We start from the raw sequence: 60,126 nt of genomic DNA, 5'->3' as shown, positions 1-60,126 counted from the left end.
CAGAAACTCTAGAAGATGCGAGGAGTATACACGCCAAAGATGAGACCGAGGCGATCCCGAAAAGGGGTAGGCCGGCCGGCCTAGGCCCATGGGGCTGGCCGGCCCAGCCCTTTTCTGAGGCGGTTTGCCTTCCCCTTCGACCGGTGGCTTCCTCGGCTTATAAATAGCTCGCACCTTGTTCAACTCGAAGCATCCATCCAACCAGAACTCGACGAAAACCTAGGGTCAAGACCGGAGGGAGACGACGGCCGCCGCAAGTCTTCGAAGTTGTCTAGGAGATGGCTTAGGCCATCCCTAGCCGCCATGGCCTCCCTGCGTGGTTGTGTCATGGTGGAGTTCATGAGCTAGTTGGAGTCGTCAATGGTGTATACGCGGTGGTGGCGATCCAAACGAATCTATTATGTGAGTAATGTCTTCATGTCATCCGATCTATTTAGCGATCATGTCTCTCCTCTTTCGATTTCGTTCTTGCTTTGGGTGCGCTTATTCCTAGATCTATTCTCGAGATAGATTGCATGGGGGTGTTCTTGTAGCTATGGTGGCTAGGAGTTCATACCGGATCTACCCAAAGGGGGTTCGACTTGCTTCAGGGTATCCCGTTGAAAAGGGGGGCGTCGTGACAGGCCGTCTCCACAGAGTAGGTTGGGTATCGAGGGATCGGATTGGAGGTTTTGATTTAAAGAGGCTTTGGATGAGATGCATGTTGAGCTTACTCGTTTAGCTAGAACTACAACTAGAATGCGTGTGATAGGTTTAGTCATGCCTTCGGTCATGCTTTATCCTTACCGATGTTCATGGATGAGATCAACCTTCGTACATCACTCATATCTATCAAAGGTTCACCTTTTATATGCAATTAATACTTCATGTTAGGATAGATCCGTTAGATTAGATAGAAAACCCTAGTAAGTTCATTGTCGATCCACGGATTGATAAACCTTGGGGGTAATACTCTAAGGGAAAAGCTACACGAACCGTGCGCTTGCGGTATACAAATCGGGGGCGTTAGTGAACGTCAACAGTTTCATACAACTCCTAGCAACTTAAATGCACAATACTTAAATAATAACATTGAATACTAAAATTTAAGGATTATGCTCCGGGGCTTGCCTGAGAGTAACACTAAGCTAGTGTTAGTATTAACAAGGCCTTGGGCCCTTCCGACTTTGAGTCGGGTCTTCGGTTGCTCCAGCGGGTTCTTCACTCTTCAGGACGCGTCCACCCAATACCGTCTTGTGGTTCGGTTCCGTCAGCACGTGCTCCACGTCCACACGTGGTACATCTAGCGTACCTAAATGAGATGGGTTCTTCACTCTTCAGGACGCGTCCACCCAATACCGTCTTGTGGTTCGGTTCCGTCAGCACGTGCTCCACGTCCACACGTGGTACATCTAGCGTACCTAAATGAGATGCACCAAGACAGAGGTTTGAATGCATGGAAGTGCAGTAGACGATACCGCAAAAAGGACAAGTAGGGCAGGTACAAAGCCACGCTTGGATGGGCACGAACATGATGCAATGCAATGCGATACGATTAAGAATAAAGATATGACTGGGCAATCATTTATCTAGCAAGCACCGTATACACACTCAAAAGGCAAACTGGGTTGGTGCTACAACACGAGAGTTCATTCAAGTATTTTAGCCTGAAGTGTTTCCTACAAGAAGTATCACTAACTTATTTAGAGAGACTAAGCATAGGCAAGGTAAATAACAACTGGTCCTAACAGGGTTAACATTATTCACACATGAACAAGAAGTTAGCTGCTGCATTTAAACATGCAGAGAAGCATTAACTAGCAACCATTGGAAGGAAAAGCTCTAGCTAGGAACTAAACAAAGGAGAAAACATAACTTGCAGCCATAACATGGTAGCAAAATTTTACCAGAAGGTTAAGGTATCAATAAAGCATGCAACAAAAAATTACCAATAATTATTGATAACCGGAAGCATTTATTTTAGCCTCAACAAGACAAAATGAACAAAAATAGATTTACACACATGTGCATAGCTTTTGGACATGAAATTTTTACAGTGAACTAGACATGTAAAGAGTAAGCTATTGCATAAATTTCATAATTTTTGAACATCCAAAAACTGTAGATATTAAATACACAAGCTAAAACAAGCATTAACCATGATTAATCAATACGTCATAGAAACATTAAACAAACAGCAGGTTATATATTTTTTCTAAGTTCTACATGCTAAAAAAAACTAACCCAACTGGTTTTACATTTTTACCATTTTTCTACTATTTACTATGCATTTTCAAAGCTTGCAACCACTTAATTTAACATTTAAACTAGAGCAAAAACTATTTAGAAACTGAAGATGAAGCTTTAAGGAAAGTTGTAGATCTTAGAACAAGGAATCTAACAAATTTTAGTTTGCATTTTTTTGATTTATCTATGATTTACTATGATTTTCCAAACTTTCAGCCAAGTTATTGCAAAAGAACCCTTCGCAGCACTATTCATTTGAGTCTATAGCTATGCAGATAGCCCCCTGGACTTGTTCCAATTCCTGCACAAGGTCCCTGGGCGGAAACAAAACAGAGGAGGCGCACAGGGAGGGCGGCGCCGGCCATTTTCGGCGAGAGGGCTCGCCGGCGGCGTGGGGGAAGTTGGGGGAAAGCTAGAGGACGCCGAGGCGAACCTATTGGCGCACTTGGCTCGCGGGGAGACAGTCCGAGGCGGCGGCTCCACGAGCTCCAGCGGCCGGTGGTGGTGGCGCACAATGACGGCGACGCTCTGGCGAGCAAGGGGTGGCGGGCTTGGGCCGGTGAGCATGGCGGGGATGCGTGGATCCCGTTCCCGGGCTCCGTTGGGGCAGAAGGAGGCCGGAGGGTGGGGCTCCGCGGGAGCAGGCAACCAGCGGCGGCTCTGTGCCGCGGCGGCGTCACTCCGGCAGTGAAGGGGTGGTCCGGCCAGGTATGGGAGGTTCGTTGGGAGGCGGTGGTCGTGCTGGGATACTTGATTTGGGGGAAGAGAGGGCGGTGGCGCGAGGCACCGTGGTGGCCGTGGGCGGCAGCGCCATGGGCGCGACGGCGAGCTCGCTCGCGAGCTGCAGAGGGCAGGAGTGCTCAAGCTCTGGCTCTAGCGCGAGGAGGAGAGGAGAAAACAGAGTTAGCTTGCGAATGGATAGGCATGGCTTAAACGGCGACGAGAACGATGGCGCGGCGACGTGTGGCTCGGCACCGACGTCGAGACGATGATGGCGCGAGCGGAGGACGGCGGGGGTGCGTGTCAAGGCCAAGGAGCGACAGAGGGGGCGGTTTCGGCCAAAACCATGGGCGCCAGGGCGGTTTGGCTCGGGAGTGCGGCGCGTGGCCGGTCGTGAGGCGGCGCCGGCGCACGGACGCCGAATGGCGATGAACGGCGAAATAGGGACGGTGAGGGAGAGGGAAAGAGAGAGAGTAGAGAGAAATTTTGACCTTGTTTGACTCCGATTTTTCTCCAAAAATTTGAACCGTGCTCCAAAAATTTTGAATACCAAAGTTGTTCAAGATTTTGAGATCTCCAACTTTTGTTTCAGACAAGATTTAATTTGAAGATTAAATCATGGTTTAAAATTTGAAATTTTGAAACCAAAGCATTAATGTCCTATTCAAAACAAAACTAAAAGTTTTCTTCAAATTTTTGTACTGAAACTTGAAAAACCATAAACACGAAAGTTTTTCACCATTCCAAACTCTACAACTTTGTTTTTAGGCAAAAGTTTATTTGAGCAAGAATTTAAAAATTATTTTAAAGCATTTTTCATTGGATTTGAAAATTAGTCATCATTTCAAGTGTTAACATGCTAGCAAAAATTTAATCCAATTTTTTTACAAGCACGATTAATGCTAATGATGATGTCAAACACATGATTAATCCTAATTACAGGTAATTAACACCTGGGGTGTTACAGCCTCCCACCCAGAGTCAACTCCGACTTCCCTACACCACCACCAAACGGCGTAGGGTGGCACCCCCTGGCCCCCCCGCGCGGGTTGGGGCGAGCGTTGGCCCCCCGGGGGAAGACGCCGCCCCCTCGCCGGCAACACCGATAGTGACGCTGACAGGAGGCGCGTAAAGGCCACCACCCCTCCCTCACGGGATGCGGTCCTCTGCCATAACCTACACGTCATCTGTCAGCACCGACATGAGTGCGTACGAGGATTTGCCTGGGCATCATCTGCTCTCGATCCGCAACCTCATCGCGTCTACTCCCGATAGCTCATACCCTGGCTCCTCGGACGAGGAGTCTATCACCGCACGAGGTCACGTGAACCCGGAGTGGGATTACTCCGGGGTCCGTGATCTCGAAGCTTTCTTGTGATTTCAGGCCGCGGCGGACTATTGTCTCGCTTGTTCTAACGACTCCAGCGAGGGGGACTACGATCCAACTCGGGAGTGCTTCGTCGCTGTGATAGGAGAGCCCGGCGACGACAACAACGTCGCGGCTGACGCAGCCCACGCCGCGATGGCAGCGGTGGGTCCAGCTGCGGCACCTGGGCCATCCACTCCGGCAAATGTGGTGGAGCAGCAGGCACAACTGGCACAACTCTGAGAGCTTGAAGCCAAGCTCGACTAGGAGCGCCGGCAAACGCAGAAGCTGCGCCACACGCTCGAGCAGGCACGCACCAGTCACGGAACGGGAGCTCGGGAGTCGGGACATGTTGCCCGGGAGCGGATCCTGGCGGAAGGTCGCGAAGGAAGCCCCCTGGCGTTACCCAGGGCCAGCCAGAAGATCACCACGGTGGCACTCTTGATCCACGCAATGCCTGAGCCGTCTACGCCCAAGGGCCGCAACCTGCGCAAAGAGGCGCATGTACTCCTCGAAGAAGCTACAGTATAGCAGGCTGAGAGTTCCGCGTCTCGGCTACGCTCAGTGGCCTCGGCGAGAGCTGATGAGGCGACACGACAGGACTGTGAAGCCTCGGTGCATACCCCGCCGACGATCAAGGCGAAAGCACCCTCGGTACACGATCAAGTCAAGCCGACTCCTGTAAAGGACCGACTTCGGGACACGCACGGCAACGCCCACGATGGCGACGCCCGCAACGTCCTGAACTAGAAAAAGGAGGACGGTGCCACTCACGGCTACCACCCTCGACGCGGTGGACGCTATGATAGCAGGGAGGATAGGAGCCCATCGCCGGAGCCTCCGGGCACCCGTGTGTTCAGCCGGGAAATCCGCGCCGCTCCTTTCCCCCTGCGCTTTCGGCAACCCACCACGCTCACCAAGTACTCGGGGGAGACGGATCCCGGGCTCTGGCTCAACGACTACCGCCTGGCGTGCCAGCTGGGCGGCGCGACTTTCGACGCGGTCATCATCCGCAACGTTCCTTTGCACCTCGCAGACTCTGCACGAACATGGCTCGAGCATCTTCCGGCCAACCAGATCTACGACTAGTCCGACCTGGTCAAAACTTTCGTAGGGAACTTCCAGGGCATATACGTGCACCCTGGGAATTCCTGGGATCTTCGAGGGTGTCGTCAGCAACCTAACGAGCCCCTGTGGGACTACATCCGGCGCTTGTCCAGGTCGGACACCATGGTGTTGAGCTCGCCCAGCCTCTCGATCAGAGTGGCGTTCTGCTGTTCGAGCCACTGCACCTCCAAGTGCTGCTGGGCTAGCTCCGCGCTCTTGTTGCGCGAGATTTGCCTCAGTCGCTGCGAGCGGAGGGTGTAAGCGGAAGATACACAAATAAGATCAGAAATAGACGAGTCCCGGGGAAGGGCACTTACACTACTGATTTTGAAATCCGTCGTCTTGTGGAGCTGAAAGGCGCGTTCCAGGGCGGCTTGGATTTCGGAGCCGACTTCGTACTGCGCCTTCCAGACCTCCTCCTCCTGCTGCTCGCTGCGATCAAAACCCGGGGTGCCCCCGTGCTGGATCATCGCCCGCTCGGCTCCCGTGGGGGGCCTTTGCCCAGCATCAAGGCCACCCTCGAAAGCAGCAGCAACACCGGTAGCGTCGGGGGCGATGTTTGGGGCAACCCATTCCGGGTCCTCGGACTGCCCCAACACCCTCACCTCCAGCTCGTCTTCCGGCGGCATCTCCACCACCGGCACCACCTCTGAAGCCGGCCGCAGCACCGGCTGCACCACCGACTCAGCCACCGTGGCTCCTTCATCCATGGCCTCCGTGGGCTCCGGGACGGGGCCTATTCTCTCCACCTTACCGACGGGCTGCTCCAGCGCAGCCCCGTCAGCCCTCTCCTCTCCCCCGGTGCCCAGCCGGGCGATGCCTTCCTTGCCGCCACGGCCGGTTTCTCCCTCGGTACCTCGGCCGGGCTCCTCCTCGGCGCTCGGCCGGATGACGTCCTTCGCGCCATGCCGACCGGCGACATTAGCGCCCAATTGTGTGCGAGCCGACGCAGCCCCCCGGGCCATCGCTGCCCGGAGCTCCTCGGCGATCTCCTCCGCCGTCTGAGGCCCCTCGCTCGGGGGCTGCGGTGCCGTGCTTGGCGTCGAGGACCTCCGTGTCTTGAGGGCCGTGGCGGGCGCTAGCAGAGCGGTCCGGGTGGAAGGGACTCTCATGCTGAGCCGAGGGAAAAAAGCGTCAGAACCAGAAAGGAGCAGTGTGCAAGAAAGCAGAAAACAAGCGGAGGGAATCATACCCTGATGTGACACCGAGCTTGCGCTTCTTTGAACCGCTCTTCGGGGCCCGCGACGACCCGCTGGATCCTGTCGAGCGACCACCGGATGTCTCTCCCGGGTCGGTTTGATCCCTCGGCAGCGACGTTCGTTCGAGGTTCCCCCGGCTGCGCGGATGACCCCTCAGCCGGCAACTGCGCACGCGTATCCTCGTCCTTAGCCTGCACCGGGGGATCGGTGCCGGCCCGACGTTGGCCTGGTGACCGGCCCCCGGCCCCCTCTATTTCGGACTCGGGCCACATCGAGTAGTCGACTTGGCCCGCCGCCGCAGAAGACGGAGACTCTGGCTCCGGCATAGAGTCGGGCGTCAGGATGGACGGCTTGCCCTGCTTCTCTAGTGCCCGATTCGCCTTGTCCCTCGCCTCCTTCTCCTTCCTCTTCCGGTCGCGCCGCTGTTTCTCGGCGTCCTTCCGCTCCTTCTTCCTTTCCGCAAACTCACGGTTCACGGTTCGGATCTCGCGGAGCGGAGGAACCGAGGGGTACCCTTTGCGGCTCACCCCCTGCGAGCGAGACCGGGGTCAGGAAAAGGGGGGCAATGTCAACAACGAAGCCTAGAAATGAAACTTACCACTTGAATATACCCCGCCTCGGGGCACATCGAGACCCTCCAATAGTCCACGAGGTCGCTCGGGGGCTGGGACACCGCCCGCCCCGCTCGCTGCGCGGACACGCCGTCGGGCAGGAACTCCTCCACCATTCGGGTGCCTTCGTACGGGGCATCCCCCGTCATCTGGAAAAGAGGAAGCTTCCTCTCCATGAGGGGAAGCACCCTCCGCCGGTGGAAGTTGGCGATGACGATGGCCGCGGTCATCCCCTTGCCCGCCAGGCGCTGGAGCGCGTAGGTATACACCTCGAGCCTTGCCTAGCGCTCGGGGGGCGACACCCCGTACGACCAAGCATCCGGCTTCTCCAGCAGCACCTTGCCGGTTGTTGACGCTCCTTAGCGCCCCCGATTTGTATACCGCAAGCGCACGGTTCGTGTAGCTTTTCCCTTAGAGTATCCCCCAAGGTTTATCAATCCACGAAACCAAAGATACAAGAAACAATCTACTAGCATAGAGATTCCTTTGTGTTGAGATGGTCAAAAACAAATCTAATCTACTAAAAACGACAAACATAGAAGGTAGCAAGAGAAAGTTAGAGATAACCAATCTAGATCACCTAGATCATGCATATGTTGTAGTTCCAGCTAGATGTAGTGAAGTAAGATAGATGTGAATCTCAATGAAAAGCATCTTTAAACTCAAAATATCCAATCCGATCCCTCGATACCCCACCTACTCAGTGGCAACGCCCTGTCACGACGCCCCCCTTTGGACGAAAGTACCCTGAAGCAAGTCGAACCCCCTTTGGTAGTTCCGCCATGAACCTCTAGCCACCATGACTACAAGATCATGCTAAGCAATCTATCTCGATAATAGATCTAGGATGAAGCAAACCCAATGAAAAGAACAAAATCAAAAGAGAGAACATGGTCGCTAAACATTCAGAATCACAAATAACTTCACCATGAATTATTGTACATCACAAGATCACAACCAGGACCCTACCTTGATCTTGATGATCCTAGCTCCAGAACTCCGACGTGGTCTTCCTTGCAAGGTTCCCACGTCGGCTAGGTCAAACCCTAGACAACTAGCACTACCCTCGGCTCTCCGAGAGGTGTCCCTCTATCTTCTCTGCTCCTTGGCGTCGTCTCCCGAATTGATCTCTTCGTGAACCTTTGGGAGGGGTCTTTAAATAGCCTCAGGAAACTCTAGGTCAAAGGGGAGGCCGAACCGCCACAAAAAGGGGCTGGGCCGGCCGGCCCAATGGACCCAGGCCGGCCGGCATGGCCCATTTCTTCGCTGCCTCGTGTCCTCCTTTCTCCCCAAGTCTCCTGGAGTCTTCTAGAATTTATGCCTTTCACGATTGCACCCCATTAGACGTCGTTATCTTCGAGATTTCTTCGAGGAAAAGGATAGGATGGAAAATCCTTCCTTAAATCTCTCTTTGCTTTGCTTAGCCCCGAAGTATCTTGATATTATCTTGTGGGCTTTGTCCTTTGGGCTTCACTGGAGGGTGGATGTGCACGAACGGGCCTCTAATCATCATGGCCTTCGGTCCTTTGTTCAGGCTTTGGCCTTCGTCTTTCTTCGTGTCATCGCGTGATCGTGGGCCTCGTCATTTCATGCTCCAAAATTGGTCAAAAACCTGCAAAAACGAAGTACCTCCAAAATATATGTGCAAACGCGAAAACGACCAATAATTGGGCCGAGGTTATGATGGTTAGTGATTTTGATATTAAATTCATGCCATTATCAAAATTAAATAGGGGATAAAATGGATACTTAAGGAGCGCCAACACCGGTGTACGCCGGCAGCCGCCCGTCGTCGTTGTGAAGGTAGAACCACCCTCGGTCCCACCCGCTATTGTTGGTTGTCATCTTGCAGGGGATGTAGAGGTCGTTCCTCGATCCCTGCAGCTGGAGCGTCAGGCCCCCGGCGCGGACGGGCCTCCTCACCCCCGCCGAAACGGACTCGGTGTAGAGCTCGCCCCGGAAGTGATGCCTCCATAGGTCCCAGTGGACCGGGATCCCCAAGTAGCCCTCGCATACGGCAATGAAGACCGCCGCCTACGAGATGGCGTTTGGGGCGAAGTTGTGCAGCTCCACCCCGTAGTGGTGGCAGAGCGTGCGGATGAACCTGCCGGCGGGGACGCCGAAGCCCCGCTCGTGCAGCCGTGCCAAACTGACGACGTAGCCGCTCGGAGGGTTCGGCGTCGTCTCTGTCTTCGGCGCGATCCACACCGGGCGTGCCGGATCAGTATTTGGCGCGAGCAGCCTGGTGGCGACCAACGACTCCAGATACTGCTTATCGGCGGTGGACCGGCCCCATGGCACCGGGTCGACGAGCTGCACCTTCGGCATCGCGACGATGGAGGACAGGGGCAAGAAAAGGGGTTCGAAGAAGGGGAAGGTGCTCCCGCTCTCTCTCTGCCTCTCTTTCTCTTTCGCCTGTTTGCTCGAGCGAAGGACGGCGAGAGGAGGAAGAAGGCAACAACAAGGTAAGCTGAACCACCCCGCCCGTGCCAACCTATTTAACTACAACAGCGAGGTGGATTCCCCGCGGCGGTTCCCAATCTACCGCATTGAATGCAGTAAATACCGCTGACACCGACAGCTGGGCCCCACGATCACGAAAGCGCGCATGCGTACGCAGTAATTACAGCGGGACGGCTCCCGAAGCGGCGCAGGCGCACTGTAGATGGCGTCCCATCACTATGCGGTCGCCCGTGCCGTTTTGTCTACCCGAGAGCGCTGCCTCAAAAGGCGCGCCCGCCCCGCACGCATCGGGCCATGACGCGCATTACACCACGATTCCACGGGCTATGCCGAAAACTATGACGGAATATTCCCCTCCGGGGGGTTCCTTACCAACGAAGGAACAGCTATTTCCGAGCCCTACTGAATCAGGGGTTCGAAGGCTGGCCCGTTTAGGGTTCGACAGCCGCCCCAGATCAAAAGAGTCAGGGGCAATCCGAGCATGCTCATACAAAGCCTAAGCCTCGAACGCGGAGTTTGAGATGCCCGACGTTGTGTTCGAGGTCAGACAAAGGTGACTAGTTCGAGGGATCCCATTGAGGGAGATCATCGAGCCATCGGACCCAATCGAACGGGTCCAAGCTCTGCCTAGCGAACCTCTACGAGCGCTTTATGGAATGTGTCTCTGGACCACGAGCCGACCCTCATCGAACGGGGCACGGATGTTCACTCGAACTACCCGCTAACAGCTCGCTGAAGCAACCATGTCTCGCGGCCCGGGCAAGGGTAGCATGGCTTGTTTCACCCCTCCTCCTCGCGGAGAGGATGACCGAGGATTGTACTAATAAGACGAGGGTCCCCTTTTGATCGCCCTCACATGGGCTAGGGCTTGGGGGATCCTCGCACATCCAGGCAAGAGCCAAACCCTCGAACGAGCCGGCTGCCGCTCGGCGGTGAAATCCTACGTGTCGGACGTACCCCCTTGCACGCTCAGTGAGCTATTTGAATCAGTCCAAAGGGAGCACTGGTTGCATTTCCAGCTGAACGCCGAGGTCGGCTGAAATAATGCCGAGGTCGGCTGAAACGAACGATGAATGGCCTTGCTACCCGGTTAATCGTACAAACACGATGCTCATAGCCCTTGGACGAGTGTTCCCACTCCTCCAAGGCCCCGGGGGCTACACCCGCGGGTGCGCTGACGCGCCCCCACACAAAGAGCTTCACAAACTCGAGGGGCAAAACCCCGAATAAACAAGCAAAAGACACGCCACGCCAAAGAAATGAAGACTTCATTGCCTTTTTGCAAACCAAGATTACAAAGGGTCACCGGCTCGAAGCCGTCGAAAGGTACAAACGCATTGCCACCTGCGTGGCAATTTTCCCTGTCTTGGGGAGGAGCGACCGCCGATGAAGAGCACCGAGTTCTTGGCCGACATCACGACCAGGCTGCTCGGGATTGCAAGGAGCAGCCACTAGACCGCACGGGTCCGAAGGGATGCCCTTCTCGCAAGCTTTCTTCTAGCTTCTCCTCCATCGAAGACCTTGCGGGGGGTCAAGCTGGCGGACAGCACCCCCTACGCCACCTTCCCGAGAGCAACATTGTCGCCAAGAGGGACGGTGCGAAGAACGGCCACCAAACCTGGCGCCGACGCCCTGGTCAGGCGTCTCAACGCCCCTTCAGGCTGAGGGACATTGCAGAAGCAGGACCCCACGGGCCCGATGTTCTTCTGCTGATCCCACTGAAGTAGAGGGATGGTAAGCGCGCCCTCTCCAGCATTTGCCCGCCGCTCGCAAGCATTCTTCTAGCCTCAAACCCAAGTACTTTGGACCACCCAGTCTGGGGGTCATCCATGGGAAATGAGAGGGAACATTGCAAGTTAAAGGGAGGTTAGGAGCAAGAGCAGGGAAGTTGGAGCGGCAAGAGAGACCCTGGGCCTCTATTTATAGCCCCATCGGACGCTAAGCCTTAGCCTAGCAGTGTGGGCAAGGTCTGTAGCGCCCGTGAAGACACAATGCCTCGCAAGCAAAAGATGACCTCGGAGACCATGCCGAGGCATGACCAAACAAGGAAAAGCCGAAGCCCCTGGACACTGGGCAGCGCAGCACCGGCGCTGGCCGACTGCCCACAAACGGCGCATCGCGAGGCAGCCAGGGAAGGCAGAGCTGAGACCCTGCATGCGGGATAGCACGGCGTTAGTACTAGCAGCGGAGCAGCAGGCGTCATCATGACCCTGGCCCGCTCAACGCGCTGATGCATCTCGTCACCGAAACAAACAAGAAGGTGCGCGTGCCTCGGAGTGTTTTTTCTACAGGCGCACTACCCTGGCGCCTGAGCTGTCTGTCGCATCCAGCAGGCGAGCGCTCAGAATGCGCCCAGCGGGAGCGCTGCGCCGATCGATCACATCAAGAAGAAAAATCGCCAAAATACCCTCTGGCCGAGTCCTCTGACTCAACCAAAAGCTCGGGGGCTACTGTCGGGTACCATAACTATGGGGCACCCTAACCCTGGGCTAAAACGCGCGCAAAATATAATTCGGCACCCGGGCCGGATCTCTCCCGAACTCGGACGCCCGAAGCCTCTTTTGGTATGGAAAGCCCAAGACACGCTTGGCCCACGGCCCAGCACCACGATTCGGCCCTTCTAAGGCCTCGCTGACCGAAGACGAAATCTCCGCCTCACTCGAGGGTCGCCCATCGAGGCCCCTCGCTGCGAGGACGACATCTCCGCCTCGCTCGAGGGTCGCCCGTCGAGGCCCCTCGCTGCGAGGATGAAACTCTGCCTCGCTCGAGGCTCCCTCAGCCGAGCCCTCTACAAGGCCTCGGCGCAGGAGCAATCTCCGCCTCGTTTGAGACCACCCTCGGCGGGTGGAAGCTGCGGCTCAACCACCCGACTGGACGAGGCAAATTTACTCGCCAACCACTCCGCGGCGTGGGGCGGGTGGCAGACGGTGTCAGGCGGCATCAGCTGGCGTTGGCCATCATGCCACACAGCGGACGTGACCGGCTTCTCATCAGCCCGCACCCACCACTGTACCGCTATTCCCGGCGTAGGGCGGGACTGTGGAGCTCTGTGCGGACTTGCCTGACACCCCCTGCTACTGTGCCGCCTACCCCTTGTACTTTTCCTCTCCGCAGGACTTTCAGAGGGCATGGGCGGCGACCCTCGAACGCAGCACGGCTCTTGACCTGGGCAAGACTTGGGATTCTACGCACTTCTACAGCCATCACCATGCCATTGACTGGCGCCACAGGACGAGGACGCGCTCCGGGCATGGGTGGAAGGATTCGCGAGGATGATGACCACGACTTGCGCCATGCCCCACAGCGCTCGGCGACAGGGAAGACCAACTGTTCTCCCCCGGACCACGGGGGGAGAAGTTGACGACCTCACTAGTCCCCATGCATGTAACCCTACCTCCTTGGGTCTATACAAGGGGAAGGGAACGGATCGGACGATGGGGCACACGCTCATCCCTACACACTCACACCCCACCCGATATTGGCACTAGCCTCAATCACACCCCCACGCACCAAGGGACTTGGGAGCTTTCCTCCCTCTCTCACCACAGCTTGTACCCCCTACTACGAGCACTTAGGTGCAAGTAATACAGTGCATACCCCTCCGCTGGACGTACGACCTCGTTGGCCGGAACTAGGATAAACCCGGTGTCATTGTTTTTCTTCTTGCACCAACCATCTGGAGGCAGGAGCACGCAGCATACTCACTAGTTGGTGCTAAACCGCGAGGTCCGGACACCGACACAGCTGCAACAGCACTTGGTACTTTTGGCCTGGATCTTTGGCCTGTTTTCTAATAGTGTGGAGATGTTTTTGAGAGGATAATCTGAAAAAGAATATTCATAGTTTTTGTTGGAGGTAATCAGATCACTTATTGTTGAATCAATTTGAATTGATGTCATAGTGCTCTACACAGATCTATTTCTGCTAAATATTATATATAGTACATATGCATATTTTCAACGGGTATATACTCACGTGTTTGTAGTAGTTTAACATGTCAAGCTAAGTTCCATATTATTTCACAAAAAAAAGATAAGCTCCATATTTTTCCAGCCCCGAAGGCTAGAGCTATTTCGATTAGTAGCACTAGCAGCGGAGGCCAGAGGACAAACAGACTAGGACGGACAAAACCTCGAACCGGCGGTTGCTCACCCATATATAAGGCGACCTGTCCCTTCCGCGAGCGCACGGACCTAGCTAGTTCATTCCTTCGTAGGCGGTGGCCTGATGCGCCTCCATGTTCAGCATGACCTCACGCTCATTCGGCTAACCGACTGCGTCCGACCTCACCAGCAAGTGAGCGCCCGACTCCCTTCCTCTCTGCTAGCTCGCCTCAGTGACCCTGAGCAAGGGCATCTCTCTTTCTATCGCGAGCACATATGTCCTCCCTCTGGTGGCCTGCGCATGATTCGTCGCCAGCCTCAAGCTCCTTCACACGTGTGCTCTTCTGGGTAGTCTGTGGGTATCCTTCCCTGCCGGCACCCAAGCTCTTCTTATCTCTAGGCGGCTCTTCACTCTTAGTTAGTAGAGGTGTATGAGCTCCACGAAGATGAGTCACCCGCCCCTGCCTCCTAGGCCCACCTAAACTCTAATTCCACCTCCCTCTACAAGTTATTCTTGCTCGCATTCTTCATTGGATTTTGTTTTGTGTTGGATGTTGCCTCCGGTCTGGTGGTTCCTTTTTTCTTTTTATTTGTTTTCCTGCTTGTAGTAATATCGTGTGAATTTGAATTACTAAAAATAACATGGAATTTGTTAGAAATTAGGGTGACCCTAATACCAACTAAGACGAGGACCTAAACCTATGACACACCAACTCATTCTAGAATCGATCATCCTCCTAAATTTTTTATTACTTAATGTATTAGATTTTTTCTGATGGCAGAGCCATCTTTTCACTTCCGGGTGGCAGAGCCTACCAACTGATAAGTTGGCTTCCAGGTGGCAGAGCCAACCTACAGTAAAGCTCAGTCCATTTTTTATGCTGGGTGATAGAGCCAACCTTCGGTGTATCACAGCTACTAATAAGTAATTATATGGCTTACCCGGGAGACTAATATTTACAAGAACAAGACTTTACTGCAACACAATAGTATTACACGAGAGCATACAATGCTTGCTTCTTTAGTGGCTAGCCTAGTCAGCACTCACCCTTCTCTCTTGCTCTCTCCTATCCAGCACTACCCCTCTCTTATACCATGCTCATGGATAAATACCATGGCAAGGGAAGAGGGAAGGGTCTCTATTTATAGGCCAAGGGGCCATGGTATTAGGACAAGTGTCCCCTTTCTAGAGAATTTCAAAATATTCTAATACTTTCTAATTTTTCTTATTACTAATTCTAGAGTGCTTCAGGGAAAATATCTCCTTCTTGCATGGTGGGAATATTCTAGAAGTTTGTCTTGCTCTTTTCGACAAAATTGATCTTTGACTTGACCAATTAAGAACTTATGGTTCGAAAAAGTCGATTTGTAGGATGTGGTGTATTTTTTTTGGGCGGGTGAGTTGGGAGGGGGGCAGGTTTATAGGGTTCAGTTATGCTAGTTTCTTGGACTAAACTAGAATGTTTGTTCATTACATTGTTGGATTGAGTATTATGCTGCCTATCGGGTCTGATATACTTTTTGTCTGAAAAAATGATATGTTATTGTTGTATACAATGATTGACAGACAAGAGCATTTCTTTAGCTGGATCATCACACAAAATAGGTCGAAGCCACTGATGAAGTAGTTGTCTGGAGTTATAGGGATTGCAACATCAAGCTACAACCGAAACCATCAACCCATCGGTCCAATCAAATTTCAATCAACAAGATGAAGGGGGTATGGATTATATTGTTGGTAAATGATGGTGTGCAATTTATTAGCTTCTCTCAATTTTTTATTGTGTCAGAGAGAAATTGTTTCTCTAAACTTTTTTTGAGACTATGTTACATTTTATTTATAGATATTTAAGAGATTGTGAAAACTCTAAGTTATCATATTCTTGTGTCATTTGATTTGATATGAGCTATTACTTTGTCCACTTGAAATCTTTGTGGAGCAAGCCTGTTTTTATAGAGGGTAAATGTCTCACACCCGCAAATAATTTTGACAATTATGTCAGTTGGCTTGACTAATAATAGGAAATTGTACTTTATAACTCTAATTTTTTGAGTTTGCAATTGTTTTATGATTATATGTTTTGTTTACTTGTGCATATTTTTAATATTTTTAGTGCTCCAATGATTTTGGTTGTTTTGGTTGATTGGACTATTGTTCACTAAACTGATTTGCTTCTTTCTTATTTCTTTAGGACGAGATTCTTCTTATGCTTAAAAGGGTAGCTGATACTGTGGAAGTATAGCTAGAAATTTAAATAACTACTACACTAAAGGTTGACATACTAACATTCTGACACATTTTGTAAACATCGTTCAGCTTCTGTTGTTGTAGTATTCATCGCGGGATCACTAATGCAAGTCTTTGTTCAGTACCAACCAAACAAACTAAGTAACTCTATTTGTATAATTTATTAGATTTGCATAAAATACAATTCTAATTTTTCACTGCACATTCGCTTTGTTGGATGTTGGTCATGAATTTCAAGAATGTGGTTCTTGTTTCATTTATTAGTAGAATATATATAATATGTGATACTTTAAAGAGGATATTACTTCATTGATATTGGCCATATGGAAGGATTCAATTGCCAGTTATAATAATATGAGATTTTTTTGCTATGGATATTTTTTCATTTGTACTGTCCATATGGATGATTAGTTTGCTAGCTTTGGAAATACTAGCAAAACGACAAATTGCTACTGATGTGATATTTATACTGGGAGGAGGAAAGGATAAAATCAACCATCTTTTGGTTAGACTGCTTGAAAGATTTTCTCTAGGCTTGGTAAGCCATATAGACTCATACACTCCCTTACAATTCTCAAGCTTTCAGTTTTCTCTACTGCCCAGTTGTTGAGATTTCACCTGTGAATTGTGATTGGTATGGTGTGTGTGATCGGACACCCGGTTGACCGGTTCTATCAGGAATCAGGATCGATCACGTTTCACGATAGCTCCCGGCTGTGACTCGTGAGTCGTGACTCGTGAGATATATATATAATCCGCTGCTGCTACGAGCCTACGACTTAATTTATAGGATTCCTCGTCCTAGCTCATAGCTATCCCTGAACGAATCCCGTCGTGCGCCGATCGTGTTGACGACTGGGCGTCTGGGCACGGATCAAGCAGCATGGGTCTCGGCGTCGACCTGGAGGAGGCGGCGCGGCCGGTCGACTACTACGACATCTTCGCCGACCCGCGAGACGACGAGGCGCCGCCGGTCTGGGGCTACAGGGCACCCAGCTGCTGGTCGCGCATGAGCGACGAGGACCGCATCCTCGGGCCCCCGGTGCTCATTGCGACGTGTCTCCTGATGGCGCTGCTGGTCGTCGCCTCCATCTACGTGCAGGTCTTCAACGTCCCCCCGTCCTTCGCCGTCGGCGTCGCAGGCTACGGCGGCATCGATCCGGGCCGCCCCGGCCGCGTGGTCTCGCCGGCGTTCGACGTCGCGCTCCGGGCGAACAAGACGTGCGTCGACCGCGCGGGCGTGGCTCTCGGGTGGGCGCGCGCGGAGCCGTGGGACTGCGAGGAGAAGCGATGGGAGAAGGACGTGGTGGTGGCGGCCAGGGGCGACAGGGTGGGGCTGCCAGAGCACCTCCGGGACCGCATGGAGTCGGAGTGGCGGTCGGGCACGCTGGAGCTCGACGTCGATGTTGAGATCTTTGACAACAGCGGCAGCAGCCGCGCCGCCGCCGGCGACTTCCCCCAGAAGCTGATGACCTGCAAGGTGAGGCTGGACGGACAGAAGTCGGAGCCATTGCCTTGCGCGTGGTATGATCTAGACCCTCATGACTCCGAGAATAGGGGCTAGCGGTCATGTTTCGACCAGTGCTCTGTATGGGTAATTTTTTCGAACAGCAGTTGTACTGATTTTCACCAGATATATTGACTATCTAACCTTGTATATACCTGCTTGCTGTATACGTCCTCCACTTTAACCTCGTTAGGCGAGGGAACAAAACGAGACTACAAATGATAATTTGATGAAATAATAGACTGATTAATGGTCAGCAACCGCATTTTGCAGAGGTATCATCAACCAAGGCAACATTAGACATGGTTAATAATCATACAAAGACTACATACGGGCAGCTGGGTGTTGAAATACGCCTATACCCAAATCATTGATCAGTATCAATGACAGTAGAGAACACAGCGCAACATAAATCACTCTTTGCTTCGTATCTCCCAGATTGTTAACACCAGAAAACCTGAAAACAGCAAACAAGATGAAACACCGAGTGATGAGAAGCAGAAGAGACAACCCGTCTGGTGCTATTCTATTCAAATTGTTTTCAAAACAAAAGCAATAGTTAGATGAATTTAGGATGCTTACCCTGGCAATGATGAATTTATTGTCAAACCAAAGCCGAAAGGATAGAGTGGATCATAGTGCGGATCTCCCACATTCATGGGCAGCTGGTCAACAGACTTGAACCAGGTACGGGGGAGCTTTCCAGTGAAACCATAGTCCCCGAAAAGTACATCAGCGACACCCTGACCTTCCGTGCCAGGTAGCCAAGCAGCAACAAGCGCTTCCATAAGTGGAACATATGGTTCAATCACAACAGGACGACCAGAGACGATAACCACCACACATTTAACTGCAGAGCACACAGTTCTGATCGTGTCTGGACCAGGGTCTAGCATAGTGAGGTCAGTGCTGTCACCTACTGTTTCAGAATAAGGTGGCTCCCCAACAACAATGATAGCGAATGAGAAATCATTATGCTTCATGAAACTGTCGTCAGGATTCTCAGAGTAGAGGACATGCGTTGAGTCGGCAACAGTGGACTTTATGGCATCAAGAATTGTTGTCCCTGCAGAGGAAATTTGATCACTGCAATGAAAAAATATAGCAGATGCTGCTGCTTTAGGTAATTCAATTATTACGAGCAACTGAACCAAACACAAGTGTGCCAGGAAGTTAATAATTCCAATTTCCCCCCTCAGGAATCATGTCAGTTCAGTAGGGCAATAGTGTCACTGTCATCACTACGCTGTGGATCATGTACATACTATACTAGATACCTAGCTGTATGGAAAATAACTACAATGCATGCTGACAATTTAACTTGGGAATTAAGTGTATCCCATAAGCAGATAGAATCTGAATAATACACATAAATGCAGCTCTTGATGTAATTAAATACCTTCAAGGTCTCCACTTGAAGACAAAAGAATCAAATGTATACCAAAGGCACATACCCGTCGTGATATCCCCGGTGCCCCCCATCCATTGAATTGACCATCCTCCACACTGGTAGCCCAAGTTACTAGCATGACTTCCAGCTACAAGGATCCTTCTAGCTTTCTTTGGAAGAGGTAAGAATTGCTGATTGGAAGAATTTCCATTTTTCAAGAGAACAAGTGATTTCCTGACAGCTTCTCTGGCCAATTCCCTATGCTCCTGTATGAAGTAACCAATACAGTTATTAAGTTGTTCTAGCATGATGACCAACCTAGTCATCCATGAAAACTGGGGTTTGTTCACTATGTAACTTGAGAAGTTAGTGTGAAAAATGTGGAAGTGATATACAATACTATCTTTTACCAACCTTCTTTCCAAGCTGATTTGCAAAGCTAAGTTCAGCTAATGGGTTCTCAAAGAGGCCCATTGTAAATTTGACTCGAAGGATACGCCTCACGGCATCATCAACTCTGCTCATATTGACAATACCCTTGTGGACAAGAGATGTCAGATCATCAATGTATTCAGTGTAATTGTCTGGAACCATGACCTGGAATTGAGGTGAACCAAAGTTTTTATCTATACTATAAAGATCAAAAACAATTGAAAACTTTTCTCACCCAAATCGGGCCCACCGTACCCCTCACGCCGGACCCGTATGCCAGAGCCAAGGGAGGTGGAGACCCATAAAAATCACATATTAGAGAGCGTTTCTGCCAAAAATCAATTCTTTTTTTCACCCGATGTTCCCCTACCCGCCCACGCATACCCACCCAATCCTCATCCTGTCCTCTGTGGCCCCGAGACGCCGGTGCGGGCATTCCTCGATGGCGGCCGCGTGCGGGTGCTGGCCATCGACGGCTCTGGTGCGGGCGCCGAGGACGCTCTCCTGGCCGCCGCAGCGCTCGCGAGGCTCGATCCGGGGCTGCGGGAGAAAGCCATGGACCCCGTCGCGCGTGTCGCCGTCTTCTTCGACTTGGCTGCGGCCGCCGGCGCGGGGGCTTGCTGACCGTGATGCTGTTCCTCAGAGGCCCCACAATCGGCCGCAGTATTCGGCCCATGAGGCGCTCGCGTTCGTGGTCGCGAGCATCGGGAGAAAGGGCTAGGGCGGCCGGCGCGAGCGGCGAGCAGAGGGTGCTGATGACCTTGGCAGTGAGGTCAGTTTGTTCTTGCCTATTTGCGGACCCTTGTTTTTCCCAGCGGTGGGACCTCGTTCCGGGTTGCTGATGACCTTGGCAATGGCGGATTTCCTTTCCGTCTGCTGGCTTTACGGGCTGGTGGTGGCGGATTATTTCTTCCTCTTCCTTCTCGGGTGATGCGATGGCCGATGATCCTAAATGAAATTGATGTGCCGCAATTGGTTTGGCTGCTGGCCGATGATCCTTCTCGATGGGCGCCGAGAATAGGCTAGCAGCAGCACCCTGGTTGCGAACGTCCAAAGCACGAATGCTTCGAACTTGATGCAACAATTGACATCTCAATTCTCACGAGTCAAAGATTTGGTCTGTCCTGCTGTGTCTTCATTGGTGTTACTTGGGAAGGTACCAACTTAACCAAGGAGACCAACTTGAGGTATGTGACACTCTGAACAATGGTTAAGAACAATATTCAGAGTTTGTTCAGAATGCTCGATGTGGATTCAGAGTTTTAGAATAATTAATAATTGTTGTGCAGGTACAGGAAGCCTGCAACATTGAGGATTCTGGTGATAGTAGTCAAGGGAACACTCTGAGATCAGAAGCAGGTTCCATTTAAATGTTGTTCACCATCTGTGTGCAACTCACAATTGAGGATTATCATAGAATCGCTGTCAATGGTCTGACCTGTTCCTCTTGCTCCCTTTTCAATGCTCTTGGCGGTTTTAGGGCTCAAGCTGCCAATGGTCGATGAACACCACCAATGTAGGTCGACTTGTTGATCAAATTTATTAAGATGAATCTATGATTTTAATCTAAGTTGCAATCCTCTTGTTTTAATCTGAGTAATCTCAGATGCTTTTATTGAGATGCATCTATGATTTTGGAGATAAATGTATGGCTTTTATTTTGCATATTGCAGGTGGTACCAAATTGCTTAATGCTAATATTGTTGGTTAGTTGTCTTGCTAAACTGATGCAAACATGTTGCCTCTGCTCAGGTCTATTTTTTTTAATGTGTCATTTAATACATAAAGCATTTCAAAATAATATCATAGTAAAATAGTAAATTGTCATTAGCAGTTTTGAATATCCACATCAGCACCATGTGGTCAGGGAGGACAGGTTTTTTTTCTTTGTCACCAAACAGATATGCTCGTTTTTATTTCCAAACAGATTAATCCTATCTTGGTGATATTCAATGCATATATTATATGGAAGAAATAATCTATTCATCAGCAATATGTTGTTTATTCTTGTTTAATAGCACCTTAAATTCAGAAACATTACTGACATAATGCAATGTTTCAGATTGTTCAACTAACAGTTCTGTTCAATCGAGATGTTTCCAGTTTGCAAAATTAATTAGAGAAATCATGCTGCAATACAAATGTTGATAATTTTTTTATATAAATTTGGTCAAATTTAAAATTGTTTAACTCCTCGGAAGCGAGATTTGCATTATTTTGAAACAGAGTATATGTTTCGGTTTGTACTTATGAGTCATGACATGTTTTCGAGCGGTTTGTACTCGTAACTTTATTTGTGGTCTTATGTGGTTCAATTGCACTTAGGCTGAAATTTTCATCTACTAGAATATTTGAAAATGCATTCTTGACCCACATACATCTTTAGTATAAATCAATGTTTTAAATAGCGGGCTATAAATTGGAGAATGTGCCCAACTGGATCGGCCAGTGCCGCGAGCCCGTTCGCCCCTTTGGCGTGTTTACCGAAATGTGCACTCGTGTCTTTACTGTATGTGCATTGTGTATGGACGTGATTTTTCTTTGTTTGTTCTTCCATAAAACAATGCACGATACATTTGAGGTACAGCTTAGATTTTGTTGCCTGGCAGTATTATGCAGAAAAGAGGCGCTTATCATCCAGTTCAGCAGGGGACGATGCTGGTGATCCGAGCATAGTGGAGATGCTGGTGCGCCATGGCCTCACCAAGAGGACTCCTATGATGACAAGCACATGAATCTTGTGTTTTAGGAATTTTTGTTTGGTTTACTTATCACCTTTTTTGCTTAAAAATATTTCTATGCAAGAGTATAGTAGCATGATAACCAGAAGCGCTATGAGGATGAAAGACTGGTAGGAGTATATATAGCCTCCGAGCTTGCAAGTGCGGACTGGGAACCATGATGACAATAGTAGTGACCTGGTAAGATAGCTGTATACTTGATTGTTCCTTATTTTCTATGTCTGTGATTGCTAATTTTTCTCTCAGGAACATACATCTACTTGTTAGTTTGTTCAAAGTGGAAGAACATGTTCATGAAACCATTCTGGTAATGTTATTTTATTATTTTGAACCAGAATGAATGACCTGAAAGAATAAGCAATGCATTATGCTAATAATCTCTAACTTCAGTCATCTTGGCTTGCAAATAATCTTGTTTTCTGAACAGATGGTAGAAGCTTGTTATAAAAGTCATATACTATTTCTTAACAAATTTATGCCACTGAATATGGTATGCAAGTCTAGAATAACTGCAATATAGGAAATTTAGCCACAATTACACAGGTTGGATGTATTTGGCATGGCATTATGGGAAAAACAGAGAACATCCCATTGTGGTTTTCGAAGTTTGGTTACCTGGATGAGGATGGTATAGTATTTGAGCTTCGCTTAGTTTATAAATACTTACTAATAGAGCCTTGTTGATAATATATTTATAGGTTGACCCTTTTTTTTAGAGTAGACTTGGGTTCTCTAGAATACAGTTTTAGAGTCTTATTCAGAACATTGCTTTGTTTCCTTGCAGGTTAGGGAAGATCCAGTTGGCTCATTTTTTCTATGTCCATACTCAGGTTCATCCTCAGTAAAAAAAAATTGTCAATAGTGCATAGAGCACCAAAGTGTTGAAGTAGCGAATTTGAGGAAAGAAAGAAGTAACAGAGTAGCTTTCTTGTTGCTGGTTGATGAAAATGCAGCTTCCAATCCAGGTTGCCTACACTGACGCTGAGGAAAATGATTTGGCCACTTAGAAAGTTGTACAGTATAATTTCATATAAGAATAAGAACCCGTGAAAATGATCTCATAAAAGTGAAAATGCTACATTTCATATATTAATTGAATCTCAGTATTTATACTGAATAATATTTCTATATATTTTTAAGGATGTATGACTGTTTGAGCTAACTGAAATTGGTCATTAAATTTCTTTGGTTATTGTGGCGTGAGTTATCTTTTATTTGGTTATTAAATAATTTTTAAGGCGTGTGATCTAAATTGTAGTTGTTTATTTGATTTTTTTTCGAACCATGTCCTTGTCATATGTACATATTTGCTACAAATATAAAATTACTCTAATATATATATATATATATATTAGAATACCTATTGTCTATTTGACTCCTAGGGTGTTGAATACTAATCAGCACGCCGGCGGCGCTGCCACCTCTCCGGCGAGCCAACCACCACCACATTTAATTCACAGCAGTTAATTCCCGAAACCTGCATGCACGGAGAGTGCAATAAAACCGCCAAATCAAATGCGTAATTAAAGGGCCGTCATTCTTGTAGGTAAAACCAGACGCTCAAGGATCGTAATTATCAAACAGCGCAGTCGTAAAAACAACATAGTGTTACGGTTCAAAAACCCCTCACCGAGCATTGATTGTAGATAATGAAGGACGTTGTTTTCAAACCATCGGAAATCACACCTCTGATTATGCTCCCAGCGCAAGGAACTAGGAGCCCACCTTCCCTTCTCCCTCAACATCGATCCACACCCAATCCACCGCCGCACGACGGAAAAATCTCACCCCCGCCCGCCGCCGTGCTCGCTCACCCCACCCATACGGCTTTCTCCATGGATTCCCCACCCCCTGCAACACACCCGGATTGGAGGCCTGCGTGCCCTATGCCGCCCATCCCCCGGTCATCGGGCTTGCTGGCGGCGCCCCCTGCTGGCGGTGCCCCCTGGTGGCCACCACATGGCCGCCCCTGCTGGTTGCGCGTGCCTGCACCCCCCTCCCCCGGTGGAACTGCTTGGGGGCCATCGCCGGGTTAAGCGCCCACTACCCGCAGTTGCTGTCTACATCGCCGGCTGTCTCCACCAACGCACTGGGAAGCCGCGGGATTCTCTCCACTATTCGCCGCCCAATCGATTTTGCTAGCACGAATCCGGCAGCGACAGTCAGCGGCCGCGGAAGCCACATTTTGTGGATAGTGGATACAACAGGTAAGACAGGCTACCACATTTGATCATCTTAATTTAGTTGAACTGATGCCTCCTAGATGCAAGCCACATACATGAGTCTGCCAAATAAAGGATTAGGAATCACAAATACACAACGAACCCAATTCCATGGCAGTTGCACTTGTTAGTATTTTTTACGCCAGCCACTCATACTTTTTTACTTCAACATCATATGTGCTTCAACCTCACTTATTAGTATTTTTTACGACAGCCACTCATACTTTTTTACGGCAGCCACCCAATCTCACTTGTTAGTATTTTGTATTTAGAGTAGTATTTTTATTCATATCCAGGCAGTAATTTCACAATTTAGAGTAGTATGAGCTTCTATTAGATAAGCCCCAAGCTACAAGGATTCGGGGGCAGTTGCATGCATGGGTGATTACTTCTTTGAATATTACGCCTCTTAATTTTAAAGAATTTTATGTAGTATTTTTTGTATTTAGAGTAGTATTTTTATTTATATTCAGGCATTAATTTCACAATTTAGAGTAGTATGTGTTTCTATTAGATAAGCCCCAAGCTAGAAAGATTCAGGGGAAGATGCATGCACGGGATGATTAATTCTTTGAATATTACTCATCCTAATATGGTAATTACTTCTTTAATATTAATTACTCCTCTCAGTTTTAAACAATTTATGTAGTATCTTTTCATAATTCAAATTAGTATTTTTGTTCGTATTCAGGCAGTAATTTCACAATTTAGAGTAGTATTTGCTTCATGAGTTAGAGTAGTATTTTTACAATTTTCATATTCAACAATTTAGACACTACAATAAATATTTCTTGGTAATGCAGGTGGTGAGGAGAGGCATAGGGCTGTCACAGAGACACTCTTGGGAGCAATGCTACATCCGAATTTGTCGAACAATGAGCTTGTGGGATAGCATGACCACATGGTGGCAACTGGCGAATGTTGTGGCATTGCTTCTATGACTTTTGTGTGATACGTGATCAGCTCATGTAACATGGTATTTAAATATTTTTAAACATGAACACGTCACTTTTTTAAATATACCACAAGTCTGATTCTTGATTTTTTAATCTATTTGCTGCGGTTGTATTTATGCAAGAGTTGTAGGTTCGATCCTCTTAGAGCTACAGCATTAACTGGCAAAATCATGCCTGTATCGTTGCTGTAAAAATTTTACTTCCCAACCAAATCAAACAATGTTGCTCACTATTTTTACTTCCCAAATGTTCGCATTTTACACCTCTAAACCAAACTCATTGCTTCATCCATAATTAATAAAAACTTCAACCTAACTCATGCTTGGAGGTAAAAAAATGACTCGTGTACAGATGTACGTTAGATGCGTGTAGTAGTAAATCTTTTACTCCCCATTAAAACCAAACAAGGCTGCCAGGAAGCTGCCACGGAAGGCTTTTTACTCCCACCCACACCAAAAACCGTAATATTTAGAACGCCGGAGGCACCGCAACTGCGCTGCAGCGCACAACGATTGGCCAACCGGCCAACTGAAATCACGCCAAAATCACCGCGGGGTTGCAGGCTATATACAGCAAGCATTAACTCAGTAGACACGGACAACTGTTTGGTCAAAGGAGCATTAATTTAAAATGGATAGACAGTAAAGTACTCACAGCTTTTACTACTCAGAGCTGTCTGAGAGCTCCGGCGAAAGCGCCGCCGTGGGTGTTGAATAATATTCAACACCCGGGATGCTAAATAGACCGGTCCTATTAGAATATATATATATATATATCCTAATTTACCTGGTTTTTGAAATTACATTAAAGTTTTAAATATTATCATACCAACTTGCAGCACGCGCATGCCGCGCGGGCATTGTTACTAGTAGAGAAAAATGGTGGAAAAGAAAACTTCATTTATCACAAAATCCATGTTTCCCTTAGAAGTTAATCAACCATGTATGCGTAGCTAGTATGAAAGCAAACAATAAGTTTCTCAACAGAAATCCACATACCATGTCAATCCCCGCATTTATTCCAGCTTGCACAGAATAAGTATAGTTTGCACCAGGAGGTGAGGTGATACGATCTATTCCTAGCCAGTCTGATATCACAAAACCCTGCCATCCACCAATATGCAAAATTTAGTTCTAGATCACAGCAAAGTAATGTAAACAAAGTTACAGTTTGTTACTGACTCTAAAATGTAGTTTGGATTTCAGGTAGCCAGTGACTAGCTCATGGTTGGCATGCATTTTTACACCATTCAAGCTTGAGTATGACACCATAATAGTTGCAACACCCTTTATGATAGAGTCATAATATGGTGGCATGTGAATGCTTAGCAGTCCATGTTCATCAATGATAGTGTTATTCTCATTTATTCCATTATGAGTCCCACCATCACCAACAAAGTGTTTAGCACAAGCAGCAACTTTATCCCTGCAAAAACCATAAGCTGAGGTATAAGACAAAAATTCTTTTCACGCTGCAACATATTAGTGTTACCTTTAGGGAATGGAATGAACAAGAGGGAGAGCAGACAGCAGCAGCTCTAGCATATGAGGTAGTCAATATAGGCTGGGCCAGTCTCTATATGGGCCATACTTAACACCCCCCTTCAAACTCAAGGTGGAGGTGGAGGATTAGAAGCATTGAGTTTGAGTAAATGAAGTCGATGCTGCTCGAGTTTGTGCTTTGGTGAAGAAATCAGCGACTTCCAACTCTGATGGCACATACTGAAGAGCAATTGTCTGTTGATGACAATGAGACCGAGTAAAAAAGGCATCAACACCAATATGTTTCGTGAGTTCATGCTTGACAGGATCATTAGCAATTTGTATGGCTCCGGTATTATCACAAAGGAGAGGTGTGGGGGTATCGCAGGAAATACCAAAATCAGCTAGCAACCATCGAAGCCATACAATCTCGGAAGTGGTAGTGGCAAGTGCTCGAAGTTCTGCCTCTGTACTTGATCGAGATACAGCGGATTACTTCTTGGACTTCCAAACAAGAGGAGAAGAACCAAGAAGGATACAATAACCAGTGACTGAACGACGGTCTGTGGGATCACTCGCCCAAGTAGAGTCCGAGTAAGCATGAAGACGGAGTGGACTATCATGAGCATAGAGCAAACACTGAGATGATGTGCCCCTTAAGTACCGTAGAACACGAAGCAAGTGTCCAAAGTGAACCGATGTAGGAGCACTCACAAATTGGCTCAAGATATGCACAGCATGAGCAATGTCAGATCGAGTAACAGTGAGATAAACAAGGCTCCCAACAATATGCCTATACCGAGAGGGATCCTCCAAGGGAGCACCATCAGTAGGACGAAGCTGTAAGTGAAGATCCATAGGTGGTGCAGCTGTCCGACTATCAGTAATGCCAGAGCGAGCAAAAAGATCATGTATATATTTGGACTGACAAAGATAATAGCCCTTGGGAGAATGCAAGACCTCAATGCCTAAGAAATAACTGAGAGGACCTAGATCAGACATCTGAAATTGCTCCCCAAGTTGCTTCTTCACATGACAAATGTGTTCTATATCATCTCCCGTGATTAACATATCATCAACATATAGAAGAAGCAAAGTACGCCCATAGGGAGAACGATGAATAAAGAGGGCTGGATCATGCTCACTTGGTGAAAAACCTGCAGCCCGGATCACAAAAACAAAGCGCTCAAACCAAGCACGAGGAGCCTGTTTGAGACCATATAAGGCACGACGAAGACGACAAACATAGCCTAAAGGTGCATGAACACCTGGTGGGGGCTGCATATAGACTTCCTCATGTAAATCACCATGGAGAAAAGCATTCTTAACATCCATCTGAGAGATAGGCCAAGAGCAAGAAGCAGCCACAGCAATTAAAGTGCGAACAGTGGTCATGTGAGCAACAGGAGCAAATGTCTCGTCATAATCAAGACCTTGAGTTTGCTGAAAACCTCTGGCAACCAAACGAGCTTTATATCTTTCAATAGAACCATCTGACTTGGTTTTAATTTTGAAGACCCATTTGCATGTTATAGGTATAGCATGTGGCGGCAGTGGAACAAGATCCCACATTCCTGTACGATCAAGGGCAGCAAGCTCCTCAGACATAGCAAGCTGCCACTCTGGAATACTAGCAGCTTCCTGATATGTGACTGGCTCAGAAACAACAGCATTCATGCTGGGAAAACCATACTTGTCTTCCGGGTGAATAGTACTACGATCTCGTAGATTATATCGTGGACCGGCCTGTAACTCATCAATATCATCAGAAACAATATGTGTCTCATCAATATTAGCATTAGAGGTATCAACAGCGGGCTCATCAGGACTGGCCGAGGTGGTAGAGCTATAAGAAAGTTCAGTGGGGATTTTGGGACGGCGCTTGAAGAAACGGGTTATTGGTGGTTTCGAAAAAGGTTGAGGTGGAGGTGGAGGAGGTGGTGTAGGTGTCTCATAGAGAGGAGGCATGGTGGAAATAGCAGGAGCAGGAATAGATGCGGAAGGTGAAGTGACATCGCCCGTGGATGAAATAGGAGGAAGACACATAAAAGATGTGGAGTCTGTGGAAGAATATGAGGGCTGTGTAGAGGGGTTATAAAAGAAAGGACGGTCCTCAACAAATGTCACATCACGAGAGATACGCATGCGACGAGAAGAAGGATCATAGCAGCGATAACCTTTATGTTCAGGACTACCCTAGAAAAACACACTCAATCGATTGAGCAGTCAATTTAGTGCGCTCACGAGGTGCAAGCAGAACATAGCAGACACATCCAAAAACTCGAAGGTGGTCATAGTTGGGAGGCTTACCAAAGAGGACTTCCCCAGGGCATTTGCCGGACAATTTGGATGATGGTTGTCTATTGATGAGATATACAGATGTGGAGACAGCTTCCCCCCAAAAATGAGAAGGAACAAAGGAAGCAATCAGAAGGGTGCGAGCGGTCTCTATAATATGGCGATGTTTACACTCAGCAATACCATTCTAAGCATGAGCACCAGGACATGAGAGCTGGGCAAGAGTACCTTCAGAGATCAAAAATTTGCGAAAAGTGTCAGATAAGTACTCTCCACCAGAATCAGAACGAAAAATGCGAATAAAGGTAGAAAACTGAGTATGAACCATGCGAGTGAAAGACTGGTAGATGAAGCACAATTCAGATCGATGTTTCATGAAGTAAATCCAAGTGTATCGAGAATGATCATCAACAAAGATAACATAGTATTTATGACCACCCTTAGTAGCAAAAGGTGCAGGACCCCATACATCAGAATGAACAAGATCAAAAGGCCTAGCAGAATGTGACACACTAGAGGAATATGATAGTTGGATCTGTTTTCCAAGTTTACATCCCTTACAATGAAAACTAGGCTGTATTGATGTATGGCCTAAGCAACCACTATTGATTAATGTAGACAAGCGAGAACCACATAGATGACCAAGTCGATGATGCCACTTCGCAAAGGATGATGTCGAAGACAAGGCAACGGATGACACACGAGCGGTAGAGGAAGTGGATGAAGGAAGGCGCAGGGTGTCCAAAATGTAGAGACTAGGAGAACCTCTACGGCGATGGCCAGTCCCAATCACAGTCCCGCTTCGACGATCCTGAATAAAACATGATGTGTCATCAAATCCAACAAAACAATTATGGTCGGTGACTTGACCAACTGAAAGGAGGTTCATAGATAACTGAGGTACAAAGGAGACATTGGGTACAGAAAATTTTGAACTAGAAAGAGAACCCTGATGAGTGATAGGACAAGATGTACCATCAGCTGTTTGAATAGAGGCATCATCGTTGACTGGCTTGCAAGCAACCAATTGAGACCGATCAGATGTCACATGAAAGGAGGCCCCTGAATCAAGAACCCATGACGAGTGAGCAGCACCAATAGAAGAGGCAGCAGCAACAGATACGGAGCCTTTGATAGTGGAAGTAGTACCCCGACCACGAGTAGCACGAGAAGTACCACGACCACGAGCAGCACGATACTCAGCCAGCTTCTCTGGATAGTGAGAAAAACAATTCTCTGAAATATGTGTTTTCTTGCCACAATGCTTACAAGGCTCAAGAGAGGTAGCCTTTGGCACATGAAACCACTGAGAAGCTGCCAACACGCTATGAGGCAATGACACTGAAGAAGACATTGACTGGAGACGAGTTTCTTCAGCAAGTAAAGCAGACAATGCTTGTGCCATAGTCAAATCAGAGTCACCATGAAGCAGCTGCCTACGAAGGGAATCAAATTCTTCCCGTACTCCCATGACAAAGCGATATGTAAGAAATCTGTCAAGAAACTTGTGTGCTGGACAATCACTAGCAGTGCATTCGGCCACCATAGAGGTCAAAGACCCAACCAGACAATCAAAGGCAGCATAATAATCATGAATGGACATGTCATTCTGCTCAATTACATGAACTTGCTGCATGAGATTGTGCAAACGAGCACCACTGTCCTGAACATAGCGCTGCTTAAGAGAAGACCATATAGCCTTGGCTGTTTTGAATTTGGACAGACTCATAATCATGGACTGCTTAACACTACTGACCATAGCAGCCATCACTTTCCCATCATTAATCTGCCATGTATTGATCTCAGTAGCATTCTTGCCATCAGATGCAAGCACAGGTGGATCATTAGTTAAATGAAAATAGAGACCATGACCCCTCAATGCAGTCTCTACACAAAAGGCCCATTCAGGGTAATTCTGACCATCAAGAGTGATATTGATTACTATTGTATTGATCTGTGCCATGATGAAAGCTGCTAGAACTCGTGACCCAAACAACAGAGGGCAGGAATGAATCATTTACCAAAGCGGAACACCCCTTTTCCTTTCTGCAGAACACAAGCAGAGCAGAGCAGAGGCACCAGCAGAGCAGCAGCACAGAACCAGGCGGTGGTTGCTCCCTCTGGCACGACTGAACAGAGGACGGGCGGAAGCCTGCAGCCAGCCAAGGCGCAACGGGCACACGAGCGGCTGCAGACGAGGCAGGGGCGGCGGCGACCGCAGACGGGCGGAGGCGCGCGCGGAGGGAAGCGCACAGATGGCGGCCGGCGGAGGCGCTGATGGGGGGCGGCGCGGACAGGCACCTGACGAGAGCAGGGGCCGGCGCGGACCGGCGCCGGACAGGGGCGGGGGACGGCGCGGACGAGCACCGGACGGGGGCGCCGCGACAGGCGGCAGAGCTCTTGGACGGGGATGAAAAACAGGGCGACGACGGCCGCTCCCGCACGCGAGCCGCGACGGGCGGCTGCAAAACGGGCTGGTGGCGGCCCGTAACGCGCGGATCTGCCGCCGGATTGCCAGCGGCGGCCGGCGGCGGCGGCAGTGGATCTCGGGTAGGATGAGTATCCCTAACCCTACCTGCTCTGTACCATGTTACCTTTAGGGAATGGAATGAACAAGAGGGAGAGCAGACGGCAGCAGCTCTAGCATATGAGGTAGTCAATATGGGCTGGGCCAGTCTCTATATGGGCCATACTTAACAATTAGCACTGCTTGCTTCCAAAAACTAATTTCAAACAAATAGTACATAATGTACTGATAGAGTGCTGCCATCAACGCATACTAGATGATTAATTTCAAACTATTACTTTAGATAAAGATGCAGGTGCCTTAAGTATGGGCTTACATCTATGATTCTACCATACCATTTTTATCACCAGTGAGAATAATATCTTACTTTCCGGCTACATATGGAACACCCTTGGTATGATTGACTGGGATCTCTCCCTGCAAGCCAAGGATAATATCTGTCATCTGCTGGACAATCGTGTGATCTTCACTGTAGCTCTCATAACATCGCCCCCATCTTGGATCTCTGCAAACCTAAACCAAGCTATAAGAATAATTTCTGATCAATATAACTTCTAGTTCAACAAGAATATACTAATATTCTGCATATCATAATCAACAAAAAGTGCAAATGTTCTTACCGCAATACATGGAGCAAAAGTATATTGAATGCCTGTTGCCCGCACTTCAAGAGCAGTTGCTACACCAATCCTTCTTACAGGTCAGGATCCCTAACAACACAAAAAAATACAAAGAGGATTATATATCTATACATATTTGTTGAAATTGTTTGCATGATATGCTTGCCAACAAGAAACAAGTTTATGTTACCAAATGGATACAAATTGCTTTTAGAACATTGTATCCAGCAAAGCAAACAGTACTATTTTATTTAAACTAATCAACAAAAATCTTGATAAAAACTATGGCCTTGTAGGAGACATGTAGGATGCTTGTCATATTGCAAACATGTAGTATGTAGATTATCAGACATGCCTTGTAGCTCCAAGCCCGATGTTGTGAGGGAACAAGGTGGCGTTGTAGACATTGTTATTACCGTGAACAGCATCAATCCCATAAATCATAGGAATTCCTAGACGTGTTGATAAGGCACCTCTCTGGAATTCATTTACCATGTTAACCCAAATTGATGGACTGGCCTGGGGAGCAGGAACACTTCCACCACCACTTAAGATGCTACCTAGTGAGCAGCACAGAAGTTTGGCATTATATTATAAGTTGCATAACCACAGACTTAGGTATCGTAATAATGTTACAAAGCAAACAAAGCTGTGGGGAGTGCTATAGGCTTCATTTGTCTATATCTCCCAAACAAAATCCATATGCAAGACAGAAAACATTTTCAATCACCCTTACAATGCTCATGTACATTTAGACGTGCTCATATAGAATTTACCTATGAAGTACTTTTTCATGACATCTGCAGATGCAACCTGCCGTTCTATCTGTGTCATTTGGCCAATTTTTTCAGCAAGGGTCATCCTACCAAGAAGATCCTTGATTCTTGTGTTGATAGGCTGCTTTGGATCCTTGTACTTCATGTATTCTGCATCTCCAATCGAAGCAAAACATAGCAATAGAAGGCATGCCCAAGAGATATTTGTGCTTGTCATTCTAAAAATTTATATAAAAGAAATTCCTTCAGATAGTTGATCTGATGATCTTTATCTCTGATCCTCTGGGGAATTTGAAAGAGACCCTAAATCAAAATTTGGAGATGGGAGCAGTTAAAATGAGCTGGCAGATCACAAAGAAGAAAGTGAAAGTGTATGAAGAGAGCAAACGAATTTCTTTTGTGGGGCACAACAAATAGGCTTTGAGACATGGCCTAATTAATAAGCAAGGTACCTCCCCACAGGTTTTCTACAAGAAAAAGAAAAGCGCATTCCGTCTGCTATGGTACTTTTCCTTATACAATTCAAAAGGAGGAATGAACCTATCTTCTTGAGGAAAAACTATTGATATGATACCTCCTTACAACTTTTCCTCCTTGCATGCTTACTCATCCACAAAAGCAGATTTCGCAACAAGGATTTACTCACATATCAAGTTAAGTATCTCTATCGATGTCCATACAACACAAGTGTCAGTTTCAGATCCAACTACAGTATACAGCCCATTGGGCATGACTGAAAGAGAACTGTTTCCAGTGGGTAAAAATAGAAGAATTGGAATTCGTACGGCAAGTACTTAGTCGTATGGTCAAACTAAAAAAAATGAAAATGAACACATCAGGTCAATTATTTTTCAGGACCCAGAAGGGACTGTGGAACCAACCACTTGGTAAGTCAACTCAAGCAAATCCCCGTCGCCGTCGGTCTCATAAAATAGTGGCCGCCCAGCATGAACTGAATCGATACAAATCAGCCGACTGCCGACAGCGCGACTCTGCAGGGGGGCGTCACCCCCATTTCCACGCCTGTTCTCGCAAAATGAAGGCGTGCCCAAAATGAACGGTGCCGCCTCCCGTGGAAATCCCATTCGCGGAGCACTGCGGTTGATCTACAAGGAGACCAGCGGCAGGAGGAGGCAACAGCCGGTGGTGGGCTGGTGGCGGGTAGCGAGGTGGGAGAGTAAAGTTGGGGGGGGGGGGGGGGGGGGGGGGGGATGGATTCTCCTTACCTCGGAGCAGCGATGGACAGAGGGCGGCGGTGCGGTCAGCGTCCGCTCAGGATAGCGAACCGGAGCTGAGCTCAGTCGCCGCTCCTCGCACACGAATGCGCGCACCGGCGAGGCGCCGAGGCCCGACGAGAAAGGGCGGCGGGGCGGAGCGGGAGAAGGGCACCAGCGCGCGGCATGCTCACTGCTCCGCGCAACGCAACGCGCCGCGCTTTGTAGGTGAGGTGTCGGCTTCGAGTCGCCAGTGGGCCATCCTGTGTCGGCGGCAAGAGGGCAGGCAGACGCAGACGGCCACGAAAGAAGTGTGAAGACTGACCTCCCAACCGGGCAGGTGGGAGTCCAGTCGTCCAGTCATAGGAATCGTGTTCTCTTCCCCTCTCTCGAATCCTCTCGTCTAGACTTCAAAAAAAAAATCCTCTCGTCTAGTTACTGTTGGGGGAGGAGAGAAAGGGCGCGCGGTCTCCGCAGGCGGGGCCTTTGGTCCCTTCCGCCTCCGATGGCCTGCGGGTCGTCTGGAGGTGGTGGGGACCGCGGTGGCTTTGCTGGTCGGCGTAGGTGGCAGTGGTCCTAGTAGATCTAGGGGTTTGTGTCCTTGTGTTGCCGGTGAGGTGACGGCAGCACTGCTATGGAATAAGTCCTCTCGATTTCTCCCTCGCCCCGTTGGTGTTCCACTCCGGCGCCACTGGCGAGCCCGTGGAGGAGGTGCTCCCCGTGTGGAGCGCCTGTACAGGAGTTCGGCCTCGTTTCTTTTTCGTCTCCGGCGGAGGTACGAGACTTTTGTTCTTGGGCTACAGAGCAGGCTGGGGTTCTGGTGAGCGTTTGGAGGCTGGATTTGCCTCGGTCTTTCCTCGGCGGCGGCGGTCGTCGACGGCGACGGCAGATCCAGGGGCTGCAGGGGTTGGGGCGATGCTCCGGTCGACGGACGACAGCTGACGACTTTTTCTACTGCGACTCCAACCAAAGCCATGGCGCGAAGGGGCCGCTGCAGCTCGCTGGTGGCAGCCGGCGTGGGAATCGACTCCTGGTGGATCGCGAAGGATCTAGGGACCTGGGTGTATTTTTTTTCTTAGGGTCCTTCGCGTAATTTGGTTGACACAGCTGCCTCTGTATCCTTTGGGTATGCGTCTGTATTCGTACGTCGTCATGTACAATATAGATATGCACTTTCAAAAAAAAAGGGCAGGTGGGCACACACGCTACGGTACAAACAATTTCATATTTAGCATTCTGGTGAGGCATAGATTCTACTACTCCCTCCGTTCTAAATTATAAAACATTCTAGCAATAGAGTCAAAGTTTTTTATATTTGACCAAATTTATATAATAGAATAATAATATTTATTATATAAACTAAGTACTATTAGATTCTTTATTAATTATATTTTCATAGTACATCAATTTGATATCATAAATTTTTATATTTCTCTATAATCTTGATCAAACTTGAGATTGTTTTGACTCTTTAAGATTCTTAGGATGTTTTATAATTTGGAACGGAGGGAGTATATTTTTTTATGGGAAATTGTAATTAAAATTTGGCAACAAAGTACATGAAGGAGATCATACTGATCCAATATTCCAATGATACAAAGCTGCAGCGCCTTAAAGGGCAGCTATTGAGTTGTACAGGATAAATGCTACACAGTGATTCCAGTTTCTAGCCTGAACCGCTAGAGTAACCTTGCAAATGTCTCAATGTTCTGAAGATTATGGTACATCTCAGCAAGGTGGGGTTGCGGTCTCCACGGAATCTTGGTTGATCACCCATACAGTCTGCGTGCACGGGTGATCCATGAGAGAGCATGACTGAAAAACCAGCTGCAATCGAATCAATAACTGAAAACCAAGCATTCAGTCAAGCAACAAGGATTGTGCAGGTATTCAGAAAAAAAAAGGAGCGAATTGGTAGTGTTACCTTACTTCTGCGATGCATTGGATCCACTGCAGTTTGGCGCATTCAGGCCTTGTTTGGCTGGTGCTTGAATTGTAGCGTGCTAGGAATAGTAACAACTTTGACCGCTAATTACAGTGTCAAACAAAGTCAGTTTACAAAACTAACTTCAGAACTCATGCGCTAGTGACCATAAAGAATCTAACGAGGCCTTTGACCGCGCGATTAGAGTATGGTTACTGTAGCATCACTGTAACAATCATCGATTAATTACCGTCATTAGATTCGTCACGAAAAATTATACATATCCCTAAAAAAGTTTTGCACATAGACTTCATTTAGTGCTTCATGCATGCGAGATTCTTTTTCCGGAAAGCGTGCGCGCTGGGAATCTTGCGGAACCAAACAAGGCCTCGTTACGGTGACTGGACGCTGAGAAGCCCACCACGGCACTTGCCGGCCGCCGCGAGTCTTTGCGCGCAACGGCCGGTCATGGCGTGCTCCATCGGAGGTGGTTCCACTGTGCACGCATGCCGCTTGCCGCAGAAGCTGCCCGCTGAAACGCTGCAGCCAGAGCATTGGCAAGGGCGCAAGGCTGAGCGAGCACCTGCAGGGTGACCGGAGCTCAGAGCGATGGCTGATCCGAACTTAATTGGATTTGGCCCATGCACCCGAAACACAAGCTCGAGATAAATCCGATCAGGCTTCAGGCGTGATTGTTCAGTGTACTGATGATAAACCGGCCGATTTGCCATGTCCAACTCTGAACGTGTCGAAAGCCTGCAAGCTCCGTTCAGTTTCTGATTTTCAAGAGCAAAGAGATGGCAAGTACAGGCAATCAATACGTTCAGACAAGCAGCATGTGTCGGAAAGGAATGAGCAGACCCTGAGAAAATCGCAAGATTCTAAATGCAGTCGACAGAGGCACACAGCTACGGTGCTGGCAGGGTATGTTTCAGGTATTTGTTATAGTTGACGGCTTTTGCTCTTAATAAGGTCATGTTTAGTTCCTTAAAAAAAATTTACATTACCCATCACATCGAATTTTTGGGCACATGCATGTAGCATTAAATATTATTGAAAAAATAACTAATTACACATTATAGTTGTTTCATATGAGATGGATCTTTTAAGCTTAATTAATTCATTGTCGGTACCCTTTAGCAGGGATACCCACTCTTACTGCAGCAAGGCAGGACCCGCGTAGTTATCCGTAACTGCGTGGAAAGAACGGAGTAGCCAGGCCCCACGGGTCAGGCTCTTCCCTCACCAGGCCAACGGCCCCGGACCCGTTCCCCGCCTGGGGATGGGTCCAGAGACGCCACGTGTCTCTAAGAAAGGGAAGCTCCATATCGACAACCGAGGCCTCGGACCCCCCCCCCCCCTCGTAGGGGTCCGGGACCTCCTGCGTCCGTCCGGACCTCCCGCACTGCGTGAGTGGTCCGGAGCCGCCACGTGGCCCAGAGGACGGGCTCGAGCGCGAGCCTTCCGCTGGAAGACTCGCGCGCCCACTACATTTAATGCAGATGGACAAGGCGTGCTCTGCCGACGAGGTGCGCGAGACAGCCTTTGTCAGGCCTCGCTGTGCACTGCGTATTACCAAGGTGCACAGTGCAGCCGCCTGTGCCGCACCCGCGCAGAGCCCGTCTGCAGCATTAAATGGATACGACGGCACGACACTTTTCCATCATGCCGCCTACGCCGCAAGCTACACAGCCCGCTTAAGCTACGTGGCAGGCGACGCCACTAGCTACATCTGGCATCGTCCCGACAAGACAGCGCCAGGACATGATGAACGAAGGGCTCCAGCAGCAGGCAAAGGAATCCAGGAGAGAGATCTCATTTGCCTGCAACGCCATAATGTATGGACAGTACGTCATTTTATACTACATCGTTGGACCCACCTATCGGGGACCCAACAGCTGTGTACGCGCCCCCCTTGAAATATAAAAGGGAGGCGCTCGCTGTGGACGGAAAAAAAGAGAACTCTCTCCAGACACACAAGCTCTCGCGAACTCTCTCACTCTCGTGGAAGGCAATACAACACACAGTGGACGTAGGGTATTACGCTCCGGCGGCCCAAACCACTCTAAATCTTGCTGTGTTCATCGTGTTCTTGAGTGAGATCTAACTAAGACTAGCTAACCCCCGAGTACACACCCTCTGGGCTAGGGCGGGTGCCTTCCGCCACCGGCCGTGGTTTGCAGCACCACGACATCCATGATTGGACATTAATTGTCACGTAACAACGAAATGTGCAGTACCAAAATTCAAACTTTTTCGTGAACTAAACATGACCTAAGTGATTTTCACGCTTTTCAGCATATGGAAATTGGTAATTTGGAACTTATATCTATTTTTTTATTACACTCATGTGTCTGAAACCAATTTTATATTTTATGCATACATGTACAAACCAATTTATCACTATCAGCACCTGAACAAAGCTCATATGGTTTTGCTACCTAAAAAGGAAGATGCATGTTGCTTAGGGGATTTTTGGCCGATCAGTTTGACACATTCCATTGCTAAGTTGTTTTCCAAGATTCTTGCAACCAGATTATCTTTAGTGCTAAATGATCTGATTTCAAGGGCACAGAGTGCATTCATTAGGAGACGGGGCATTCAAGATAATTTCTTATATACACAGAACCTCAATAAGGATCTCCAGCGGCACAAGCACCCAGGGCTATTCTGAAGCTAGATATAGCAAAGGCATTTGACAGTGTCAGGTGGGATTTTCTCATGGAAGTTTTGGAGCAATTTGGGTTCCAACCAAAATGGCGAGCTTGGGTCTCCATTCTCCTAGCAACAAGCTCCACATCTGTACTTTTGAATGGTTCTAGGGGCAACTGGTTTAAGCATTTCAAAGGTCTTCGGCAGGGTGATCCTCTCTCCCCAATGTTATTCATCATGGTTATGGAACCATTACAGAGGCTATTTCACATTGCAACTATGGATGGACTGTTGTCACCTTTGGGTGCAACTGTCACCAAACTACGTGCAAGCCTCTACGCCGATGATGCAACCATTTTTCTAAATCCAGTCAAGGAGGAGGTGCAATTGGTGGCAGATATTCTCAATATGTTTGGCCAAGCTTCTGGACTGTATATTAATATATCCAAATGTGCTGTATTTCCCATAAGATGCGACGGCTACGACCTGGGGGACATCATGTCAGGGTTTCAATGTCCAGTAAAAATTTTTCCTTGTAACTACCTTGGCCTGCCACTGCATATCGGGCAACTGAGAAGAGTCGACATCCAGCCTGTAATCGACAAGGTGGCCAATCGATTACCAACTTGGAAGGGCTCTTTCATCAATAGGGCCGGCCGATTGAAATTGGTTAATTCGGTACTCTCATCTATGTCTGTTTATTTCCTGACTGTTTTTTATCTCAAGAAATGGGCACTGAAGAAAATTGATAAGATTCGCCGGGCATTCCATTGGAATGGAACATCTGAGGCTAATGGCAGTAAATGCCTGGTTGCATGGGACAACTGTAAGAAACCGAAAGCAAATGGGGGGCTTGGAGTGCTTGATCTTGCTAAATTCAGTCGGGCTTTACGCCTGAGATGGCTCTGGTACAGTTGGGTGGACCCTGAAAAGGCCCTAGGTAGGTTCACCGGTTCCCTGTTCTGAAAATGATAAGCAGCTGTTCCGTGCTTCTACCATGGTCACGGTCGGTGATGGGCGAACAACAATGTTTTGGGATTCAACATGGGTGAATGGTCATGCTCCAAGGGACCTGGTACCAAATCTGTATAAGTTAGCATGGAGGAAGGAAGGGGCTCAAACTCAGAGATGAGGTGGACAATCAAACATGGACGAGAGGCCTCTGGTGAATGTCGACGGCAACCGAGATATCTGAGTTCATTTTTCTGTGGGAAGTGGTGCAAGGGGTTCATTTTTCAGATGTGCCAGATCTTATCACGTGGAAGTGGACTGCAAATGGACTTTACTCATCCAAATCAGCTTATGAAGTTCAGTTCTCTGGTTCTTACTGCACGTTCAACGCCCAGGCGATCTGGAAGGCCAAAACTGAAGGCAAGCATCGTTTCTTTACTTGGCTGTTGGTGCAAGGGAAAATTCAGACTGCGGACAACTTGATCATGAAAGGCATTCAGTGCGACCCAATCTGCAGCCTTTGCCACCAAGATTTTGAAACAGCATCTCACTTATGCCTACACTGTTCCTTCACGCAACAAGTTTGGTCTCTAGTCAGGACCTAGATGGATGGGCTTGTTTTGATTCCTGTCGCAGCAAAAAGGAACCGGGTTGCAGCTATACTAATCTACACGGTGTGGAACATTTGGGATGAGCGGAATAGGCGCATCTTTCAGGGAGTCGTTCAGGCACCGCAAAGAATTCCGGGGCTCATCAAGGAGGAGATGGCGCTCCGGCAGCAGGCTTGTGAGCTTCGGGTGAATAATGTAGTTTCATAATGATTTCCGTTTCTAAGAGTATGAGTCCTTTAGTTATTTATGTAATCACAACCTGTATGAACTTTGTATTTCTTCTCCTTCTTATATGATCTGGCAGCGCTCCTGCCTTAAGTTCAAAAAAAAATTATCACTATCCATATATTGCTAGTTTAGGGTGAGTTTGGTTGGAGAGAGAAGTAGGATGGATTGGCTCCGTTCTAGATTTTAGGGATGAGATGATTCTATAGCTCATGTTTGATTGGAGGGATGGAATGGCTCCATTTATTGTTTGGTTGGAGGGATGAGAATTGAATCGCTCCACTTCCGTCAATCTCCGTTTATGTGGGACCTATTCGTCACTCACCGTTTCTCCTCTTCTCTTCTTCTCTTTCCCTCCCTGCTGCGCCGCCGACCCCCGCACCGTGCGGCCTCTGCCCCGTGCCTTCCTCGCCGCCGCGCCCCTCCGCCCCCGGTCCGCGCCGCCGACGCCCTCCGCCCCCGGTCCCCCGCACCGACGAGGCCCTCCGCCCTGGTCCGCCGCGCCGCCAAGGGCCTCCCTCCGAAGTCCGCCGCACCGCTGAGGCCCTCTGCCCCCGGTCGCCCCGCCACCGCCAAGACCTCCGCTCTGGGTTCGCTGCGCCGCCGCCAGCGGGATCTCCGCCTCGGGTTTGCCAGCGCTGCCATGGATCTCCGCCTGTCGCCACCGCCCAAGTCCTCCGCCCACGGCCGCGCTCCGCCTGCGCCCCCCGAGCTTCTCGCGCCGGCCGTGCTCCGCGCCGAGCTCCACCCATGGCTGCGCTCCGCTCGCTCCGCCCGAGCTCCGTGCGCTCCGGCCGCGCCCCTGAGCTCCATGTACGCAGGCCCGCGCCGCCGAGGGGCAGAGGGACGGGGTGGTGGCTGCGGCGAGCGGCGGCGTTGCAGGGCTGGTGGCTGCGGCGAGCAGCGGTGTCCACGACGCGGTGTGGGAGGCAGGGAGGGGGCGAGGCGCACGACGGAGCTGACACCGTCCAAGTGGGACGAGCGCGTTCGGCCGTTTTTTTGGAACGAGCTCGTCCCGGTATCTGAGGGTATATTCCTCGTTGGAGCCGCTCCATTCCCTCCGCTCTTCATCCAAACGCAGGACAGAACGGCTCCATCCTCGCCCGCTCCTGAACCAAACGCTCCCTTATTCTCCCTCTCTTCATGGAGCGCAGCACCTCCCGCTATTCATCTCTGACAAGAACATACACAGAGTTTTGAAATATGACGTCGATGGGACTGAAACTGAACAATGGTGATGTCTCTGTTTGTTTTCAGTGACTTTTTATGTCTCTGTCACATAAAAAAATCTTATTATTTTGAAGTATCAAATAAAATTTGTTTATAATTTTTTAACAGTTGAGTGATTATTCGCGAGAAGAATCTAATGAGTCTAATTAATCAATAATTTGCTATAGTGATGGTACAATAACCATCCTCTCACAGTTTAGTCCTAAGGTTCTGCAGTTAGTTATATAATTAATTTTTATTTAATACTTATAAATATTAAGATTATCTTTGATATGATATAGATTAAAATTTAACTCCTGAAACCAATCCTGGTCCGCCGGCGGGAACCGCAGGAGGACCTCCTCCATTCGGCGAGGAGTCAACGGACCGGGTGGGGATTTGATGTGGGCTCTCCTCTGCTTGCTGATATGCGCGCTCTGCTCGGCGCCAGGTGGCTCGTAGGGGTGGCGGATGTGACAGGTGGGGCCAGCACCGTAGGAGTCGGGGCTCGGGGCGACCCGCGTTGACTGGGTTTTTTTTTTGAGTGCCTCAAACTAGGTACAAGCTGTAGTATCTGTACTCACTCCCTACCTAAACACCCACGCACTCCCTAACTAACCAGAAACTACAACCCATACACACACGCCTACTGAGAATACAAGTGACGGGCACGTCATCCCATTGTGGTCCATAGACGCTTGAGGCCCCTTCCCCCGAAGAAATCCTGGAAAAACCAGGCAGGTGCAGCGCCACGGGATCGAGCCCGGGCGGGTGCGCTCCCCACCGGGAGGCCGCACCAACCGAGCTACGCTCGGTCTGCGCGTTGACTGGGTTTTGGGAGATCCTGGCCGCGAGAGTAGTATCCTGGCCGCGTTGACTGTAAATGAAATACAGTCCACCCGGTGCCTTGGTCACGAGCACTGCCCACATCGCGCGCTCTCTGCTCGCCGTCGACGCCGCCGCCGCGCCGCGCCCGGCGTCGTCGCCGGAGGTCGCAGCGTCAAGCGCGTGCGCCGCGCTTCCACCGGAGGTCGCCGTCTCCGCCGTAGAGGCCGCACCGCGAGTCCGCGACTCGTGCCCGAGCACCTCCTTCCTTCCCAGCGCGGCGCCTTTGCACCAACTCGCGCCGCCGCGGGATGCCCCACGCGCGCGTCGCCGTGTCCGCTTGCCCTCCATCTTGTTCCTCCTCCGAGGTCCTGCGCGGCTTGCTTCGACGGCCTAGCCGAGGTAGAGGTGACCGCGCGCCTCCACCATGTGTTGCCACGACCCTTTCCGGCACCGCCATCGCGCCATGGCCAAGTGTTGCAGAACTTTGAGGCGAACTTTGCTTTGCCCAGGACGATGCCTCGCATGGCTTGCTCTCGACGACGAACGAATACATTGAGCACTCTGCTCGAGCTCTTGACGACAGATACATGTCTACCTGCAGTGGCATCGCTACTGCATGGTGTCAGGAAACCCAATTAGCAAATGTTCAGAAAATGTTCCAGCTCGTGCCTGTTCTCTTCCTGTACCTGTTCGTCGCAAATATTATAGGACCAAGGATCATTGCCGAACAGATTAACATCTTTCATGTATGGGAATGGGACCAACCAACTCTTAGTCACTAGCGCTAGCGGTCTTGCATATCTGACTTGAACCCATGGCCTTTTAGAATTCAGATCCCTGCTGGTGCGATCCTACTGAATAACGTACCGTCCGGCCTATCAGTGTCTGCAATTCTTCGTTTCCTGTTCAGCACTAATGTTCAGGAAAATGTGCATCCTGCAGGTTAATTTCTTCTGGGGTTGTGTCTGGTCAATAATTTCATTGGTGGAGATCATGCAAGATCGTATCAAATCAGAAATTAAGAATATCATGTGCAAGATTTTAAATGCCTCACAAACAAATGTTACCAGTATTTCCCAACGCCTTCTAAGGTTAGATGATCAAAATCTGTACAGCACTTTGGAATCCTGAGGCAACCTTGCCACTCCTGCAACTGTAAGGTCGAGCATCAGGTGCCAAACTGTGGTTGCTTGCTGCATATCATCTGAAGTCTCTCATCTTCTTCGTCATCGTGCACTCATTGCTGGCTGACGGTGCTTTTGCAGGTTCCTAACAGAGATTCTTTTAAAGATAATTGGTCCTCAACAGATGCATTCAGACTTCCTCCACAACATTTATTCAGACATTCAGGAAGTTTACGAGTACTAATGTTGGAGCGGGAAATGTTGTAAATGGTTGATTCTTCACTGTTAAAGGCCACAGAACAATCAATGGTTGGACTTTTTGCAGACTCTGAACTCAGCTAACCATCTGTAATGCTATTTTTGTGGACTCCACCATTTCATCAACCAAAGCAGTTCTCTGAAGTTCATATCAAGGTGACATCAAAATGCTGTCGATTCCAGTGCTACATCCCGTAGAGTAGACTCTCAAAATCCCCTAGTCCGTTCATTTGCTGTAAGATCAAAACAGGGGACAGAAAGAAAAGGTGTGGCATACAATAGGGGTATTCTTTTTTTCTTCTTCTGGATTTCCTGAGGCAAATATTCAGAGTTACATCACATATGAATAATCTGTAAGCTTTTATATTTCTTCCCAGCAAAATTTCGATAGCAGATTTCTACTACTACCATTGCACATGTTACTTTTGTAGTTCGTTACTGAGGTTTGGAACACATGAGTGGCAATGTCTCCCTTCGCTCGGAAGCTGAGGAGAGCAAGAAAGCAGCGTGCCCCTCAGCCTGAAGCTCAACTGCTTGGCACCTCATCACAGCTCCCCATTCTTCCATGAAACACCGCCCCGCCGCCCGCCCGCGGGCGTCGAATGCCACCGCGCTCCTGGCCGATCGATTTGCGGCATGTCCGACCTCTCCCTCCACCACGGCAGCACGTCCGGCCTGGACGCGGCCGCGTTCCCGCATGTGGCGCACTACTCTGAACAGACGCGCCGTGCGGCGGAACGCCGCGGTGGCCGGTCACCGGCAGGCGCGCCTGGCGCACTGTTGAGCGGCACTATGCACGTGCATGGGGCGGACACGCAGGCGGCAGCGGCGGCGATGGATGCCTCGCCGGCGCTCCCAGGTTCTGCTTCAGAGCGGTGCCCTCTTTGTGGCCTTGCTCGCCGGCGGGTGGCCTTACCGCCGCAGTCTGCAACCCAGGGGGTGGACGGTGGACGGTACCCCAATTACCGTCCAGGGTGGACGGTATTTCATTTACCGTCCACCCCTGGCAGCCGAGGGCCGTTGAATTCTGTAACAGACGGCCAGGATACACCCGTATTGGACTCGAGCCAAGTGAACGGGTCTCTTGCCCGCGCCCCCCTCGCCGAGGCGCTGCTCGCGGCCTGACACTGCCAGGCAGCCACCGCCGGGTCCGCCCGCGCGCGTCGAACGTCATCGCTGCCAGCTTCTCCCTCCACCACAGCGCCGCGTCCGGCGTCGGCAGACTGTGCTAGTTGCGACGGAACGCCATGGCCGCCCGGCCATCTGCTGGCGCGCTACCGATTTCCACTGTCCACCCCGGGATTCCAGCGCGCGCGCCCCGCTCGCCTCCGCCGCCCCGCGCCGGGCGTCCTCGGAGATCACGGTGTCATGTACACGCGCCGTGCTTCCGCCGGAGGTCCTCGTCCACGTTTCCTCGACGGCAGCCCGCCGCGGCGTACCCGACGGCCTCCTTCCGGTGCGGCACCTACTCTCCGCAGAATGGCAGGCACACGCGCGGCGCAGGGCCGTGGCGCGCGCGTGCCGCCGCTGTGGCGATGCCTCGTCGCCGTGCCATGGAGCTCCATCCTGTTCTCCTCCGAGCTAACCGCCGCCAAGGCATGTGTTGCCATGTCCCTGTCTGGCGCCGCCAAGGCCAAGCTCCGCACTCTGCTCGAGCTTGCCTGGCATGGTCGTGGCGCGGCTGTCTATCTGCAATGCATCTCTACGCAAGAACAACACAAGGAGGATCATGTCACCCCGACAGCCCGACACTGCAATGTTCAACGGCAAAGTGATGATTTCTTTTGGCGGGTTGGTTTGAGCACAAGCTAGCCGGATGATGTTCAGGTGAGGCTGATGCATGCAGCTCGTTGGTGGTGGGGTTTCCAGGCGGCGAGTGTGGAGGCGGAGTCCTAGCATAGGGGCAAGTCGCTCGCCAGAACCTAGCTGGGCACACGGCTGTGGCAGCTACGGCGATCTCGTGCGTCGGGCAGCTAGGTGGTTTGTGGGGGGCGACGGATCTGACAAGTAGGTCCACGGAAGCGGGGAGGGAGCTAGCCGCTTTGACTTTAGTCTTGCGAGATCATGGGCGTCCGAATAGGATCCAACGGTCGAGGTGGCCTAGAGCCCAGACGGTAAATGAAATACCGTCCTTGGTGGACGGTGTTCCATTTACCGTCCACCCCGGGTGCCGTCCAGCGCGCGCACCCCGCTCACCGTCGCCGCCGCGCCCGACATCGATGGATGTCCTAGCGTCGCGTACATGCGCCATGCTCCTGCCGGTGGCCGTCGTCCACGTTTCCTCGACGGCGCCACGCCGTGCTCGAGTGCCTCCTTCCGGCGGCGCCGCCTTGGCACCTACCTACTCGCCGCGGAACGGCAGGCGCACGCGCAGCACAGCGCAGGGTGGCGCCGCCGCCGCGCCTCCTTGTCGCCTTGGGGCTCCACCCTGTTTTATTCCGAGGTAACCGCCTCCGCTTCCACGGTCTCGCCGAGCCAATGGTGCCCGCGTGCCTGCGCCAATGTTCCGCCACGTCCCTGACCGGCTTCGCGTCGTCGCCATGTTCTGCTCGAGCCTGCCTGGCATGATCGGTGCACCTGCGAGCTTATCTGTCTGCAATATAATGGCATCTCTGCACACTAGCTACTGCAACGTTCCCAGGCAAAGTGAAGGTTCACTCGTGCAGGTTATCGGTCAGAGTATAATCAGCAACACGCCTAATGTTCAGAAAAAGCCCCAGCTCGTGTCAAAAGGAACACAATGTTCAGAATCTTATCGGGCTGATCAGAGTGTAATCAGCAACTTTATGCAGATCGCACGCCCAAACCAAGAGGTAACAACTGCTGAAATCGTAATTTCTGCAGGCAAACGAGCCGTACAAGGCTACAAGCGAATGTCTCGGACTCAGGAACATCTCCGTCCGTCTCGTCTGAATTCAATTCATCAGGTCATCGCCTCAAGTTTTGTCTCTGCAGTTACACTGCCCGATCAGTCTCTGCATGTTTCTTTTAGACCAAATACCGCATTTATTTGGCCTAGTTTTACTGAAAGGAAAATATTGTTTGGTGGGGTTACCAGCTTTACAAGGTTCAAGGATCGAAATACATGTCCCAACTTAGATGCACAGACTTGCATCTAAGAAAGCATACTCTCTAATCTCCCTCAACGATAATTTCTGTCCTTCCAAACATTCTATCAGTCTCTGCATAGTACTACTCGTTCTTCTTTTCTTGTTCACGCCTAAGCTCAGGAACAGTACATACAGGGTAACAATGCACCAAAACCATTTACTAGCAACATAACCATTCCTCTTTCCCTTGCTCCCACTCTACGGTACAACATTGGAGCACCTTCTAATACTTAAAAAGAAACAGAGAAAAAAAAACTACTTCACTGATGCTCCCACTCTACGGTACAGCATTGGAGCACCAGCAGTTGTTTCCACGAAATCCTCTGGTAACCGCCTTGAGATTGTCAAGCACCTGCACTTGATTCCAATCCTCGTCAGAAGTGGCCAGTGCCGCTCTCAGAACTGCAGAACTGATCAATAAACAAACAAAAAAAAAGAAATTCAAAACATATCAGCTGGTATTAGGTAATGGCATTGATGGAAAGCTCCAAGAAGAAGCTGGTGAGGTGGATTCAACAAAGCGGTGCTGGGAATAGGTGGAATGGACCGGACGAACCGTTTTAGCTGTTTCTTTTTTGCTGATTTCTTCTCTCTGTAACAAACATTATATGCTTTCTCTAAAAGCAGGAAAACTTCTTGTTCAAAAAAAAAAGGTAATGGCATTGATAAAACTGAACACGTGCTATTTCGGGACATCAACCAAAATATTCTCGATACTGAACATTGTAGCAACTGCGAGTGTGTATATGTGTGCCTACAAATCCACCTTTATAAGGAAATCACAACTGAACAAAGCTAGCTGTAATAATTAAGCAGGATATATAAGTCAAGTGACAAGTGGCGATGCAATACCTGGAGTGTGGAAGCTCACGTAGTCGATCGTCTTCACGAAGACGACACCGGGGCCTTCCGCAAAGCCGACCACACCAGGCATGCTTCCGCAAAGTCTTTATCATGGAGTACCTCCTGCTGTTCATCTCTGATAGGAACATACACAAGCTCTAAATTCTGAACATCGATGGGACTGAAACTGATCATTAGTGATGCCTGGTCCGCGGGTGGGAACCACAAGAGGACCTCCTCCATCAGCGCGCTCGCCGGGGGCGGCGGATCTGCTGCCGTGGCCCTGAAGCAGAGGAGAGCAAGAAAGCAGCGTGCCCCTCGACCTGAAGCTCGACTGCGTGGCACCTCATCACAGCTTCCCATTCTTCCAGGAAACGCCGCCCCCGGCAGCCCGCCTAGCCAGCAGCCAACGTCCCGCCCGCCCGCCCGCACAGACAGCGCGCGTGCGACCTCTCCCTCCACCGCTGCGGCGGCACGACTGGCGTGGACACGACCGCGTTACTGTGAGCAGACACGCCGTGCGACGGAACGCCGTGGCGGCCGGCCACCGGCGGCGCGCCTGGCGCACTGCGGAGCAGCCCTGTGCACGCGCATGGGGCGGACTCGCAGGCAGCGGTGCTTGATGCCCATGCAGGTGGCGGCGGCGGCGGAAGCCTCACCGGCGCTCCCAGCTTCTGTTCCAGGGCGGTGCCCTCTTCGTGGCCTCGCGAGCCGGCTCTTGGCTCGCCGGCGGGCCGCATACTGCAACTCAGGGTGGACGGTATCCCAATTACGGGATGGTATTTCATTTACCGTCAAGTGCATCTAGCGGTCTAAATTGATTTTGGTGATTTTTAACAATCACAATTTAGAATATAATGCTCTCAATAAGATATGTGCAAGAATAAATGAAAATAATCAAGAATAAGATGAAAGGAAGACCCCCAATTCAAATTCTACACATGATGGATCCTATCGGAGTTTAATTCTAATTTTCGATTTGAAATTGAGTATAAGACCACCGTACTATCAAGGGGATGTGTTCGATTGATCTAGGTCGTTAAAGTGCATTATTGAGATGAATTACACGCATGAGAGACACTCCTTGCACTCACAAATCACTTTGCACAACAGTTTTCATCACTGGCCGGATGATCCAGCCTGTTCAGCCGAACCTCTCTGTCCATGGCCGGATGATCCGGCCCCTGAGCCCGAAACTCTATGTCTATCTCCGGATGATCCGATACTACCCCGGATGATTCGGACCTGAAATTTTCTGGACATATTTTCTAGTTAAAATAAAAGGTTTTTGTGAGTGAGACCGGATGATCCGGACCTATGCCGGATGATCTGGACCTGGGAATTTTTCGAGTGTATTTTAGCCTATTCTGTTACTCACTCGGATGATCCGAGATTACCCCTGATGATTCGAAACTCACAGAAAACACATATAACGGTCACATGCGGGGGTGGGGCTATAAATATCCCTTCACCCTCCTCTTTCACTCTCTCCCTCTTCCCCGAACAACCCAGCTCCAAAAGCACTCATTCCTTCACTCTCCTCCATCCAAAAGCTAGATTCTTATAAGGATTCACCTAGGGATTGAGAGGAAGTGAGATTTGGGAGTTAGTTTGTGAACATCTCACGAGCTTTCGCGTGTTCATCTCAAGAAGCACTTGAAGCAACCTCGATTCATCGATTCGCGTTCTTTACTTTTGGAGCTTTGCTCCTAGACGGTTAGAGTTGCCGGTGAGCTTCCATTCCTTTGTGGTTGAGCCTCCGGAAGTTTGTATTTCCCCTCCCTTCGTGAGAACATTAGTAAGTGACTCAATCCTCCTACATAGTTGATTGGACGAGGAAAAAGGATTATAGGGCAACCCTGCTCTTTGTGAGCCCCTCAACGGAGACGTAGCTCCTTCGAGGAGTGAACTTCAGGATAAATCTTGTGTCTCCTTTACTTTTGTTCTTCATTTTGTTATTCATATTGGTCTTGAGCTCGTTTTGACCCGATCTACTTTTTAGTAGCATATCTCTTGTGTAGAACTTGTTTGCAGGCTTGTTTACTTCATTTGTCAATTTTCTATTCAAAGGGAATCGTCAAAAACTAAGTAGATTTCAAATCTCGTACAAGATTCCTTTCGCTTGCCGGATCATCCGAACCTACGTAGGATCATCCGGACCTGACGTTTTTACTGCCAAGTTTTACAGAAATTTTTTGAACAGGCCTATCACCCCCCACTTCTAGCCCTAGTGTCGATCCTTTCAATTGGTATCAGAGCCTAATCTCTTGATTAAGGCTTAACCGCTAAGAAAAAAGCACTATGGCCGGAGAAAAGGATGAAAGTGCAAGTGGCACCTCCGCTACCTTCGAAGTCAATGTGACTTTGAAGTGAGCGATGTTGAAGGCGAAATGGAAGAACAAGAGAAGATGATCAAGCGAAGAGAAAAAAATTAAGAAGAAAATAAACGAAAGACTTGAGAAGAAAGCTCAAATGCTTTTTGAAGAGAAGATGAGATTGGAGAAAGAAAAGAAGATTCAACAAGGATATAACTCGGTGTCTCATGCATATGAGTCTTCACAATCCTCTAACTCTTCCAACATTTCTTTCTCTACCGTTCCAGTGGGCAAACCTCCTCCATTTGATGGAACCGACTATGCCCGTTGGAGCGAAGATATGCAAGTGCATTTATATGGACTTAACCCACATCTTTAGACGGTTGTGTGTGTAGGTGTGCCCCAACTTGGAAAAGATGAAGTGGCTACTCCGGAATATGAACATTACATATTTCGCAATGCTCAAGCCGTGAGAGTCATCAGAAGCTCTCTTAGCACAATGGAGTACAACAAAGTTAGAGGCATTGCTAGTGCAAAAGAGATTTGGGACACCCTCAAGATGTCACATGAAGGAAAAGAGGAAGTCAAGGAGGAAAAGATGGATCTTCTCCAAGGAGAGTTGGAAGCATTTGTCATGAGAAAGGATGAAATCGTTCAACAAATGCATAATAGGCTCACTCTTCTTGTCACCGACATCAAGGCCCTGGGTAGTAAGGATTGGGATGACTTCAAGGTCACAAAGAATATGCTTAGAACTTATGCACCCAAGAATCCTATGTTGACAACCTTCATTGGAGGCAAAGGTAACTATAAGAAGATGAAGCCAATCAACTTGTTGAACACATTGCAATTCCATGAGATGAATGCCCTAGATGTTGCCAAATCAATTGCTAAAGAAGAAGAAGTTAAGACCATTGTTCTCAAGGTCGAACCAAGAGAGACGGTAGAATCAAATGAGAAGCAAGCAAAGCAAAAGAAGAAAGTTTATTCAAGTGATGGAGAAAGCACCGATGAGGAACTTGCCTTGATGGTGAAGAACTTAAAGAGGTTCATGAAGAAGAGAAACGTCAAGAAAGGAATCACACAAAGAAGATGCTACAAGTGTGGTGAAAAAGATCACTTCATTGCGGATTGTCCTCAAAACAAAAACAATGAAGATGAAGACAATAAGTACAAGGACAAGGACAAGGACAAGAGTTATGACAAAGAGAAGAAGTACAAGGAAAAGAGCAAGAAATACAAGAAGAAGAATGGCAAGGCTCATGTTGGTGAAGGATGGGAGTCAAGTGATGACTCCGACAATGAGGGCACGGCATCATTTACCTTGTTAACCGCTTCATCAACACCAAGGCTCTTCAACAACCTCTCCGACGATGAAGATGATCACCCCATGTGCCTCATGGCTAAGAGGAATAAATTAGCAAACTATTCAAACTCTCCATCCTCTCCTACCTCCAATCTAGTGAAGTAGAAGATGACTTAGATAAAGAGGAGGCCCAACACAAAGAAAACATGATAAAGAAATTTGGCAAAGAAAGCTATAAACAAATTAAAAATCTTGTGGAGAAATTAGAGGAAAAGAAAGAGATTCTTAAAGAGAAAGAAGACTTGCTCGTCTTTGAGAAGGAGAGAAACCTTTCTCTAGAAGAATTTTTAGCTAAAGAAAAAGATAAGGTTGAGAAATGGACAACAGACTTGTCTCTTGCCAATGACTCAAATGTGAGGATGTCAAAGGATCATACCTTAACAAAGGACTCACTAGCTAGTCTAAAGAATGCTCATAGTGAACTACAAGAGAGGCATTCACGCCTTAAAGATATAAACAAAGATCTTGAAATAAGCTATAGCACTCTTTGGGAGAGCACCAATTCTAGTTCTAAGGCTAAACTTGACTCTAATGCCTCCACTAGTAAAGGGTGCTCAAAATGTTATGATCATGATATAAATGTTTGTGTCACTAACCTTTCCAAGCTAGATGAAGCAATCAAGAGCAAGGATGATCAAATCGACTAGTTGAATATGCTACTTGGTAAGAGTAATCTTAAGCCAAAGAGTGACTTTAAGTCACATCCGGCTTATGACACGGCTAGACGGTTTCCAAGCATTGATGATGGACTTGGCTTTACAAGAGAAAACAAGGTAAATGGTACTAAGATTGTGAAGGGTCAAGCCATCCCACTTTGGAAGAAAGGAGCCAATTTTGATGATTTGATGACCATGGCTCATAATGACTCAAAGGTAAATGTTGACCAAGATAAGAACAAGGTTGAGGCTACAACTAAGGTCAACTCAAGCAATAAGAATGTGCCATCTCCCATATCACGCAACTACACCGTTGACTACACGGTTATGCTTCAAAATGGGAAGATGGTGGTCAAGTACATTGGTGCACACACTAGAAAGTTGAGGAGTGTGTGGACGCCCAAGATGGCTTATTCTAACCTCCAAGGACCCAAACAAGTTTGGGCACCTAAAGCTTGAGCCTAAATTTGTTTTGTAGGCATACTCCTCCGGTGGAAACGCATGGTTGATTGATAATGGATGTTCAAATCATATGACCGGGGAGAAGGACTTGTTCACTTCTTTGGAAACGGATGACATACCCAAAAAAACTATTGTATTTGGAGACAATAGCAAAGGAGAAGTGACTGATTTGGGTAAAATCATTCTCACTCATAATAATTAAATTAATGATGTTTATTGGGTTGAAAAATTGGGATACAATTTGTTGTTCGTCTCACAACTTTGTTTGATAGGCTAAAATTGTCTCTTTACTAAGGAGGGTGTGACCGTTACTAGAAGGGAGGATTCCTCTATTGCTTTTATGGGTCTTTTGAAGGGCAAAGTCTATATTGTTGATTTCTCTAAGGAGAAGATTGAGCCCAAGACTTGTTTAGTGGCAAAATCTGACTTGGGTTGGCTTTGGCATCGCCGACTAGCCCATGTCGGCATGAGGAATTTGGCCAAAATTCAAAAGGACGGGCACATCCTAGAACTAACTAATGTTGTTTTTGAAAAAGACAGGTTGTGTAGTGCATGTCAAGCGAGGAAACAAATTGGTGCTCCACATCCCGCCAAGAACATCTTGACTTCATCAAGACCATTGAAACTTCTACACATGGATCTGTTTGGACCGATCACCTACATAAACATTGGCGGTAACAAATATGGTGTTGTAATTGTTGATGATTATTCTCGTTTCACTTGGGTATTCTTTTTGCATGATAAGAGTGAAGTTCAAAGAATTGTCAAGAAATTCATTAGAAGGGCTCAAAATAAATTTGAGTTGAAGATCAAGAATATTAGAAGTGATAATGGTTCGAAATTCCGAAACACCAATGTTGAGGAATTTCTTGATGAAGAAGGGATCAAGCATGAATTCTCCGCTCCATATATCCCTCAACAAAATGGTATAGTGGAGAGAAAGAATAGGACGTTGATTGAAGCCGCAAGAACCATGCTTGATGAGTACAAGACTCCGGATAGCTTTTGGGCCGAAGCCATCAACACGGCGTGTCATGCCATCAACCATCTCTACATCCACAAGTATTTGGGCAAGACACCCTACGAGATAATCACCGGTAATAAGTCTAAGGTGCATTACTTTAGAGTTTTTGGTTGCAAATGTTACATACTTAACAAGAAAATCAAAGGCTCAAAGTTTGCACCAAAGGTTGATGAAGGTTTTTTACTTGGTTATGGTACTAACGAGCACGCCTATCGTGCTTTCAACAAAACCACCGGTGTTGTTGAGACCACGGTAGATGTGAAATTTGATGAATCCAACGACTCTCAAGTAGAGCAAGTTGATATGAACTTTGTAGATGATGAAGAACCAAGTATATCAATCATGAGAATGGGCTTAGGTGAAGTGAAGCCAAGAGAAGAGGGAGGTCATGCTACGGTTGATGCAAGAAATGAGGATCCATCATCATCAACTAGAGTTGAAGCATCAAGTTCTCAAGTCCCTCAAGATCAAGATCATATTCATGGTGATGATCATGATCATGGCATGGATCAAGGGGGAGCACAAGGTGAAGAAACTCAAGAAGAAGCACCTCAAGCTCAAAATGATGATGATGGTGAACCTATTCAACCACAACACCAAGTGTCTCATCCAAGAGTTCATCAAAGTATTCAACAGGATCATCCCGTTGACAACATCCTTGGGAGTATTCGAAAAGGGGTAACTACTCGTTCTCGTTTAGCAACTTTTTCTGGACATTACTCGTTTGTTTCCTCCTTTGAACCTCTTAAGGTAGATGAAGCGCTTGGTGATCCGGATTGGGTCATGGCAATGCAAGAAGAGTTAAACAACTTCACAAGAAATGAAGTTTGGAAATTAGTGCCAAGATCCAAGCAAAATGAGATTGGAACCGAGTGGGTTTTTCAGAACAAGCAAGATGAACATGAAGTTGTCACAAGAAACAAGGCTAGATTGGTGGCTCAAGGTTACACACAAATTGAAGGTTTGGATTTTGGAGAAACATATGCTCCGGTGGCTAGGTTTGAGTCAATAAGGATTTTATTAGCCTATGCCGCTCATCATGATTTCAAGCTATATCAAATGGATGTCAAGAGTGCTTTCTTGAATGGACCTCTATCCGAGCTAGTATATGTTGAGCAACCACGGGTTTTGAAGATCCCAAGCATCTCAGCCATGTGTACAAGCTCTATTAGGCGTTCTATGGGCTTAAGCAAGCTCCTAGAGCTTGGTATGAATGCCTGAGTGAATTCCTTCTCAAGAACGGCTTTGTAATGGGCAAAGCCGATTGTACTCTCTTTACTCAAAAAGTAGAAAAAGATCTTTTTGTTTGTCAAATTTATGTTGATGACATTATCTTTGGTTCTACTAGTGAAAAGTTTTGTGAAGAGTTTAGTAGGATCATGACCAAGAGATTTGAGATGTCCATGATGGGTGAATTGAAGTTCTTCCTTGGTTTTCAAATCAAGCAATTGAAGGAAGCGACTTTCATATGTCAAACCAAGTATATAAGTGATATGCTCAAGAAATTTGACATGGCCGATGCTAAACCAATCAAGATTCCTATGGCCGTGAATGGACATCTTGATCTCAATGAAGATGGAAAATCCGTGGATCAAAAGGTATATCGCTCCATGATTGGTTCCTTACTTTATCTTTGTGCATCTAGGCCGGATATTATGCTTAGTGTGTGCATGTGTGCAAGATTCCAAGGTAATCCTAAGGAATGCCATTTGGTAGCTGTTAAAAAAAATCTTGAGATATTTAGTGCATACTCCAAACCTTGGCTTATGGTATCCCAAGGGCTCCACTTTTGATTTACTTGGCTATTTCGATTCGGATTATGCCGGTTGCAAGGTAGATCAAAAAAGTACAACGGGGACTTGTCAATTTCTTGGCCGGTCCTTGGTGTCTTGGAGCTCTAAGAAACAAAATTCTATTGCGTTATCCACCGGCGAGGCCGAGTATGTTGCAGCCGGTGCTTGTTGTGCTCAACTACTATGGATGAGGCAAACCTTGAGTGATTTTTGCTGTGAGTATAAAAAGATCCCTCTCTTATGTGACAATGAGAGTGCCATTAAACTAGTCAATAACCCTGTCCAACACTCAAGAACCAAGCACATTGACATAAGACACCACTTTCTAAGAGACCACGAAGCCAAAGGAGATATTGCCTTGAGTCATGTAAGTACCGATAAACAACTAGTCGATATCTTCACAAAGCCACTCGATGAGCAAATGTTTTGCTTTCTTAGGAGTGAGCTAAATATCTTGGATTCTCGTAACTTGGCTTGATTTATTGCATGCACTTTGTATTGATGCCTAGAATAGGGAAAATTACATTTGTGTGAGTTTTCTAAAACATTTGATGTTGTGATCGTTGAATCACTCCTTGACTCAAATGATCATTGTTATGTATTATTGAATGTGCCTGATCATTTTTGAGTCAAGGGTCTTATATGTCCATACACTTTCTTATCGGATCAAAACTCATCACTTCATCAAATCTGTCAATGTTTTTGTGTTCCCCGGATCATCCGGTCCTTGACCAGATCATCCGGAGCCCTGTGCTCAGACGGCTTTGGAACCCGCCGGATGATCCGGCCCTACACCGGATCATCCGGACCTGGACGTCCGCCTATATGTAGGCCCGCGCCTGCCCCCCTCTCTTCTTTCTTTCTTCCACCGCCGCCGTCTCTTGCTTCTTCCACTCTGCGTGTGGCGATCTCGCGATTTGACGGTGGGTTTTCGCTGCGGGTGGACTCTTTGGATTCCCCTCGCTTCAGAGACTCCGTTCCCCTCCATCTCTCCTCCGGAACTTCTTGATTTGCGCGAGAAACTCAAAGGTAACTCATTCAAAACTCCCGTCGCCCCGATCTCTCAATGTAGGAAGCTTTAGGTGATTTCCTCCGGTGAATCATGTTCTTTACCTATCTAGAGGTCTTGCCTAAAGTTTCATAAGATTTGGTGGGCTATATTCTTCGGATTTGTGATTTTGGGGTGTTCTTTGCGTAGACCCGGATGATCCGGTTATAGGCCGGATGATCCGACCCCTCCAGGGCTGAATGATCCGACCCATACCGGGATGATTCGGCTAGGCACGGAGACGCACCACTTTTTCATTAATTCCTATCCTTTCTAGGTCTTGTTCTAAATCATGTTCCCATATTCTCTTGACCAGATGGTGAAGACCAAGGTTTCCAAAAAGAAGGGTCGCTCCACCGACTCTGAATCAGAGGATTATTCACCTAGTCCTGAAGCTCAAGTTCATAGGAAACCCAAGAGCACCAAGATGGGCATGAGCAAGAGCAATAAGAGAGGTCGTGGTACTGAGAATCCTCGAAGACAAGGCAGAGGTAACCCTCCTAGACAATCCCGTGGTCAGTCCATCTCTTCTGCCCTCGGTCACCCTAGCAGTCCGACAGATGATCCTGATGACGACATCAATTTATCATATCTTGTGGATTCTATGGCGTCTGTCACTCGCCCTACTCGTGTTCGCTGTGATCCTTCCATGGTGAACTATAAGAGGGGTGGAAATTCCATTGATAATCTGAGATACAGTTTGGATCCTAGGGAGGAACAACGCAGTTTCTATGGTGATGTTCGCTTTTGGTTTCCACATCAGGCTGACTGGTATGAATCAGTTATCATGTCATACAAGCATGTCACCACTGAGATGAAGTGGATCGATTGGGGTTATCTGAGAAGATTGGCATCTCCGGTAAAAGAAGTGGTCGATGCGGTATACACTCGTTGCTGGGAGATGGACCTTGTTGATATTATGAGCTTCCAGTGTCATTGGAATAAGGAGGTGGTGGCACAATTCTATGTCACACTCTACATTGAGGAAAATAAGAGAGTTATCCATTGGAATCTTGGAGGGAAGAGGTTCACCTACAACATGGCTGATTTCAGTACTTTGTTTGGGCACACCGGACACTCTGTCTTGTTTGGTGGTAGCCTTGTTGTGAGCCAAGATGATTCCAAGATAGACTTACATGCAAGTAATGAGCTTGAGCCATCCAAAATGCACTTCATGTATGATGTGGCCTATGGTGATGTTGTGTATGGATCGGTCAAGGGTCTCACTCCATACTATAGACTGATCAACACTCTGTTCTGCTTCACTCTCACTCCTAGAGGGGGTGATTCTGACAACATCTCACATAGAGCAAAGAATTTACTTGTTCAGATGGCTCCAGGGAAGCCAAAGTTTGCAGTTATGGAATTTGTTTAGAATGAGATTCTTGGATGCTCTTATGACTCCACTAGTGCTTGTCACTATGCGCCGTATATCTTTCATATGATCACAACTCAACATCTTGCACAACAATCTTCATATGCCATATCGTACAAACAAAGGTAAGATAGAGCAAGCACTTCACATCGGCACCCACAGCACTAAGATTGAGCCTTTGGGAGACTTTCCAGGTGCTTATCCATCATCCTTTGCTCCCGGTGCTTCATCCTCTAGGGCTTCTCCCTCACCTCCACCTGCGAGACCATCTACTGCTGGACCTTCCACCTCTAGAGTACACAGGGCGTCCAAGGGCAAGAAAAGCAAGCTGACTATGATTGCTGAAGGTGTGTTTGCTTGCTTCAATATGTGTCGTCAGAATGCGCAGGAAATTCGTGATCTAAAGAAGCGCTTGGATGAGTAGCACCTCAAGTTAGAGAGGAGGCAAAAGGAACTCATGACCAAGGCTGGTCTTCCTCACTCTCCAGTTCGTGAGCCTTGGAATTACCCCACTCCTCCTAGGGTTTATGATCCTTGGGATGACTTCGTGCCACCTCAAGGTGATGATGACATTGAGCTTGACTACGGCGGTCAAGAGATTCCAGGTGGTGATGATGAAGTGACCGAGTCCGATGGAGATGGTGATGGTGGCGATGATGAGTATGTTCCTTTTTGGCGCTTGATGCCAAAGGGGGAGTGAATTTGGTGATTGGAGACCCCCATCTATCTTTATCGCTTATCGTTCTTAATTTATGTATGGACATGTAAGAAACTATGTATTGGTGTGATGTGTGGTGTGTGCCACGGGAAACTTTTTCATTTGTAAGACCTAATTGCTAGTGTGTGGTTGAACTTATTATCTATTTATCGTGTGATGCTTATGGATGGATGATGTAATGTTATTTATCACTTTATTTGTGTGTTGATCTTGTCATATGCATCATGGATATATTCTCACACTAGAGCACATATATGCAATGTTCCGAGGGGAGTTCACTTAAATATTTGTATTGGTATTTGAGGCCACTTTGAGTTATTCGTGCACATATTTAGGGGGGGCTCTCCTATCTCTTGATTTCCATTTCACACATTTTATTCCTCCTTTTATGAGCCCAAATTGGTATTGTCATCATTCACCAAAAGGAGGGAGATTGAAAGTGCATCTAGGCCCCTAAATTGATTTTGGTGATTCTTAACAATCACAATTTGGGATATGATGCTCTCAATAAGATGTGTGCAGGAATAAATGAAAATAATCAAGAAGAAGATGAAAGGAAGGTCCCCAATTCAAATTCTATACATGGTGGATCTTATCGGAGTTTAATTCTAATTTTCAGCTTGAAATTGAGTATAGGACCACCGTACTATCAAGGGGGATGCATTCGATTGATCTAGGTCATTAAAGTATATTATTGAGATGAATTACACGCATGAGAGACACTCCTTGCACTCACAAATCACTTTGCACAGCAGTTTTCAGCACTGGCCGGATGATCCGGCCTGTTCAGCCGAACCTCTCTGTCCATGACCGGATGATCCGACCCTAGCCGGATGATCCGGCCCCTAAGCCCGAAACTCTCTGTTCATCTCCGGATGATCCGGTACTACCCCGGATGATCCGGACCTAAAACTTTCTGTACATATTTTTTAGTTAAAATAAAAGATTTTTGTGAGTGAGACCGGATGATCCGGACCTATGCTGGATGATCCGGACCTGGAAATTTTTCGAGTGTGTTTTAGCCTATTTTGTTACTCACCCGGATGATCCGAGGTTACCCCGGATGATCCGGAACTCACAGAAAACACACATAACGGTCACCTACGGGGGTGGGGCTATAAATACCCTTTCACCCCCCTCTTTCACTCTCTCCCTCTTCCCCGAACAACCCAGCTCCTAAAGCACTCATTCCTTAACTCTCCTCCATCCAAAAGCTAGATTCTTGTAAGGATTCACATAGGAATTGAGAGGAAGTGAGATTTGGGAATTGGTTTGTGAGCATCTCACGAGCTTTCGTGTGTTCATCTCAAGAAGCACTTGAAGCAACCTCGATTCATCGATTCGCGTTCTTTACTCTTGGAGCGTTGCTCCTAGACGGTTAGAGGTGCCGGTGAGCTCTCATTTCTTTGTGGTTGAGCCTCTGGAAG

The 60,126-nt window shown here is 48.3% G+C and overlaps 1 long non-coding RNA gene and 1 pseudogene across 2 annotated transcripts; one reads left to right on the top strand and one right to left on the bottom strand.

The window, feature by feature from the left end:
• Positions 1-17,766: 17,766 nt before the first annotated feature.
• Positions 17,767-34,475, bottom strand: LOC120708202 (annotated as a pseudogene). Its single transcript, XR_005689262.1, has 11 exons — positions 34,220-34,475; positions 32,994-33,296; positions 32,573-32,777; positions 32,218-32,307; positions 31,965-32,110; positions 26,473-26,716; positions 26,290-26,394; positions 19,355-19,537; positions 19,005-19,206; positions 18,133-18,616; positions 17,767-18,007 (listed from the first exon to the last, which is right to left on the bottom strand). The product of XR_005689262.1 is annotated as a beta-glucosidase BoGH3B-like (transcript).
• On the top strand, positions 19,534-23,245 carry LOC120708203. Its single transcript, XR_005689263.1, has 3 exons — positions 19,534-20,559; positions 20,662-22,293; positions 22,898-23,245. It is a non-coding gene; the product is annotated as an uncharacterized LOC120708203 (long non-coding RNA).
• Positions 34,476-60,126: the final 25,651 nt, after the last annotated feature.

This window comes from Panicum virgatum, chromosome 5K (genome assembly GCF_016808335.1).
Source record: "Panicum virgatum strain AP13 chromosome 5K, P.virgatum_v5, whole genome shotgun sequence".
In the NCBI taxonomy this organism is placed as follows: domain Eukaryota; kingdom Viridiplantae; phylum Streptophyta; class Magnoliopsida; order Poales; family Poaceae; genus Panicum; species Panicum virgatum.
Note: the sequence above shows the minus strand (reverse complement) of the source record. Positions and strands in the feature narration are given on the sequence as shown.